At 33.8% G+C, this 70001-nt stretch overlaps 11 protein-coding genes, 2 long non-coding RNA genes and 2 pseudogenes across 20 annotated transcripts; 3 read left to right on the top strand and 12 right to left on the bottom strand.

The window, feature by feature from the left end:
• Positions 1-6535: 6535 nt before the first annotated feature.
• On the bottom strand, positions 6536-7428 carry LOC108851802 (uncharacterized). Its single transcript, XM_018625273.2, is given in 2 exon segments — positions 6536-6959; positions 6962-7428. Coding segments are annotated over 2 exon segments (618 nt in total). The 5' UTR covers positions 7332-7428; the 3' UTR covers positions 6536-6711.
• A 9960-nt stretch (positions 7429-17388) lies between these two features.
• On the bottom strand, positions 17389-22437 carry LOC108855571 (transcription factor bHLH68). Of its 2 annotated transcripts, XM_018629420.2 has the most exons (8): positions 22015-22435; positions 21433-21805; positions 21074-21154; positions 20414-20479; positions 20163-20228; positions 19663-19719; positions 19527-19571; positions 17389-17843 (listed from the first exon to the last, which is right to left on the bottom strand). In XM_018629420.2, exons 1-8 carry the CDS (start codon positions 22293-22295, stop codon positions 17655-17657), a joined length of 1158 nt encoding a protein of 385 aa, XP_018484922.1. In that variant the 5' UTR covers positions 22296-22435; the 3' UTR covers positions 17389-17654. The 2 variants fall into 2 exon arrangements, with proteins under 2 accessions (XP_018484922.1, XP_018484923.1); XM_018629421.2 differs by lacking the exon at positions 19663-19719 and having other exon boundaries at positions 22015-22437.
• A 3090-nt stretch (positions 22438-25527) lies between these two features.
• On the bottom strand, positions 25528-27734 carry LOC130510712 (uncharacterized). 4 transcript variants are annotated; one of them, XR_008944439.1, is made up of 8 exons: positions 27272-27734; positions 27088-27193; positions 26915-27010; positions 26732-26836; positions 26541-26566; positions 26194-26322; positions 25991-26100; positions 25528-25898 (listed from the first exon to the last, which is right to left on the bottom strand). It is a non-coding gene; the product is annotated as an uncharacterized LOC130510712 (long non-coding RNA). The 4 variants fall into 4 exon arrangements; XR_008944437.1 differs by having other exon boundaries at positions 26732-27010; XR_008944438.1 differs by having other exon boundaries at positions 26732-27010; positions 27088-27190.
• Positions 27735-29588: 1854 nt separating this feature from the next.
• LOC130510431 (uncharacterized) lies at positions 29589-30239 on the bottom strand. The gene has a single exon (XM_057006732.1). It carries the CDS (start codon positions 30237-30239, stop codon positions 29589-29591), a length of 651 nt encoding a protein of 216 aa, XP_056862712.1.
• A 1186-nt stretch (positions 30240-31425) lies between these two features.
• Positions 31426-33536, bottom strand: LOC108849974 (uncharacterized). Of its 2 annotated transcripts, XM_057009730.1 has the most exons (3): positions 32217-33536; positions 31731-32134; positions 31426-31636 (listed from the first exon to the last, which is right to left on the bottom strand). In XM_057009730.1, exons 1-2 carry the CDS (start codon positions 33345-33347, stop codon positions 32096-32098), a joined length of 1170 nt encoding a protein of 389 aa, XP_056865710.1. In that variant the 5' UTR covers positions 33348-33536; the 3' UTR covers positions 31426-31636; positions 31731-32095. The 2 variants fall into 2 exon arrangements, with proteins under 2 accessions (XP_056865710.1, XP_018479070.2); XM_018623568.2 differs by having other exon boundaries at positions 31731-33536.
• Positions 33537-34224: 688 nt separating this feature from the next.
• On the bottom strand, positions 34225-34689 carry LOC108853627 (S-protein homolog 74-like). Its single transcript, XM_018627039.2, has one exon. The coding sequence runs from the start codon at positions 34678-34680 to the stop codon at positions 34225-34227; it is 456 nt and encodes a 151-aa protein (XP_018482541.1). The 5' UTR covers positions 34681-34689.
• A 1180-nt stretch (positions 34690-35869) lies between these two features.
• On the bottom strand, positions 35870-36564 carry LOC108852675 (glycine-rich cell wall structural protein). Its single transcript, XM_018626172.2, has one exon. It carries the CDS (start codon positions 36472-36474, stop codon positions 36148-36150), a length of 327 nt encoding a protein of 108 aa, XP_018481674.1. The 5' UTR covers positions 36475-36564; the 3' UTR covers positions 35870-36147.
• A 1417-nt stretch (positions 36565-37981) lies between these two features.
• Positions 37982-38701, bottom strand: LOC108851951 (glycine-rich protein 5). The gene has a single exon (XM_018625430.2). The coding sequence runs from the start codon at positions 38619-38621 to the stop codon at positions 38193-38195; it is 429 nt and encodes a 142-aa protein (XP_018480932.1). The 5' UTR covers positions 38622-38701; the 3' UTR covers positions 37982-38192.
• A 2532-nt stretch (positions 38702-41233) lies between these two features.
• On the top strand, positions 41234-45422 carry LOC108848805 (peroxisomal fatty acid beta-oxidation multifunctional protein AIM1). Its single transcript, XM_018622248.2, has 17 exons — positions 41234-41454; positions 41539-41610; positions 41741-41803; positions 41879-41935; positions 42009-42076; positions 42159-42240; positions 42324-42379; positions 42456-42758; positions 42836-42922; positions 43036-43210; positions 43325-43446; positions 43538-43956; positions 44030-44151; positions 44223-44344; positions 44419-44567; positions 44639-44777; positions 45091-45422. The coding sequence occupies exons 1-17, from the start codon at positions 41358-41360 to the stop codon at positions 45121-45123; spliced, it is 2166 nt and encodes a 721-aa protein (XP_018477750.1). The 5' UTR covers positions 41234-41357; the 3' UTR covers positions 45124-45422.
• Positions 45423-45655: 233 nt separating this feature from the next.
• LOC108851806 (protein tesmin/TSO1-like CXC 5) lies at positions 45656-48275 on the bottom strand (annotated as a pseudogene).
• A 3430-nt stretch (positions 48276-51705) lies between these two features.
• Positions 51706-53629, bottom strand: LOC108853875 (pre-mRNA-splicing factor cwc22-like). Its single transcript, XM_018627332.2, has 3 exons — positions 53179-53629; positions 52548-52812; positions 51706-52453 (listed from the first exon to the last, which is right to left on the bottom strand). The coding sequence occupies exons 1-3, from the start codon at positions 53363-53365 to the stop codon at positions 51913-51915; spliced, it is 993 nt and encodes a 330-aa protein (XP_018482834.1). The 5' UTR covers positions 53366-53629; the 3' UTR covers positions 51706-51912.
• A 2733-nt stretch (positions 53630-56362) lies between these two features.
• LOC108853309 (uncharacterized) lies at positions 56363-58257 on the bottom strand. Of its 3 annotated transcripts, none has more exons than XR_008944337.1 (3): positions 57885-58257; positions 57224-57354; positions 56363-56797 (listed from the first exon to the last, which is right to left on the bottom strand). It is a non-coding gene; the product is annotated as an uncharacterized LOC108853309 (long non-coding RNA). The 3 variants fall into 3 exon arrangements; XR_008944338.1 differs by having other exon boundaries at positions 57224-57331; positions 57885-58244; XR_001949711.2 differs by lacking the exon at positions 57885-58257 and having other exon boundaries at positions 57224-57789.
• A 2488-nt stretch (positions 58258-60745) lies between these two features.
• Positions 60746-63335, bottom strand: LOC130510433 (bark storage protein A-like; annotated as a pseudogene).
• Positions 63336-63792: 457 nt separating this feature from the next.
• LOC130510434 (UPF0725 protein At4g29550-like) lies at positions 63793-68706 on the top strand. Its single transcript, XM_057006734.1, has 5 exons — positions 63793-64445; positions 64528-64861; positions 64952-65097; positions 68155-68238; positions 68331-68706. Exons 3-5 carry the CDS (start codon positions 65035-65037, stop codon positions 68568-68570), a joined length of 387 nt encoding a protein of 128 aa, XP_056862714.1. The 5' UTR covers positions 63793-64445; positions 64528-64861; positions 64952-65034; the 3' UTR covers positions 68571-68706.
• LOC130510429 (UPF0725 protein At4g28920-like) lies at positions 64355-64866 on the top strand. Its single transcript, XM_057006725.1, has 2 exons — positions 64355-64375; positions 64528-64866. Exons 1-2 carry the CDS (start codon positions 64355-64357, stop codon positions 64864-64866), a joined length of 360 nt encoding a protein of 119 aa, XP_056862705.1.
• Positions 68707-70001: the final 1295 nt, after the last annotated feature.

Here is a 70001-nt window from a genome sequence, read left to right as displayed (position 1 = left end):
TATGAAATATTTTATTTAAGTTAACAAAAAATCAGTTTAAAATAAGTCTAACTTCGGGTTAAATAAATAAAATCATATTACGGGTTATAATTATTTAGAGTCTTCTAAAATTTATTCATATTTAAAATAACAAAATAAGTCATATAATTAAATTTTAGATAAATTTCATAAAAATTTAAAATATATAATTTATCAAGAATCATAATTTTTACTACGTAAAATAAATTTTCCAACAGAAAAAATACCCGCCCTTTTTAAGGGCGGGTCAAAATCTAGTTATTCAATTATTGGACCAAAGAGACAAATCATATGAATCAATAGACATACGCAGTGGTTGATATTGAAAGAAAGAACATTCTAATAAAAATTTAGTTTGATTTGTTATATAACAAAACCATTGAGAATAAAAGTTGGTCTGATTAAAACTTTTTTATCAAAAGAAATAATGATATATAATAGCAAAATCCATAATGTAACGTCCGGTTTATATTTAAATTTCGTTTGGTCCGCTAACCATAGCCGATTTATATTTTTTTGTTTATGTGTAACAGTTTATGATATGATAAATATGTTTAATGGAATTTCATTGTAAATATTCTAGTAAGTTATACATATTTTATTAAGTGGACTGAAAAGCGATACAAAAGTGACACATAAATAATGTCATTTTGTTAATTACATATAAATACAAAATTATTTATTAAAAATGTTTATCAAATAATAAAAAGGGTATATAGGAAAGACCGCTCTTTTCTAAAAACACTTGTATCATATCATTGCTTCACATCAACGAATTCTTGTAAAACTTTAGAACAAAAATTATCTCTTTGATAGTTTTGTCAAATTATCTTTTCTTGTACATTTTTATGACTGTTGTTGTCATTTATTCGGTGTTTTCTTAGATAAACAATCCACATAATTTTTAAGAATTCTTATTCATACCACGCAATATATGATTTGTGACCCAAACATGGCATACATGTTATATAATTTTGATTTTTATATAAATATTTTATATTTAAATTATCAGAACTATATATATTCTTCCACATGCAAATAGTCTTAAAGATAAATTTAACATCGAGTTTAAATAAATTCTAAAACCAGCAATACTGAACTAAATTTAAAGATCGAGTTAAATAACAACGATTGCCATATGTGTAAGGAATCCTAACCATTAAACTTGAAACAAAGTATACACTCAATATATTTCAAACAGAAAATCAACAAAATGCGACAATAAGGCCTAAAAGTGCGCATTCTTTGGTATTTTCTTATTTTTCAAAGATAATCAGCAATGAGTTTAAAGCCATAAAGTTTGACTCGTTATTCAATTATATGAATATAATCACATTTATCAATGTGGAGCGATGATTTAGTTACAAAATGCCCGGTCCTACCTGCCTGGCAATGGACTTCGTTTCATTTTTTGCGATCAAAATTATAAAACAAGTTAAAGCTTAATTTTTTTCACTTTTTTTTTCTTGTTTTCCTTTTGACAGTGCTCTAGTGGGAATCATACGTGGTGTCTCTTCGGTATATAGACGAGCAAACATGTAAACCACCTTCATTTTTGCTTTTAGTTTATACTATTATTTCATAGTCAGGAAATATTTTATATATAAACACACTTTTGCGCAATATTGGTCACTTGTAAGGTGAATAATAGAGAGCATGTTGAAAAATGTATAATGTACACTCTATTTGAAATCATCATGCTTCTGTTTGACGCGAATTCGAATCTGCGTTGGAACGCTAGTCTGGTGGTATTCGTTATTGTGTTTCCACCGACGAGCAATATAAGATTAGACTTTATTAGGAAAAAGTATTCAGATAATTATAAGGTGCTGCATTAAACTTACGTTTTGGTGAATACATCATATAAAACATAATAGCAGATTCGTTGTCCTCGTATTTCATGTTTAAATCTAATGAAGCTTAATTTTGGTTCATAAATCTTATATGTACACTATTAGGTTTTTCGCTACCAATAATTTTTTTGTTTAAATCGATAATCCTTAAGCCTCTACGACCAAAAAGCCTCTACAATAGTCTGATCATTTCTTCAATTGCGATATCGTTGTAATGACGACCACGGTTTCATAATTTGATCAAAGTAAACATAATTTAAATATTTTACAATACCGTAAAATTGGTCCACAATAGCAATTAATACCATGTAGATTGGCGAACCAAATATATATACTACTAGTTTTGTTTTAATAGTATAAAAGATAGTAATATTCAAGGACAAAAATATAAAATAATGTAATTATCTAAATCAAACATCTTGATACAAAGATTCGATCATTGTTAATGATGGAGATAAGATTTTGATAAGATTTGGAGGGGTCGATATAGTTTGGTCTCCTCTAATCGTTTTGCTCGAAAACTAATGCTCGACGCTTTTACATATACATGAGAATAATGTATATGTATATATAACGAAGACAAAATCAACCTTAAGTCGGCGAGAGAAAAAAACAGTTTGAATCCCCCTTGAATCTTTGGACTGTATCAATGAAAAAAGCATGGTTTTATTATGTATCGTTTCATTTGTTACTCTCAGAAAATGTATTTCTGTGATGTCGTAAAATATCGAACATGTGGTAATAGTCAAGACATGCGCTCATATGATTTCGACCGTCCCCTAATAGTATTTTTTTCTCCCATGTAACTACACATGCTTTTAATTTTCTATGCGTTAAATTAATATTATATGATATCTAGAGTACCCAATTTATTGAACGATCTAATATTATATGATATCTAGAGTACCCAATTTATTGAACGATCTTAATTAGTGCAAAGGTAATCAAATCAAAACAACATGGGTCAACCGAATTGGGACCACTGATGAACTGAAAATTATTAAAAGCTATCTTCATTAATTAAGATCTGACGAATATTACTATTAATGATAATTACACAATCAATATCTTCATAATTATATTTGAGAGTTGACTTGTTAGGGATATTATAAACTTATAACTGCATAATTTAGAAATTGCTCTCTCTGTTTTAGTATAAATATCATTTTAGCTTTTCTTTTATTGTTTCAAAATAAGTGTTATTCTACATTTTCATTATTTTTTTCATATAATTTTTTTATTATCTTTTCAACTAACCAGTAGACATTTATTTAAATTATTTTATTTAAATAATCATACATTAAACGAGAGTACATTAATATATTATACTCCTTCTATTTCAAATTAATTTATGTTTAAAAAAAAAAATTCAAAATGATGTATTTTTTTTATTTTAATGCAATTTTAATAGATAATAATGATAAGTTGCAAATTTCAAAAAATGAATTGTATTTATTAAATTTTGATTGGTTGAAAGTTATAGAAAAAAGATAATCATAAAAACTATACATTTAGTACTAAAATTTAATATGTTTTACTAATAAGTATGAAAAACCCAAAACATGGATTAATTTGAAACGAATAGAATATCAACTTTCAATATGCATAAAATGTGTTAAAGCGGAACTTATTATGAAACGGAAGAAAAAATAGTTAGTTTTTAATGAGATAATTGAGAATCTAATGATGCTACGTACCTCCACGCCAGACAAAGTTACTGAGCCGTGTAATAGGCTACCATTTCGCACGGTTCGGGGGCACTTGAGTAAGCCGCTGGCGCCCGACTGAGTACTCGGTATAACTCATGCATGTTACAAACCAGTGCAAACTGTTAGCTCCCGGACGGGCATATTTCAATTCAAACAATACAGAATAATAGTTTTTTACTTTATTTTTGGTCAGCAAGAAAAAGAATAGTTTCTACTTCCGTTTAGAGCGTATTTTTTTAACACTTTATTTTATTCAATCTGATTTAACATATAACATCAAAGAAAAATGACTAAACGATAAAAAGAAACTAATCATTTTTCTACACCGAAACCGGCGAGCAAAAACATCACAGCCACATTAGCCATCACAAACTGGTCTTGTTTCAAGTTAAGGTAGATTAGGTGTTCCCGATCCCACAATAGCAGACGGACTTCCAATACCTTTAGCGAAAACATGATAATAATTCTCATCGTCTAAATAAGTCTTCTTTTTCATTGTCTTTATCAAGTTTGTCCAGATTAGCTTCAACTAAAATACAAAACAAACTTGAAATGCAAAATAAAAATCAGATGGATCATATGAATTGATCGTTCAGATCCACTCTCACTGCTGTAAAAGCACATATTCGAAAGAGACAAATGGAGACCAAAATAATCCCAAATTGAAACTAGATCCAATTTCTCACGAGAGAAAAAAGATGAAATCACTAGAATACTAATACGTAACTTATTATAAGGACAAAAACCAATACGTAAACTAAAGCCGGTGCACTAGTCAAAAGCGAACCTGTTGCCAAAAGACAAACGCTTCAATATCACTGCTATGAGGAGACCAACACCTCAAACTAGGCCATACGAATCAACCAAACCCTTAGATCCGCCTTGAATCCTTGTACAAAAGCCACATAAGAAAGTGAGCCACCCACACCACCGGAGGTGATATAGACAAGGACTATTATAAAACCACACCACAAAACACTGAAATCCGAGAAAGAAAAGTAAGTGAACAAGCTAGAGATGAAGAAAGAAGCAGAGCCTCTTCGGTGCCGGCGAAAACCGTCAGTCACCGGAAAAACTGCAAGAAAAAAGTTGGAAGACGGTTGGGAAAGTTTAGAGAGAATTCTAGAGCGTATTATTAAAATGTAGAATTTTATGATTTAAGACATCAAAGAAAATATTTTAATAGCATTTTCAAGATGTATATAGCATTGGGCTGTAAATTCACTGTGATGAATATGGACCTAGCATTAACATTGAAATCCTTGTATCCGGCCCAAGGGCTGCAATAGGTGATAAATAGTTTGTTCTTGATCTTAGGAACTCTATAACATGTTGGACTGCCACAAAATAAGATGTTGGACATAGCAATATTATTAACATACCAATTTGTCTATATAGTTTTCTATTCAGCTATAACATGCGACATTGGACCAATTCGTGGGTGTTTTAGTATAAATACTAGAATATGCTATATTAAAGATATCAATACACAAATGATTATTGAATTTGTTTGTCTTGCAGGTTGTATAATTTGAATAAATTAGGGGAAAACATTAGGCCATCATTAGTGGTTAAAAAAATTTCTTGAGTTTCTCTCAAAACATCAGTATTAAAAAATTGATAACCAATAAAAAATTGAAAAATTGAAAAAAGGTTCCTCTACAATTCGTTGAAATCTCTTCCGGAAGAAATATTTTTTTTTCTGATCTTTGTCCTTATATGCTAGTTTAATTTGGTACTATTTAGCTTTCGCCCAAAATATATTTGATATTTAAAGGGTTTTGAACTATTTTGGTTTGCAAAAATTTTGGTGAATATAAACAAATTAAAGATTATATATTAAGTTATTAACCGAGTCGAACTTTTGCGCGCTTATTAGTTATTATATTAGAAAAAAAAACTATTTTACTTCAGTTTTTAAATAAAGACGTCGGGTGTTTTTAATACCTGAGAAAGACGTTTTTCAGTAGGTAACATGTCGTATTGCCTCCACCTATGCAATGTTTATATGAACCAAATTGAAAGTTTCGAAACGATATGGTTGCTCGATGAACAACTCGAGAGCGACATCGTATCTTAATATTGTGCTCTTAGTTTATACAAATCTTCTCTGTTCTGTGCCTGCTTAACATATCAGATTATCATATAATATATACTCTTTTTTTGTTTGTGACAGAAGAAACATACTCTCCATGTTAAATTAGTTTACATTATGTATTCTGCATTAAAAAAAACTGAAAAGCTAACATCTTTTTATGTTTCAAATATCGTTCATGAAGTTGATAAGATTTACTTCTTGGTTAACATATGTGAGTTTGAACTCAAGTGATCATCACTAGCATCAATTGCTATGTCATTATTGGATAATATATAATTTTTACAATATTATTAATAAGTACATATAATAACAGTTAATTCTCCTAAATAGACTATTTTAAAGTTTTTATCACAAAAAAACACGTAAAAATTAAAAATGACCAAAATGTTTCATTTAATAAATAAAGACCTCTATATTCTAGATATATAAATGCAAATAAATAAATAAATAAAAAACTATAGTTTTGAATTATATGTTTTCAAATTCGAATTTTTTTATAATTTTTTTCATTTCGACATTTTTTATTTTCAAAAAATTTCTTTTTAAAATTAGAAATGATTTTTGAAACTATTTAAATTTTTATTTTTAATTTTTAATATTTTTTAGTATTATAAAATTTTAAATTCAATCAAAAAATCTCACGTTTTAACTCTAAAATCTAAATTAGTTAATCCTAGAAATATAAATGTATATTTATTTTTTAATAAAACATTTTGATCATTTTGATTATTTTTAAAATTAGTTAATCCTAGAAATATTTGTGACAAAAGAATTTAGAACTATCCTAGGGTATTTCCCTATAATAATTTATCAGATATATATATATATATATATATGACGTTATTATGGATTTGATAAACTCACCAATATAGTATTTTTCACTATGATAAGAAAATATTTACACAGCCATGTTTACATCTTTTTACCGAAGAGATAAACACAAGTCAAATTCAAGTATACAACAACACTCTTAAAGGGAAATATAGCTGACTCAAGTCAAGTCTCAAGTCGCGTTGGTCTCTAAACGCACGCATCACCTAACCCATCCGTCGTGGTACGGCGAATCTAATGCGTTCCCCATCTTCTTTTGCAGCTTAAGGTTCTTATAAAACTTCTTTATAAACTCCTCCGCGGCTTTATCCACCACGTGATCATGATCTCCACCGTCGTCTAATGGAAACGGCGAATCCGTCACTCTAAGCTGTCTCACCGCCGGAAACGCCACCAACGGAGACTCTCCAGCCGCTTCGCCCGTATCATTCTCGCCTAACAACTCAAAACCTTCTTAACCGCTTCGGTCACAGCGTCTTCCTTGTCAATACCGCCGTGGACGCGGCGCTTGCGTTTGCACATGTAGGAAAAAGGGTCATTCGCTGGGGTGTTGCTGCAGCTGAACTCGTAGTCACGGACGCGTGAGGAGGAGGTAACGTCAGCGCCGCCGGTGAAGCTAGAACGACGGCGGCGGAGGTTAGTGATGGCTTTGTTGCCTCTCTTGAGCATTAGGTTTAAGTCAAGCATGAGCTTGTTTTTGACCGTACCGGTTTTCAAAACGCAGAAGACGATCCGCACGACTTTCCAAAGTCTCTTGGCTGCGATTTGAGCGTTTTGTTCCATTTCTGTGAATAAGTCTCTCTTTGGGACAGAAGTTTCCATTTTATATATATTTTTCGTGGAGGAGATTATATTTTTGTTCTTCTTCTTTCGTTTGTCTCTCTCTCTCTTGTAAGATTGGTTTGTAATGGAAGAAAGAAGTTAAGCGTATTTAAAGGATAAGGAAAATTATATATTTAGTATAAACAAATGAGAAAGGATATTGTACATATTAAATAAATATAAAGAAAGAGAAACAACCTAAACCACAACTTTAGACAAAAGATTTTTCTTTCTCATTAAGAGGTTGGAGTAGTCGCCAATAAAGAAGTCTTCTTTGTATGATTTAATGGCTTTATTTCTTATAAATTTCATTTTATTAGAGCTTAGTTATCCACATATCATAACATATGCATATCTAACCGTTAATGATGGAAAGGAAGTTGAGGGTAAAATGAGGTTTAACTCTAGAGTAAGCAACCGAATTGTAGCTGTGGTGGTTACAAACGTTTCAAAAGTGAGTGATATAAAATAATGATGATACTAATCATAGAGTGTGAATTAAGTAATTAAACCCAGATATCATTCGTGAGCTTTTCATGAGTATATATAGCCGTTTTCTGGCAGGCTGATCTACGAGCATGGCAAGCCACTTAGAGAGTTTTGCTTATAGTAAATACACTATAACTTTTTACCAAAAAAAACAAAAGAATACACTACAACTCTACAACTTTTTTAACGACAACTAAATAACATCGCTTTTAAGACTAAATTGAAGTTTTATTACATCTACAATAGTTAACAAATAATATTTATAATCCTTAAGTTCTTAGAAATCAAACACATGTATATAGTTCAAGAACTATAAATATTACGCGCGCATGAGTTAGATTTTTTAATTCGCAAATCTAGACAAGTCGATCTGTCTCAGCAAGAGAGATCGACCTATGCTGATACCTTTTTTTTTTTTTTGTCACTGATCAAACTTTCATTAAGAAAATAAAGAAAGAGAATTGAGCCTAAAACCTATGCTGATACCAGTACCACTAATTAGTGAATCTTTTGTAATTTGTAACATATATATATATATATATATATATATATATATATATATATATATATATATATATATATATATATATATATATATATATATATAGTATACAGTTAATTGCTCCCTCTGTTTTTTAAAGATGTATGTTTTGATGTTTTCACACATATTAAGAAAACATTAACTATACATCATTTTTAGAATTATCAAATTCCAATGCATTTTAACCAATAGTCTTTCAATAATTCAATCAATTTTATTGAAATTTGCAGTTTTTGTATAGGAAACATAAAAATACATCTTTGTGAAACAATTATTTTTCTAAAACATCTATTTTAAAAAAACAGAGGGAGTAGTTGATAACCATCTCTATATTTGTACCATTTTCTGTTGTTGTATTTGCACTTGTTTTTTTTTTTTTTGAACACTTGTATTTGCACTTGTTTATATATAAGATTGTGATAGTATTAAACAGAAAGAAATCTTGTATGCAACTTTGGCCAAAACAATAATTTCTTGTATATATCTTTTTTGTTAAAAAGAGAGTGTATATATACACATTTTATGTGTATTATGTTTCACATGATTTATATTAAGAGACTCTTATATTAAAGCGGAAAAGGTCTGGAGTTGATATTTTTATTTGTATTACGCTTACCATTTTTTAAAACCAACTTAATATATCTTTCAATAGAATATCACACATTTTAACGATAATGCGTTTGAAACATCATATGCCCAATATCCAATCAGATGCAACATTAACTATGATTAGATTTTCCCTAAGTGTATATGTCCTCCAAAGCTTTTTATAAATTTAATATGATATATTAGTTGAGTCATGTCTTTAAAGCTGATAGCAAATTTAGACCATTGCCGTAGCCACTAAGGCGATCCGACAAATTAAAGGAAAAGACCTCTTCGTACGTGGCGAGCCACATTTACTTTGTTGTCGTTAGAAACTTCTTATACGTGTTACTCCACAAATAATAGACCAAAAGGTCTTTTAGTCCGAAGTATGGTCATTTACTAACGTTTGTTGATCGAACATCGAAAGATTTTGGAGTTTGTAATTGAAACTGATGCTTTTTTTTTGTAAATTAGGTAGCAGTATTAATCGTATTCATCGAGTGCGATGACCTTAAAATCTAGAAATGACTACTAGCTAGTCATTGTAAAACTGAAAGAATATCATAAGAAGCATACACATAGTGGAATATAGTAATAGTGGATAATCTGTATATCTCATTTATCAAAAAAAAATTGAATACGCTTCTTTTACTTCCTCCAAAATAAATTTTATGCGGTTATATTTTATAAAAGAATCTTATGAGTTTTAGTGTTTTACTTTGGATACCACTACGATTGTAGTAGCCGGTAGCCACACAACTAAATCGAAAACGACAGCGCGTGTACGTCGTCAAGAAGGAAGAATACATGGAAACGACACGAGGTTTCAACTTGAAACTAATAATTGGCGAAAACGACACACGACAAAGCCATTCCAGTAGTATAGGCTATATAGCTTATATAATATAAGCCTCGTTTCGAAAACTAGTGCTTTGTTTTTCTCAGTCTCATTGTTTTAATTTATATTTAAAACAAAATTATATTTCTTGTTGATATTATTATTTAAAATAATTTTTCATTTTTGGAGTTTTTTAAAGCAGCTTTGGGAATGGGCCATGAACCTTAGAGCTTAGACATGAAGGCATCTAAGCTAATCATAGCCACCTATCTCCACTTACTGAGATGTTAACATGGGAATTAAGTTATCTTTCAAAAAAAATAACATGGGAATTAAATTATACTAGGTGATAATCCGCGCAGACTATTTTAATAGACAATCACATTAAATTAATAGAAATTATAAAGGTAAAATTCATAAAAAATAAAAAAACTACACTAATCTTTGTATTTATTTTTAAACTTTTGTATTCGTTTAATTATTTACTTGGATTATATATTATGGAAGTGAATCAATAAGAATAAATAAATACTAATAAAAAATTATGATGCAAAGATAACACAAAACGTAGATATATAAGTCCAAATTTGTTTTCATTTAAAATCATAAATTTAAGATAAAACGAAACATATGAAATATACTAATAAAACCATGCATACAAAATAAGAGTTAATAGAGTGTGGTGAGGTGATAGGTGGTGAGAACTACTTGTTATATAGTAGAAGAAATCGATTAGGGTTTAGAAATAATGAATATATCGAACTAATGACTTTCAAATCGTCAAATTAAATGGAGGACATAACTTGCGCTCCAATTCTGGTAACCTTAATGCGATAATGTACTAATGTCATTCGATTACTTTGAAGTCAAATAAATCAGCCATAAATCGATTTATATACTTGCCATATTTAAGGTAATCACAAAGTGGTCAATGACCCTCTTCAATCGTACATTAATAATCTTACGAATGGTTTTCGAAAACAAATCTTTCTCATTCCTAAACTATACAATTAGATTTCCGTAAAAATAGACATTACCATTTATACTCGATTTAATCAATGCTAGAGGAAAAAAAATATATCAATCATTGTTGGATTTTAATTATAAGTTTGAATATCATGATATCATGTTTCCTTATATACGTTTGTTTACCATCAATCTCGATCTCAGAAATCTCAGAGATTGTCAATGTTGTGATTTGAAGAATGTGCCATAAGTAATTCTTCATAGACATAACACATCTTCATCGAAATTAATTTCTATGATTAATGTATCAAAATTTCATTATTGTTAACGTATCAACATTTCATTATTGTTATGACTATGACAAACAATACAACTAATAATAAAAATAATCATAATAAAAATTTCTTTAGTCTATATATAAGAAATAGTATGCAACAAATAATGAGGAAATTAACTTAACGACAAATATTATTTGTAGTTAAAATATCAAAATTTCATATTTATACAGTAATGCAAAGCTATACAAACCTCATAATTATAAATAAATTGCTATATATAATAATAACAAGACGTATGCGAATGAGTGAATCGAATGTCAAATGCGAGACATATAGTAATGCGTATGAGTGAACCTGATGTTATATATTAGTGTAATGATCAATGTCAATTTTTGTAATTCTTCTAGTTAAGAAAAGATTTTTAAAAATTTAAGGTGAGAAGGCTTGTGGAGCTGACACGTAAGAAATTGCATACATGTAAATAATACATCAAGTAAAGGTTATTCTCTATGATGCTCATAAAATAATATAAAGAGGATATGGTATTAGTATATTATATTGTATATTGCTGAAAATATTAGTGTTTTTATTATATATTGACACATTGTGCTATTAAACACCGAGTGTTAGTGGAAATCACTTGGTTTAATGACAAGGTCTTTAAAACTTGTATATTAAATTTGGAGTTTGATTATAGATTATATGATTTCTACAAATTAATACTCTTTCTGTATCAATATAAGTGGTATTTAAGAATTTTTATTTTGTTTCAATATAATTGATATTCGCTCTATTTTATATAAAATTTAATGTTATTTGAAGTTTATGTTAATTTACAAAATAATATATATTCTTACTGTTATAATTAATTTTATTTAATATTATTTTTATATAATCAAAATAAATTATATAAAATTTTCTATTTTCTTTAATCTAAGTGAAACTTTTAAAACCGCGTAAAATAATACAAATAGAGTACGTATTTTAATGAGATTTATAATTAGAATATTGTAGTCTACTCATTATAATAATCTAATTAAATATTTAAATTAACTAATTAAAAATTATAAAAGATGTTTATCACAGATATGGTAAATATAAATTAACTATTAAATATTTTATATTGAATTAACTGTGTTCTAGAAGTATTATAGTATACTACTCATTATAATAATCTAATTAAATATTTAAATTACCTAATTAATAATTACGTGTAACAAAATTAGAACATAAACTTTGATTATGACGTGAGAAGAGAAAGAAAACGCTCAGCTCTTATATTTTATCTTATTGTATTGTTTTTCCTTAGAGTCTTCTTTTATTATTTGTTGGTATTTCATCGAGTGGGAAGATTCTGTAGTTTCTGTGGATTGGAATAAAGAAAAGTAAGAGACGATTTTTTTGTCATCTTCTGCATAAATATGTTTCACAATATAATTTGTTGTTGGATCGGGTGTTATGGATAACCCCCTTAATCCACTATTTATTTATGTTTCTCAATAATATGATCCACCGAAAAAGAGAACATATATAAAATGAGAGATACATCCAATATGAATAATAAAAAATTATTAGAAATACAAGCTAAAAACATTTTCAAAAATATCGCCTATTAAAAAAATATATTAGCTTTTAGGTTTAAACTTTATTAGTTATTGTTTAGAATTTAGTATTAAAGGATTGGAGTTGGATTATAATTATTCTATAAACATTTAAAAATATTAATTTAACATTATTTTATCACAAATTTAGAATATTTATGAAAATACTTATTTATTAATAGAAATTTAAAAAGTAGTACAATTGAATTTTTTTCCCATGGATAATACTTATCTACTAACAAATTAGTACACGTGGAAGCAATGCCATTTATTCTTTATGTTCAGAAAATGCTAGGCTAGTTATTGTCTGTTATGAACTATTCCTATCTATTAATTAAATATTTTCTAGCTAACTAAAGAGTAGAAAGATCACAATAATATTATCTAACACTGTACGCTAATTTTTCATTTTTTCTTTATTCAAAACAAAAGAATTTTTAATCAGAATTTTATACCAAAAGTACGACTAACAAAATTGTGAATGCATATCCATCCAGTAGATATTATTGTTTATTTATCTTCACTAATAATACCAAATACTAATGTCTACAAGACTAAAACGAAATGGCCACTTTTTTTCTCGGAAATTGCATTGTACAGCAATCAAACAAAAGATTATTCATTGTATAACCAAAAAACCTAAATCATCCACATGTATTGTGGCTTTTATATAATATTGTCATTATACCCCTATCTACAACCGGTGAAACCTGCACAAAGAAAACAAAATTTAATTAATAATATGTAACTGTAAAAGATAAAACGTGGTCTGTGTTCATTCACACATATTTTTTCACACAATTTCTTCACACGAAATGAACAAAAATGAAGACGTATCACTCCGGTGAACAGACACAACACATCTTCCATTGCTTTTCCTTCTTCTCTTAAATCATTCATTCTCAATCATACTTTTATATTCTGTTTTGTTTTTGTTTTACAGTTCCAACGATGACGGCCGATCGGTAAAAGCGTCGCCATCTCAGAAAAAAAGAGGTGATGCCCATTTGCAACGGCTTGCTTGGCTACTGACGTAAAGCTTTGCGCATCTGATATCTACGGAGTCGCCAACGACGTAAACGCCACCACGAGGTGCATCAACTCTTCCTTCAATCGCCTTGATCTCTTCAGTTTACTAGGCGATTACATGTATTTATCACACGGATGTTGTCTGTTACACTTATTTTTGTCTCTGTAAATGACCCAAAATTGATTAAAGAAGATGAACAGATTTGTAACATTGTGTTCTATTCTATTATATTCGTATGGAATAGAAATGAAAACAATATGTATAATGGATGTTTTATTCATGTTATGTAATGTGAAATAGTTTGTTATTATACTTTTTATCATGTATCGTTTCGTTTGATGATTAATAAAGAATGTATTATTTGTTTTCCAATATGCACTATACTAGGTATTTTGTTTTATTCTATTTGGGTTTAGGATTTATACTTGAGTTTAGGGTTTTAATGATTAAGATTTAGGGTTTAGTATTTGGAAGGTTGATGTTTGGGTTTAGTGACCCTATCATGTATCGTTCCATTTGAAGGTTAATAAAGAGTGTTATGTTTTATTCACCAATATGTACTATACTATGTATTTTGTTCCATTCTATTTGGGTTTAGAGTATATAACTAGGGTTTTGGATTTAGTGATTAGGATTTAGGGTTTAGTATTTGGAAGGTAGAGGTTGAGGTTTGGGTTTACTCACCCTATCATGTATCGTTCCATATTGATGCTTAATAAAGAATGTTCTATTTTATTCACCAGTATGTACTATACTATGTATTTTATTCAATTTTATCTGGGTTTAGGGTATATAACTAGGGTTTAGGGTTAAGTGATTAAGATTTACGGTTTAGTATTTGGAAAGTAGGGGTTGAGGTTTAGTTATTAGTATTTAGGGTTTAGTATTTGGAAGGTGGGAGTTGAAATTTGAGTTTAGTGATCCAATCATGTGTCGTTCCATTTGAGATTAATAAAAAGTGTTCTATTTTATTCTCCAATATGTACTATACTATGTATTTCGTTATATTATATTTGAGTTTAAAGTTTATATTTGGGTTTAAGGTTTAGTAATTAAAATTTAGGGTATAATATTTTGAAGTTGGGATTTGAGGTTAGGGTTTAATGATAACAACTTAGGGTTTAGTATTCAAAATTTAGGTATGGGTTTAGCATTTAAGAGGTTTGTACTAGATTAAACTGATATACTATTCAAAAATTGTGTATAGATTTAGTTTAATATTACAAAATATTATATACTAATTTTAGATTTTGGTAATTGAATTTAAGATTTATATTTGGCTGATTTTTCACCAGCATTTTTTACTGTTTGTGGTAATTACTGTCTATATTTAACCAAAGTGATGTGGCCTTCTTTCTTCTCTTCTACGTGGCTTTCTTTCTTTCCTTTGACATGGCTTTTCTTTTTTCCCTTCTACCTGTACGGCATAAGGTTAGAACCGGATGAAATAGGTCACAATTATTAGTTACTTAATACTGTCAAAATCATGGTCATGCACTTAATTAACATTTCAATCTTAGCTATCTCGCAAATTATAGTACAACATGCATTTCATATTAAAAAAAAACATGCATTTCATATTTCAATTCAAAATTTCTATCCTTGAGGAAGACGGGAGCCCATGAATCTTTACCAATTCTTCTGGGTTTCATTTACCTTCTGCAGGTTTCTTTTTGGGCCTTCTTTTGCTATCTTCTCATGGATCTAGGCAATTGGACCGGTTATCATGGTTCTATTGGGTTCTTATAGATTAACGTGAGCTAAAGTTATTCTCCCCTTTTCAGTTTGTTTCTCTGGTATCTAGAGCATCTCTAGCCCAAAACCTTATTTTAAAGAGAGTAAAACCTCAAAATGAGGATTTGAGGGTTGGTTGCTCCAACCATGAAATCTCAAAAAAATCCTTAAAAGTTTATTCATTTGCATTATAGTCCTTGATATTAATAGAAATTACTAATAATGAATGATAAAAATTCACAAATACATATAAAACATACTTTTAATATGTTATATAACACGCAATATTACGGTATTATTATATAATAAAATAATATAAATTACATATATAATAAAACAATACACATATACATATATAAATTTTAGAAAATTACATATAAAATACCAAATTACTCAAGCACTATTTCCGTAATGCTCTTATATATGTTCATTTCCTTTAATTTATGTTAAAGTTTTTTAAATGTATGTTTATTTTGTGTGAGCTTTATTTAATATATTTTTATATTTGTGTGAATTTTAATTTAATATTATGTAATATTTTATTATATTTTATTTTATATTGGTATATTTAAGTTATTCTAAATAAAGTTAGCAAATGTATTTGTGAAAAAAAATAATTGTAAGGACTAGAAAAAAAATGAATAGTAGTTATGAAGATTTGAGGTTGGGTTGGAATGACAAAAACTCCAAAATTTGAAGATTTGAGGTTGGGTTGGAGATGCTCTAATACCATTCCAACCCATACCTATTTTTTCTTTTTATAACTAAAGTAGCTCTATTATAGAGTAAATTTTATTCGAACGGTTTACACTATAATTCCACTAGAGTAAAAATAAAATCTTTCTATTTTCTTCTATATAATAGAGTAACTATATTATAGAATAAACCATTAAAGAAAAACTTACAATATAATAAAATTATTCTATTTTAACTGGATTTATAGAGGAAAAAATAAGTTTGGATTGGAGATGTTCTAAAGTGATTTAGTGCAATGGGCCATCATTTGCTACTTTTACCCAAGCAAAAATTCAAAAAAGAAAGGTAGAAACCCCAAAACCGCACCTTTTTTTTTGTTCACCGCTCAAACTCGAACTGAGATATTATTAGGTATTTGATTTGGACAAATCTAATCTGATTCTTATAAAACTGAAATCGAACCAACTACCGGATTGAGTCGTAGAACAGTTGGCAGGGTTTAAAAGTTGAAACTGAACTGAACCGGTTTGAGAAACAAAATATTAAACTAAAACCATACTAAACCAATCAATATTAGGAATTGAACCATGCCTTAGGAATCGAAGATTAACCTAAAACCCTTCATCAACAAGTAACATGTAGGGTTTCTTTTTTTTTTTGTAAACTTAAAAAGGTTAAACTCGGGTCAATGATGACACAAGTCTAACCTCCGGGTGGAGGTACAGCCCATGGATAGACTCTCTCCTGGGCATTCAAATGAGTCGAAAGCAATAACTCATATCCGTGTGGTCGGTGGGATTTGAACCCGGGTTCGTCTTATTGGATTTCTCAATTCCTTCAAACGTCACTAAGCCACCACCACCGGTTCTCTTGTAGGGTTTATTTCCAAGGGAATACTAACTAGGGTTAGCGCTCTTACCATGTTTTTTGGTAAGTAATGGTGGATTGGGAGCCGCACAAAGCAATTGGTAACTCGTCGTAATTGCATAGAGGAAAATCGTCATTTTGGTAGCATGAAAATAAACAATGTGAAGAAATAGAACCAAAGGAAAGCTTAAAGTTGAAACTTTTTGCCAAAAAAGTTGGAAGCTTTTCTTGAAAATTGAAACTCTCACAAGGAAAAAAGAGAATTTTACTTTTGTACGGATTGAAGCGAAGGCAAGGAAGGAGATGAAGAATTATAGCCAAAGCATTTAAATAGACCACGTTAACGATATGGATTTTCATGGATCAAGCCTAGCTTTTTGATCTAACAAGCCTTTAAAGACAAATTTATGTTCGCTTTGCTTCAAGTACTTAATTAACCACAAATTACACTGAACCATTAAAAACATTAACAAACAGTTTTCTGAAGGACAGAATATGCTTTGATCAGCTGATGACACACAACAACAAATGATGAAACGCCAAACGCAAATTATTAAACCAAGTACTTAATTTGTATAGCATCATGAGCAATCAGTCTTGGAAACTCAATTGTTGGTTTCTCATTAGATTGACTGCTCGTGATGTTATATCATTTTCTCTAAGGTCGGAATTCCACGTGGTAGAGTTTCTTTGTCTCAGTGAAAACTGGCGGAGCCGAGTGTCGGAGCCCAATAGTCGGCGCCGTTGTCGCTGCCAACTTGGAGTGTGTAGGAGATTGGAACAAGACATAAACCTCGACTTCTTAAATCTTTCTTAGGTTCTTCATTTGCATTCTGATTCTCTGTAGAAGACGATCTTCTCTTCACGCATTGATCATTCACAAGCTAAAACCATATAATAAATAAAATAGTGTAAGTTTTGTATTGCATTGATTGCCAGCAAAATAACATATAGTATGCCTGCTTTTTCACATTTTACAAGATATAATATGATTAATATCTTTCATAAATAAATTATATATAGTTTTAATATATATTAAAATAGAAAATAAATGGCATAATTTTTCTTAAGATATAGATAGTATCTTTATAAATAAATAAAATTAAACAATTACGTACAATATTTAAAGTGTAAAACTGTGAACCAAACTGTTAAATGGGACATAAAATTTTCAAAAGGGACAGAATGACAAAAAAATAAAAATACTTCAAAATTAAAGATTCCTGATATTTTAGCTGAGAAATTTACAAGTAAATATATTTCACTGAACTTTAATTTGTCTATTTAACTAAATTTTAAAGATGAAATCATATAACAAAAGACGCGCCCGCTCAATTTGAAATGCACTTTGATGGAGAACATTTACAAGGGAGAATAGGTAATATTTAAATAAATTTAGTGGCTCTTTGACCAAAAAAAATATAAATAAATAAATAAATAAATTTGGTGGTTTTGTTGGTTTTAAGTTTTAACAAAGTTTCCTGGTTATCTAATCAATAATGTAAGAGAGGTGTGAATACAAAAAGCTGGTGATTGCATCGTTTAATATTAATTCAACTATACCTTAAAAGAAAACAGCAAAATGGAAGAAAATGGGATAATTTTGGAAACTAAAGCTGCCCACATCTTAAGATTCTTATTCATTTAATCCGTAAACGTTAAATTACGATTATTATAAATATAAAGCATACACTAGAGCTTGACCCGTGCGTCCGCACGGGTTGTTATTTTTATTTTTATATAAATTAATATTATTTAAATATTTATTGGTTTATATTTTAAATATTTATCATATTTAAAATATTTTATAACAACAAAGAAAATAGTGAGCCGTGCCCGCTACTAAACTTTTGACATATTGACCTATTGATATGTTTGAATAATATTTCTTTTAACATGAAATTATTTTTCAAATGTAATAAAAAATTTAAATATTTTGATCAGATATGTATAATACGGTGAGATTTAGATACGTTAGAAAAAAAATATTCGGTTATAATATACAGTTGTCTTGTTGAAAATAATTTATAGTAAAACGTATATGTTAGAAATTTTTGAAATATATATAATCTTAGGTGAGATTGTATTATATTAAAAATAATATTCACTTACAAATATTTCATATTGTTCTAAAAGTTGTTTAAAGATATTTAAATCTTAGCATATATAAATTTTATTGTTCAAAATAATTAATGGTAAGTTAAACATATATTTTAGGAATATTCATAATATTGTTTAATATCTAATTTAAACTTGATTTTTGTTCAAAATAATTAATGGTAACATTATCCAAGTTTTATATAGTTAAAATCGATATTAAATTTGAATATTCCTAAAAATTAGTTAATTTGTTTATGGAAATATATTAAATACAAAAATTAAGCTAAGTTTGATTTAGGAAATAGTTTAATAAATAGGAAAAGACAATGATTCCTTAAAGATAGATTCATTTAATTACTTTAGTGGCATGTCATTGTAAATAAGTTGGAAAACTTAGGGATATTTTATATTTGTACTTCTGTTTTAATAATATAGATATAAACAGACGTAAATAAACGGGTGTTTACCTGACCAGGGTCTTCAGGAAATAAGCAACTTCTGTCTACTCGCAACTATTGATAAAAACCAGAATTAAGAGAGATATTAGTATATATGGCAATTAAAAGTACGGTGTTAAACTATATCATGGTCGTGTGTGTTTACATGTTGGTTCCTCAGATTCCCCGAGGCAGTTGTACCAAAATATGGATGGCTCAGAGCCTACAGCAGTTTAAGAATATATACTTTTTTACATAAATGGAATCAATCAAAGTCAAAGATAACTTAACAAGTTAACATGAGATAATAGTTTAGACTATCTTTATCTCTCCCTCTCTCTCCATCATGTAAATTTTAATGTCTCTTTTCATCACCATTAAAAATGCATAATAATTTTCGTGAATTTCTATATTAAAGTTCATACACTATAAGTCTATAACTAACATATGTACTATATTAGTGATGTCATGCTGAGATGGATTTTCAGTAATCAGGAAATTGATACTCGGGGACCATTTTAAAAATATCAAAAACGTTTGAGATATTAGCTATGTTCTAGTAACCACTTGGACTAACTTGACAAATTTTATTTTCTCGAAGTTAGTTTAGCATTATTTTAAAAAGGAAAATGAGAATATTGAGAGTTTGGAAAAGACGAGTCACACCTCAATTTGACTGTGAAGGAATCTAATGTATCCAATAGCTTCCGACAGGACAGAAGCTGTGTCAGTCTGCAAAAAAAAAGGTAAAAAAGGAAGAAGAATGATTTAGATTAGCAAAAATAAAACTAAAAATGTCTCCTTGTTAAAAAGTTTTCTTGGGGGTGTAATTCTTCAGAATAAAGTTAGAAAGTTGATTTGATAAGATTAATGAATTGTGACAATTAATGGGATTTGTTAATTATATCGATCTTGACCTTGCCAAAAGGAGATACTAGCTGATGAAGCACTGCGATCCGGCCCCCTAATTTCTCCTTTCTCACCTTTAAGAATCAACAAAAATTAATTAATAGCATAAAGTAAAAACTTTATATATACACATGTACGGTTATATGGTCTTACTAATTACCATGCATAGAGACAACGTGTTTGCTTCCTATGTAGAAGTGATTAGTATATTGTGTATAAAGCTAACAGTTATATCATCGAATCTGAATTCTTCTACGAGTCTTTTTATTGCTAGGTTTCAAACACTTGCAGTAAAAACACACTTGGAAATCTAAAATTTAATACTCCATATAATATCTAAGGAATATTGTTGAGAAGTTGCAAGTGTGATATTTCTGAAAGAAAGAGAGAAAAGGAATACGAAGAAGGAAGAAGAAGACAAAGGAAAACAGAACAAAAGAGTTACGAAATACAAAACCGCACAGATTATTCTGTGCCCATTCTGTTTTGTTTGCTTCGTCTGTTCTCCTTGGTGTTTGTGTTTTTGTTTTGTTATTGTTGATGTCAGGGAGAGATTATATACATATATATATATATATATATATATATATAAGTATGTATATACATATATATATATATATAACTTATATAGGTTGATTAAAGTTTCGCTGATATAATCAATTAGTTACCTTGAGGGTGGACTGTGACGAAGGAGAAGGTTGAAGCCTTGGCTTCTTATTAGTAGAGCCGCCAATCTCTAAGCTGTTACACTTCATCATATATATGTATATATAGATAACAACCAAAATAAAGATCAGTTAATCCTTTAATTAAAAATCCATAACAAAACCTATTCTGGTTGAGCTAAACCTCAAAATAAGACATAAGTTTGTCCTGTTCTTTTTAAATGAACTTTAGATTTCTCTTTTTCGTAGCAGATGATGTGTTTACTAACTTATATGTATATTAATAAGATCTCGGATTTTTTTCTCTGTGATCTCTTTTAACTTTTTAAAAGAAAATATTAGAGAGGTGGAAAAAGAATTACCTCAGAGGATCGATCCGGAGGAGTGTGTCTGCCCTCAGACAAATTTAAACCAATGTGATTGCTCGAGAAATCCAACGTATTATTGTTATTGTTGGTATTGTCGTTGCTATTGAGGCTTGTTGTGGTCGTAGTTGTGACACAAGATTTGTTAGGAGGTGAGTTTGGAGAAGATATGAGATAGCCATTATTGTTGTTAATGTTACTCTCTTGTTTGATGTCAACAACTCCCATGGAAGCTTGGTAGCGTAAGACTTGTTCTTCCCAATTTTCTAATCTCATCTTCCCTTGAAAACTATGCTGGTGGTGTTCATCATGATGTTTATGATGGTTCATTATCTCCAACCTCTCTTCCTCTCCCATCATCAATCCACCCCTTAAGTTCACAAATAAAATACTCGTATCAGATTTGAGTATTTGATACTGAAAATACTAGAGACACACACAAAGCCATGAAGTTACAAAAACATGATAAAACAAAGCCATGAAGTTAACTAAGAGAACTCAGAATCATGTGCTTAGAGACTATTTTCGTTTCATGATATGTATATATACGAAGGGTGAGAGAGAGAGATAAAGAGTTACAAGAGAAGTTGACTAAGGCTCCAAGACTCTGGAGGGAGATCATTGCTTTCAAGCCAAGAAGATAGACTTGGATTATTAAGCAAAGGCGGTGAAGAAGAAGTCATCATCATTCGTGGTCGGTGATAACTGTCGTTAGGAGTCATTTGTGGCGGCAACGGCTCCTGTTGATGACTCATCAATGGTGGTGGTGGCCTCATGCCGCCGCTTACGTTCCACCAATTAGGGTTTCCAGCCAACATCAGCTGTTGAACCGGCGAACTCTCCAGCGCACCTCTTTTCATCACCCTCTCTCTTTCTAGATATTAATCAAGAGCTTTGGAGAACTCTGAGAAGCGTTATTCTTTAACTCAGGTAGTTTATATTTCTTGGAGAAGGGAAAGAGAAAGGGAAAGAAAACTCAAAAATAACTTGTATATTGATCTTATTTGTTAACATGTGATACTAATTTCGTTTGAAGTTTTTTAGTTTTGTCCTTTTCTCTCTTTTTCTTTCTTTCTTTCTTTCTTCCTTTAATTTTCTTTTTATTAGAATAATCTTATTTTATATCTTATATTTACTTTTTCCCCATGCTTTAGCTTTATCTTAAAGTGGGGCAAAAAGGTGGTAGAAACTTTTATTATTTTAAATCAATTCATGAGTTGAGCAAAACAAACAAACAATATTTTAAATCAAGGAATAAGAATATTTTATATACTGTATAAAATTCTCAAAAAATATTACCAAATAACATTTTTGGGTATATCACAGGTGTCTTGCATCTATGGTCTATGCATCCGCCTTTTTCATCGATGGAGGATTTAATTATCCTTTCCAATGTTAATCATTCTTGAAACTTATTGATTTTATTTTCAGTTAGTAAGATTGCTTCTTTGATCTAAAGGTTTAGATTAGTAATTACTTATAAACTCGCAATGATTATCTTCTGGACAGATATTAGGGATTTGTAGGTACTAGCCGAGCTAACTATTTTTGCCATTCTTCAGTATTTACTAGTCCTAGACTAAATTAAAAGGGATACAGTTTCAACTTTTTTTTTTGTTGACAAAGAGTTTCAAAAAAGAATTGACACGGTTAACTACAAAATTTGTTGATAAAAGAATTTCACAAAATATTCAATTAAGTATATATAGGAGCAGTTACTTATGTTTGCACTTGTATTAGCCAATAACTTTATATATATATATATATATATGATCACGCCTCAAATATAGTTGTTTCGGCGATTGCTGATGAGTATTAAAAGCGTGCATACTATAAACTACTGTAACGAACTAGTAATTGTCCAATTTGAAGAAGATATGAAAAATTTATGGACAAGAAAGATTCTTTTACTTTTTCAAAGATTCTTTTTCTGCTGCGGTATAGATTACTGAAATGTGTTGCGTAGGGTTTTCTGTATTCGTAATAACGGAAATACATTTAACAAACTCTGTATCTAACTAACAGAATACGAAAACCGAGTCACAATATCTGTACATTTGCGTCAGTATTACATCGGTTGATAAAAAATTTTTTTTGTAAAAAAAAACATCGGTTGATAAAATTGCCCAACATTTTTCTTTTAAAGTGTATGTTACTATTTTTGCTCCTTATTTTTTCGTTGTAAAGTAAGGTAAGATCGTAAGACATATATGTCTTGATATAATTTCATTGTGAAATAAACTCACCGTGGAAGTAAATATCAAATAAAAAGTACTTTTTATATTTGTTGATAAAAACTTATTAATATATTTTTTTTGTCACAGATTAATAGATTTTCTAAGAATTCAGTATAATACTATAAACGTAAACAATGAATACATAAACAACTAATTGTTTTTTCTTTTGTTGTGAGTGCTAAATTTTATACCATTTAGCTATGCTAGAGTGGGGCAATATAGAGCTGGCGCATATAAATGTGCCTATATACAACACTAGATTAAATCGACGAAAATGATTTAAAAGAAGTATCAGATGTAATAAAAAGTTGACAAAAAATGAGATGTAATAAGAAAAAGGTTTGCCACTTAACACCACGATGACGACATCATTATGTCATATGACGCACGCAAATAGATCCTGTATTTAAGCGTAAACGAGTTACAAAAAACAAGACCAACAAGGAACAAGACCAATTCTCGAAGGAGTCAATGTCCTAGGGTTTGAAGATCCCTAATATTCTCTTTCCGGCGATTTCGGTTTCCAGGAAATTATTACATGTCGTTGTAAAACATAATAGTACTCAATATGTTTGTTTTTATATGATGTTTAAGGATAAACATACAAATTAAGAAAAACATATTTTTTTCTTAAAATCATTTGATTACAACCAAAAATAATTAAAAAAGTTAATCATACTATTCTAAATAAATAAGGCAAAAAATTACATATTACTTTTTAGTGTTTTAATCAATATTTTAATAGTTTTACCTTAAAAATTTCAAACATCATATAAATTTAAAGAAAAATATCTGTTAAAACATCATATGAAAAGAAAAAAAAAAGAAACAGATGGAGTATATACTTAACTATACGTCTATCATATGTATATATAATATATTTAACATATGCCTATGCCCTTTTTCTTTTGAAAAAAATGCCTAGTTTACACCTAGTTAAATTGACGCGTTTAAAAAACTCAAGACGTTCATTTTCTTTTGTCCTAATGCAAGCATTAAATGTTTTAGAAATAAATAACAATTGAGTTGTTCTTATATTTTCTAGTTATATATTTTGGTTATAATCAAAGAAAAATTAAAATTCGATAATAACCTCTTTAAAACCCTTTTTTCTTTGAGCAACAACCTCTTTTGAAAAAAGAATGTTTTCAGGAAAAAAACCTCTTTAAAAACCTAAATCTAATTCGAACCATATTTTATTGGTCCACAGTCAAACTGGTTGTAGATATTGAGTTTTCACGCTTTCAAATCTTTGTCGGATTCTCGTTTGTCGTTTCTCCACATATTTATTCTCTTCCTTGTTAATGCTTTCAGACATGCACCAAGCACCAAATTCCCCTTTCTTGTCTTCCTCAACCATTCCCTATTTTTTTGCTTTGTTTTATTTTATTTTTCTCAAAATTATTTATAACTTCTGTTTATTGGTCTAAGAAGACTACTATTGGAGGTAAATAACAGAATATAACTCGGTTAAATTGATAGTAAGATGGACTGATTGAGTATCCAACCAATCATCACTACAAGAAATATGTACATTCTTAGCTCACGATAAACGCTATCGTAGACCTTTGATAGCGTTTTCTCATATGCTATGTCATCGGCAGCCATCATAGGTATCCCCTCTATGATAGCTTATTTTTTTGACGCTATGTAATGTGCAGATACAATAGCAATATATGAACGTTGTTATTAACATAACTACAACACGACTTTTTTATGCTATGATTTAAAATATATTATGATAGTCTAATTCGTAAGTAATTTTAAATGCTATGATATTGGAAAATAACTCTCTTTTTTTTGCTATCGTTGATTTGTTTCGGAAGCTATGATTTTTTTATTGTCGATTGTTGTTTTCAGAAGAGAAAACTCATTAAGAACAACTAAAACATTCATAAAAGATGTAGATAATACATAAGTCGTAAGGTTTACAGAGCATATTGAAAACAGAAAGCAAAGTCTTAAGAAACAAGCTAATTATAAGTTCAGATATCACCTACTATTCTTCCTACTTATCCATTGCTGCTATATTCTTGTTCCCAAAATCACAGCAGAAGAAGACTCATCACCCCCATTCTTATCCTTGTTCGGAATATGTGACCCACGAACTATGCACTTTGCTTTTGCCCCATACTCCAGAGTGCAAAGAGTCTTGTACATTTCCTTTGGATCCGAGCTTGCACATAGAATCATTAGAATATTTGATTTGTCATTGGCAAAAGAGTCCTGCATGAAGAAAACAGAAACAAGACTAAATATCTTAAAAGCAGCCACATTCCAGAGGTGATACAGCAATAGAACAAGAAATTCAAATTCACCTGAAGCAGAATAGTCAACTTGCTGTCTCTAAAGGGTACGTGAGAGTCTCCCTTTGCTATAGATTTCACAACTCGCTTTAGTGCAATATTTCCCTGGTTGATCTAGCAGTCTATATTTAATAAAAATAGAGATCAGTTAATTTCAAAACTTTTATGAGAATCAGAATATAAATTGGGAGAGGCCAGAGAAAGCAAACAATTACTTGCTTATTTGCTTCAATTCCAGTCATGTGGGTAAACTAGCTCCTCATGCTCTAAGGCTAGGATGAAGGTCAATCTCGCCTCTAGCTTTAGTGATCGCCTAAGCTAGCTTTAAGGACTTGAGGCGCCACCTGATAAAATACAAGTGAGATTAGTAGTTATCCATTCAAGTTTATACATTCATGTTTATCCTAAACCATTAAAATTAAAAATAATCAAATCTTCATAAACTAAACTTAAAACATAGATTTTACGCCACAAAATCTTCAAACAAAACTAAACGTCAATAAAGAAAAAAACGACGTCATCATAACTCAAAAACAAACAGAACTTCAAAGCAAGTCATTACTTCTTCCTCATTACTTCAAGCCTGACCTGCAAAAATCAATAAAGCCCACGACTTTAACATGAATCAACACAAAAACTATAACAAGTAACTGATCTCACATACTAAAGACAAATAATAATCTTTGATAAGGTCTTTCTGTGAAACCGTCAGACAAATAAAACTACATGTAAATAAATGAAGGATCCTTCCACCTGTAATTCCTGCTCTGAGAAGGTCTCCACAAGAAGTGAATCATCTTAATAATCATTCTCACCATAAACTGAGTTCATCTACTGTTACCCCTTGTTTAATCAGTACTTGCAAACACCAGATTCAGACACACAACTTTTAAAATCTTAATCATAAATCCAATTCTGAAAAGAAAACAATGATACCTGCAAAAGACCAGGAGCATCTTCATCTAGAGAAAACAGAAACACACACAAGCACAATGGGATGAAGTAACCTGCTTCTCCAGTCCTCCAATGTCACTGTCATCTTCAGTAGGTTTTCTCAGATTTCTCAGAAATATAATGTAAAATGAAAAAAGGAATGAAAGAACTCTCACCTGTCGTAAATTCTCTTCTTCTCCAAAGAAGTCGAAGTTAAGCTCTGTCTTCTCACCACTGCTACTCATCTCTGCCTCACCACTCTTCCCACTCCCGAGACTCCTGCTGCAAAGTAATCAAAGTGACAAAACTTCTACAAACTAAAACCTTGATTTGAAAACTAAGACCGACAAAGGTGAATACCTGTAGATCTGATGCCGAAATCAACTCCATAACAAACCCTCACTCCAGCCACTAGCGCTCTCGAGCCCCAACCCAGATTTACGGCGAGCCAAATCAAAGTCGTTGGCTTCTTCCTCGATCCAACACAACTGAGCTTGGATCCGTTCACAGCTTCTGGTCATCCTCCTCTCGTCAATCTCGTTGTTCTGTGACCGAGGAGAAGAAGAGAAAGAGATAAGAGTATCAGAGATGAAGAAAGACACACCCGAGCTCTGTCTCCGTTTCGTCTCGTCTCTCTTCTCTTCTATCTCTCGTGTCTCAAACCCTAGGTAAAGAAAGGGAATGACAAAGATAGGGTCTCGAGATGTAGAATCAAACTGACTCTTTTTTTAGGGTTCTGAAAGAAAGGGGAAAATGAGATAAGAGAGAGGGAAAACGAGAGAGATAAGAGAGATAAGAGAGATACGAGGGAATATTTGTGATTTTCACTAAGTGTGTGGCGGAAAACTTGATTTTAGGTTCCCGCTTACCTAAATTTTTTCATAACTTTTATGGAATGCTATTATAGAGTTACGAAATTTTAAATTTATCTATGATAACAGTTCAGCAAAACGAGCTATAGTATTGTGCTATGAATGTGGATTTTTTTTGTAGTGCATATTTTTAGTGATAAAGTCTTGGACTCAATTTTGGCTATGATTGGTTGTGTAACAGTAATACTTAACTACTGTGTACCACAAAAGTGAATACTGAAACGTAACTGAAAACAAAACGATATATATCATGAACAGGATCATTTACTTACGTAAGAGACTTCTGAGATGTTGTGTGGGATACGCATGCGTATGTCTTTGTAGTTATGTATAATTGAACAATCACAATCCACAAAAAAAAAACAATCACAATCCACAAAAATTTAAAATTACCTTACTTTCTATCTTATAAAATAAACAGCACTATAAGTTTATATGTTTGGAATGACTAGAAGATGAAATCTTCAAATAATACATATACTTAAGCAGTTATATAAATACTTCTAAATAGATTACATACTGTATATAGTTTCTTAAGAATTATTAAATATGTAATAATACATTCATCCATCTCTTAAGAGATTCCAGAGACGTTGTATATATGAGATATGCATCGATGTCTTTAGAGCTCTGTATATAGTTGAACAATCACAATATGTTGAAGATTTTCAAAATTACTTTCATTTCTCTATGACAAAGTAAGTATTACTAGAAGAATTTTAATAACCAAAATGGAAGATTTACACTTTTAATATCCTACTATTTTAAAATTTTAAGTATAATCAAATAGAAAGAAGATAAATCCGGGAGACTAGAAAATTACATAAATAAAATCCAAGTTCAAATCAATTATATATATAGCACTTTAATTTTTTTATTAATTCTATTAAGTCTCAACTCAACCATCTTTTTGGTGAACCTTTAGACTCATCTTTTGTCATTGAATTCACTTTTATTTACAACCACTTTATAAAACTTTAAAAAGTTCCAATTAATCTTTGAAATCATCGAATACATTTTTTATTTTTATTTTTTTATTTTTATTCACATATTACTATAAGTTTTTTGATAAATCCTTATGTTTAATTTAAACTGTACTAATCAATCAGGGTTTACTGTTGAACTTTTAGATGATTTCCAAAATTTAAATACACTTAGTAATAAATATAATCAAAGAATCAAAAAAATCTCCCATGAACCATCATATTTTTTTGAAGAACATATATGTTTTTTTCCATTAAAGTATGGTTTCTATTTTAATTTGGAAATAAATAAAGGAGAAAGAAAAATAAAAAGAAAAGATAACCATTTTAAAAAGGAAAGAAGCCGACACAACTATCGTATGACACGATTTGTTAAATTAATTATTCCATTTAAAGTATAAGCTGCCTAAATTGTTCATGAATTTGTTCTCGGATGTGTGCATTTGTACTTTGAAAATGTATCGTTTTTAATCTTCCAAATGTCGTTTCTGTTTCTTCCTCTAAATTCATAACACTGATGCTCCTTTGATTAGCTTATCTCTCTTCTTCACATGATTGGATAATTAAACGCAAACACGATTTCCTTATATTTTTACCTAAGCAATTCAACCATATTTACGCATTAAATGTGTCTTTTTCAAAAAAAGTTATTTATATAGTCCTATTATTAATTTATAAATACATTTCCATTAGAAGTTTTTTTTTTTGCTGAAATTTTAAATTGATTATCAACAAAAGAAAAAGTACATGCCACTAAAATTTATACTCTCTGATGAGATACAAGTTTAAAACAGGGAGAAAAAAAATGGAAAACAATTGCAGCTAAGAGGCCCGAGAGAGCCATCGCTGCATCATATCTCCATAAAAGCTCGGCTTCCGCTTCCGCAGAGAGGTGATCCTGTTCTTGATGGTTTTGTCGATGTATCTAACCAGTTGACTCGTGCTGAGGGGGGAGCCCTGGTGGCGCCTACTATTCTGCTCACGCCAAATGCTATGGATAGTAGCTTGTAATGCAAGCTTGAGGAGACAGGTATCCATCTCCTTTCGGCGAGATGATAGGAGTGACTCGATAGTGATGTTCCAGTCAGGATTCACACGAGAACCCAATAGGAACCCCACCAAGTCAATCCATACTGTAAAAGAGTAGGGACATGCGAAGAACAGATGATCACAGATTTCGTCCGGTTCACCACAGAGGAGACACGGTTGGACGCAACCCCAAGCTCTGCTTCTCGTTCCCGTCGACAGCCGATCATGAAAAGCTAACCACGTGATGAACGCGAATCGTGGTACACTCTGCAGAAACCAAACTGCTTTACACCAAGTAGGTTGTTGATGATGATCGCAAAGTTGCTCCCATGTTGCCTTGCTCGAGAAGTCTGGTTTGTAATCCTCCTCTCCGTGGCGCCATAGACGACGATCATTAGCTGCATCCTCCGTCGGAGCTGGAACAGAGTTAATGCAGGCTATCATCGCCCGTAGGTGATAGCCACGACATCAACGTATGTTCCATTGTCCACCAGAGGCTGCTTCTGAGACCGACACGTAGCTATGTAATCCTAGAAGTATTTTATTAGAGTTTTGTGAATTAGGAAAAAAAATCAAAAATAAGATAGATTAAAAAAATATGAGAATTTTTTTATGATGATCATTTTTAGTTTTTTTCACAAAATAGCCTCTAAAGAAAAAAATGATAAAAAAAAATTCCAATAAAAGATAAATATACGTTTATATATTTATGACATTAATCTAGACGTATGGTTTAGAGTTAAGGGGTGGAGTTTCAAATTTTTAGAAAATAAAAAAATTAAAATTAAAATTTCAAAATTAAAAAAAAAAACTATTTTGGTCATTTTCTTGAGGAACATTTTGAAAAACCATAGAAACTAGTAGTGATGTAGTTAATTTTAGTTTTTAAATAAAACTCAAATATATAGCTAAATTTTCTCAAAATGTTAATATTGTTTTTTTTGTTTGAGAATTTTCCATGTAATCGGATTGTTCTAATACAGCTTCTTCTGATTCCTTCACAGGCTCTACTGGTTGCTCTGCTTCCCACGAACGGGTTCATGACTGAATGCACAACCCCTTGACTAATAATTGTTTCATCAAACATTCAAACTTACCACCATCTCCCTCTTTGATCGTTAAAATAACACGTCCTCTGGCTATCCGAACCTTAACCTTCTGTCCAGCTTGCAACGAAGAGCCACCACCCATCATCATGCTCCCAATCCCATCATCTGCTTCCTCATTCTTAGGTAAAAACCCTTTTTCACCGTTCCATCCAACACCTGCCCTTTCACAAACTTTGAGCTGAAACCGTTCTATCTCCTCTGTTCAGCTGTTTTGATTTTTTTTACCGCTTTATATTGTTCCGTGGATAGAAGAAGATAAGAATCGGCTCCAACTCCAGCTGAGTCGATTCGAAATATGGGCTTATGGGTTTGATGATAAGGTCCATCATGTCACGATAATTTGGACCATAAAGATTCACAAGCTTGAGGGTTGGAGACAACGAGTGAAAAAGTAAGTATAAACTGCTAAGAAATCAGAATCTGATATTTTATCAAGGGGCAAGACTATGACTTATTCAACATTATAGTACCCAAGACTTTTAGCTTTTGACTCTCCAACTCACTTCTTTCTTCAGATCGTAAATGGAAATGAAGAACTGTTATTATGAAGGAAATCAGATGGTAATAGTTTACATAACCAGAAAGATCCTAAGCAGAAGCAAATGTATAAATAAAGCAAAGTGTGGAGGATGACGATGATGCTTTCTTTTACATGTAAATGCTTTCAGGGACGCCTTCTTTCTTCTTGAACATAACCTTCTCCTTTGCTTTCTTGAAATCCGGATGCGTCACCTGAACACACACCACAAAACCAAACAATTAGATTCCGTGGCTAGGAACTACCCCAAGTGTGTGTATAAACCAAATGGTTCACAGAGTCTTTTACCTTCATACGGCGCTCTTCCTGAGAGCAAGCAGACTAGCCTCAGTGCAATTTGTATTATTGCTTGTTTTGCTTCTTTCTCTTTTTTTTTTTTTTTTTGTCACTGAATATTTCATTAGAAAACTAAGAAGAAGAAATGAGCCCAAAACGATGGCCCAAATCATGATGTCCGTTACAAAGGGAAATGAGCTTGAAAAGCTTTTTGCGGAAAACATAAACATGATAAAAGGAAATTGTTGCAAAACCAGAGGAGATCGAACGGATGTCTTTCACAGTTCCGATGATTTCTTTTGACTGGAGATTGCCGGTGATAGCTCTCATGAGCGTTAATCTGTCGGAGAGAACCTTGAGTGTAGAAAACTCCAAGGTTAGCGCCTTGTAGAGTGCCGATCGAAACGTGATGGCCTCTGGAATAAGGATATAAAGCCCTATTTGACTTGATTTGGCACTGAAACATATATGAACCGCTTTGAAACCACTTAAGCTTACCGAATCTTCGGCGAGCATAATGTTTGCTGAGAAGGACAGTGAGACGGTCGAGGCTTGAAAGCATGGACTAGGTGAATCCAATAGTGATAAGGTGGCCACATTCACGACAATGACAATATAATGGAGCTTGACGAGGACTTCTAAGGCATTAACAAAAGCTGAATTACGACAAAGGCTTTTAGCTCCAGCATTACCGTGATGGCGCCATAAAGTTTTGACGGAACTAAAGCCCTGTTGCCAGTCGTCGGAAAAGCTCGGAGTGAAACAGCGTACGTCGGAATTTTCAGATGTGGAGCCTGGTTGTGGCAGTTTCTGTAGCAAAGCCTCAACAAGATACTGCTCGGATTTATCTTTGCGGTAGCAGAACTGGAGCGGAGTATTGTTGGCAGAAGATCTGTTATCATTGTAACTCGAGACCACCCGACGTGTGACTTTGACAAGCGTTGAAGAGTAAGCTATGGTTGAGCTCAGACATATACTTTGGAAACCAACATTACCGTGATGGATCTGTAGTTTGCCTGAGACCAACCAAGTCAGCTTGTCATCAAGCTCTATCAAACTTAACATGAAAGCGCAGGTACCGGGAGCTACGTCAAAGGGAGGCTTGGACTGAACAGAGCAACTTCTGGTGGTGGAGAGTAGGCCGTCGACTGAGCCGCAGTGAACACCACAAAGAAAACCAGACCAAACGGCACTCTCGACGAGATGGATATGAAGTGTTTCAGGTGCTTTGCCAGATTGGCAGATCTCGTCGGAGAGACCAATCTTCAGATCGTCGATGGCTGAATGAGTGGTGATAGATTGCAAAAGAAGAAGAAGCCTTGTACGTTGAAGACCTTGACAGCAAGAGACGAGGCTAGCAGATCTGGGACTTGAAGATGATGAGATGCTCCCATGGTAGTCACGGATAACAGAGGCGGCTCTAGCAGTGATGAATAGAGAACAGGCCAGATCTATATGCGGTAGAAGCTCCGAATGGGCGAGCAAGTGAAACGAAGGAGGGTTGGAGAGAGGGAGACGCGGCGGAGGATCTGGGGGGACTGGAGGGTCAGGAGGGTCCACCGGAAACACTACGTCAAGGTCTGGGTCTGGTGGTTCAGAAGGTGGAGGAGAAGCAACAATTGACGCCATGGAAGGAGGAGACAGAGAGAGCTTCACGTCGGTGTGTGACTTTAGGAGGAGAAGAAGCAGCAACCGGCGTAGATCTTCATTTTGGCGGAGAAAGCTTCGGAAGCGGCTGCCTCGGACTCCGTGTCTGAGAGAGAAACTAATTCCTTTCTCTTTGTACTGAGATCTCTGACTTTGTGGTGAAAATTTTTTTTCGGCCTAAACATATAAGCCCAATTAAAGGACAGAATTGGACCCTTTTAGATTGAAACTAACCCTTCCGAGGAAACCCGAAGCCAAACCAAAACCGGATTGTTCACTCATTTTATGATTCATATACCTGTAAATATTATTAGTGCTTAATCATTAGTGGCAAAACAAGCAATAATACAAAACAAAATCCTCACTTTGTAACTTTTAAGGATAATCAGACCATTATTTTTAACGTTTAGTTGAGTAGACATATTTGAAGGACTCCTCTCTATTTAAAAACCATACTAAATCCTAACCAAATAGAGAAAAGCAAACCAAAACTGAAGTCTTACAAATTGCATATTCTTGAATACCAAAACATAAACCGAAACTGTACCAAACCATTGCAAGCTATAAAGATGATGAATTATATACATGTTGGAATTCGACATGTTGAAGGGATGACGATTCATGAAATTATATATTTGGGATTGTTGAGCAATAGAGATAAGATCTAATATTTCACTAATATTTTAATTGTTTTTAAGTTGATCACATAAAATTAATCCATATATTATTCGGTTTGTATGTAATATATAACTATTTACTAAGAAACAAAATTTTATTACTGATGGAAAGAGCGTTTTCTGAGAGAAAAAGAATACATTTGAGTTAGTTTAGTTTCTCCATAATATATAACGAGGAAAAATCACCATCCAGCTTCCCAATTCTCCAACAACAAGTCTTCACCATTCGCAAAGTTCCAGAGATAAAGCCCATCAGTTTTAGCAGTCCAAACGCACTTCTTCCAACCGCATCTATGGAATAAGATTACGTCATCCCAAAACACTTTTACATTCATATGACTATCATCTTTACTCAAGTAGCACCAAAACAAAGTTGTGTGAAGCATATTTTCTCCAAAATTCCATGAAAACCTATCTCCGAGTCGCAGATTATGCTCGCCTAAATCGTCTTCTTTGGATTTACAGTGGATGAAAAGGGTTTCAGACGTAGTTAAACCGTTGACCACCATGACTTGCCATTCAGAAATCTTGGGGCCTATGATGTCGCTCATGGTGGCGCTCCTGGCTACGACACGATCTTGACATGTTAAGAGTAGAGAAATGTAAATGGCTAAGAGAAATTGTTTGATGTTGCTCATACTTTTGTTTCTAGTAATGGGAGTACACATTTGTGAAGATTTGTTTTTGTCGCTTTCTTTTTATAATGGAAGAGCGTAACGGTAAATGACATTTAATTAAACCATGAACTCTAAAGTTATTGCATTGCTTTAAAGATGCGTCATGCACTAAATCATTAACGTGATCACCGTTTAATTAGCATTGAAGTTGAAAGGTCGGTCTCCTACTCCTATTATGATATAGTTAAAAATTATTGGAACAGTATGTCCGTATACAAAAATTTTGATGTATCATCATTTGAAATCTATAAAATTACTTAGGTTTCAAATTAATAACTCCAATGTTTATATAAAAAAAAAACATTCAAGTGATTTTCGTAAGGATGGTGGGGTATTTATTTCTAATAAAAAATGTTTCAAAAGCCTATATAATTTTGGTTAATTGCATTTCGGCAAACTTTTCGTTATTTATCTTAGGTACTTTTCAAGTTTTTACGTTACACTGAAATGTCTGAAGAATAATTTATTTTACAGTAAAAAAACTTGCATTCACAGTCTCTCTTTAAAAACTAATCAGTTAACAAGAAAATGAATTGTGTTAAAAAAAAAAAACAAGAAAATGAATAGAAATATTAAAATAAACAAAAAATGACTTCATCAAGCAAATGCGTTTTCTTTGTGTTCTCGTTTTTGGCCGTTTATTGACCCCAAGACAAGAGTCCAAGCATGCAGCCGTTTATATGTGTAGGCCAGTGTTTTGCAATGACAGGTGGGGGGTATTCAAGTTACAAATTTTGCTCTTTTAATTTTGAGCTTTTAGATTAACAACTATATGATAGAAAACAAAAAAAAAACTATATGGTAGAAAATCGTACAATGGAGACTCATATATTTATTAACTTCTTTTCTTTGTATTTAGTCGAACTTAATTAACTTGATGTGCGTTAGGGCATCTTTAACCCCACTCTATTTTCCATACTAAAATAGAGTTTAGAGTAAAAAATGTTCTAATAGTACTCTATTTCTCACTCTATAATAGTGTAAAAAATAGAGTTACTCCAAATATAGAATAAGTTTTTTTTTTTGTTCATCACTCTATATTCTATTCTAAAATAAAGTACTATTGGAGCAAACTTCATCTTTATTATAGAGTCACTCTATTTTAAAGTAGAAAATAGAGTAAACCCTTGGAGATGCTCTTAGAATCGCATTTATATGTAGAAGCTTAAACTTCATAGATGTTGACATTACTCATCAAGTGAAACACTCAAAAATAATCAACAGAATGTCAAAATGAACCAACACATCACACGACAGACACGAATCTAATTCTAGGGACACCAGGTAACTTAAGTTGCACGCTAAACAGCTAATGAAATTTCCAAACTCCAAAACCTTAACAAGACATGATTATTATTATTGCTTTGAAACCATCTTAACTTTGTCTTGTCTCAAGGACCGAGCGAAACCTTGATCCAAAGTAACAACTCAAGGGAAATGAACTCCGGTACTTCCTCCACCAATATCACCGCCTATCCCGTTTCCTAAATCACCGCCTATTCCATTTCCCAAGCCACCACCTAATCCTCCACCAGCATCACCAAGTCCACCAAAACCAAGATTACCACCGGGACCAGAAACACCTCCACCGACGCCACCAAAAGGTAAACCATTGTCTCCGATGCCGGAATACCCACCAGCGTATCCGAGGTAGTTCTTCTGGTCAGAGAGTCCTCCTGGGATGTTTCTTGCTCCAGAAGCAAAAGCTGTGGCTAGGGCGAGAACCAAGAAGAGTGTGAAAAACCACTTAGCCATAATCTTACTCAAATGGTAAGAACGGTAATATTGATAAAATACTTGATTATGTTTGTTGCATTGCCGGGAAGTCTGGGAGATTTGCTGGGACCTTTTAAAGACAGAGACCACATACAAAAGAAGTTACCGGTGTAGATAGTTATTGCCAATGTAAATGCTATAACCAAACGCTCTGAATATCAAATTTAAGTTTATTTACATCCAGAAAGCGACTTCTGGCGACGCGGTATTGTGACTTGTTAATAAAAATGACTTTTTGGTCGGTTGAGACTTGAGACAATTACATTAACTTTGTTGCGGAATTTACATGAAGAAAATATGTTTTTCAATGTGTTTTTTTTTGTCAATGAGTAATAGGAAGCTGGTGCATTTTAACAAAATAACTACTCCTGTTTTACAGAGTATTTTTAAGTTTCTGAATAATGTATGCACACTTCGTTGACAGAATCATGAAAATTAACTACCGTTTTCTAATTAAGATTAATTATACCATGATATAATTAGCTTACATGGTAGTAGATCCATTTCGTTTGGTTATATAACTTCAGCTTCAAAAGAGACTCTTATATATGGAGTTGCATATTTATGGATCCACCTACTGGTTGTTGTAACTATTTTTTATCCCTTATCGGAGTTAAGTCGATATATATATATATATATATACATGTATGTGCGTCAGTGCGTGTAAACATTTGTAATAACTAAAACTCATGATTCATGGGCCACGAATAGTTTGAGCTCCCACAAAACAGCTCAAGCAATGCATTATTCTGTATTCATCACATAATAAGATATATACTCCGACGATATTTGAGAGTGTCGACTCGATAGCAACCTCTTGATTTTTAAGCAAAACTGTTTCAAATTTGTTCATACAACTTTCAAATCCCGTTAGATTTAATTCAGGAAAAAAGTAAACAAAATTTGCTGTCGACTGTTTGTTTTATCTGAGGTTAAAAGCTGTACATGGCAACAAGTAAAAAAAAAAAGTAAATAACTGTTTAAATATAACAGCTTTGGCGTATAAGCTTAGTTTTAAAACTGAATCTTGTCCAAAATGGTTGAGAACAAAAGTATCAGTGTATCACGGTCGTATTTTGTTTTTTCACTATGAAATTACACGGTTGAAAACTAACATTTTTATATATTATGTCAACTTTTACAAACGAGATTAAGTTTGATATTTTTTTTTCATTTTTAAAAATTCATTCATTTCAAAGACAAGATACGTGATGTGATTTGTTAGATCACATAACTTAAAAAAATTCGATACAAAAAAGTAAGCAACGAACGAGTTATGGAACCTAAGAGGAACTTAGTAACTCTTTAGTTTTACCAAAATAAGAAGGATACTTATGCTTTTGATTTAAATAGATTAAGTTTGACGTTTTTTTTGCAACTTAAGTTTGACGTTTTTTTTTTTTTGTAAAACAGGCCAAGTTTGACGTTTTCATGCATGCAAATTGCAACTATATGAATATCTTGGAGAACAAGCAAGTAAATACGGTTTTGCCACACGAAAAATACTCTATTTATTGATAGCACAAGGTTTCTCACAAGTACAATTAATAAAAAAACTGATAAAAACAAAGACTTAAACTTAACATCGGGGGAAAAACAACTTACGACATGATAAAACTGAACAAATATAAATAACAATGAACCTCTCGCGATCGATCTTTGGTTTATTGAGAGAAGGAAAATAAACGTTTATATCATCAAGGGTGAGGAAGAACGCCACCGCAATCGCTTCCGCCGCCAATTCCTCCCAAACCACCAACTCCGCCTATGCCACCTACACCACCGAGTCCACCCACACCGCCGATTCCACCTACACCACCACCAAGACCTGAACCACCACCAATTCCACCACCGAGACCACCTACACCACCGCCGAGACCACCTACACCACCGCCGAGACCACCAATCCCTCCGCCTACAGGTAGAACTCCGGCGACGCCACCTACTCCACCTGCTACACCACCAAGGCCTGCTCCAGCAGCTCCACCGACTCCAGCAAACGCAACAAAATTCTTTTGGTCGTCAAGACCAGCTCCGACATTCTTGGCCGGGGTTAGTCTTGCGGCGGTGACGGATTGAACCACCGTTAGAGCAACGAGGAACACTGCTACATACCTACTTGCCATCTCTTGTTGCTATTTTTGTAACCTAACTTTGTTGTGTGTGTTTTGTTAAGTAGAGAGAGTTCGTAGTGAAGAGTGCATAATACATTGGGAGGTTTATATAAGAGAATGATTCGTTAAAATTAGGGCAATGGAGTGACAGATGGATAAGCAGTAAATGAATGCTGGTACATCTCGTCTCTTATTTGTTCGATGCAGATTCCTCCACGTCTAAATTTACTTTCTATCACTCTATATGTATAAAATTAATTAAGGGTTATATGACTTATAAAGTGACAAATGGGGAAGATAAATTGTAACTTTCAAATTGGTTCAATCTCAGTTTCAAAAGCTATACGGTTAATGATAAGAGATATTAGACCAACTCTCTCTCTCTCTCTAACTTTCTTTCTTTGTGTGTAAATATACTATATGGCGTTCCCAGGATTTGCGCCATCACTCCTACGCAAATGACACTTGACATTAAGTGTTCATAATCATTTTCAGATAAACGAATGATTTGTAATACACAATAACTTGGACTCGACGATATGTAGACATACTGAGTGTATATTATAGGTACGTAGTTTATAGTATATTACATACATATACTAAATATAAAAATACAGTAAATGAGAGCATGCCGATCATGTGGCTGCACCCAAAGCCCAGAGTTAAAGAGCAAGTAAATGCATTGAATTGACAGGTTGGAAGACAAAAAGAGTAGAGATTAACAAAAAAACAAACCCGTATCTCTAAAAAGGATGTAAGAAATTAAACTTCGGATGGATTAAAATCATAGAAAAAGAAGCAATATCTGCAATAATGGTCAATTAACTAGTCAGATATTGCTTCTTTTCCTATGATTTTAATCCATCCGAAGTTTAATTTCTTAAAACGACACAGTACATCTGAAACGAGGAAAAGTAAAAAAAAAACATAGATCTAACTTTAGTCTTTTTACTTTTAATTTATCCACTCGGTTATTGCATAGTATCCAATATGCAGAGTTTTTTTCCTATGATTTTAATCCATCCGAAGGATGTAAGAACTCTACATATGTCGGTTTTTACATATGCAGAGTTTTTTTTTTCCTCATATGCAGAGTTTATATTTTATATGTATTTCCAAAATACTGAAACCCTCTTAAAAGTAGAAGGTAGTAAAAATTTCAAATATTATGTGCTTTTTATAAAACAAAATGAAAAACTACAATTAGTATACGGACTTGGAGCGACTATCCATATATATATATATATATATATTTTGCCAAACCGATCCATAGATATGGTAAAAAATCTTTGTTGAAAACTACACAACCAAACAAGTGGAATATAAATGGTCAGTGGAGACAATAAATGATCACGAGATTTCGATCAGTAGCATAATGCATCTGCGATATTAAGAATGACAGCCTGAAACCAGTAACATATATAGTTGTTCGTTGGGCGTTACTTATAGTTCACTTATTTAACCTCTTTTAATGCTTTCTTTTCCTCATATCAAACGAGTTTCATCTACAAAAGTCTAACAAAACCAATTGATTGTTGTCTCTTGCTAATTTAAGTGACAAACTAAAACCCGAAAGACTACTAGATAGCATCAAAAACATTATAAGTCTTACTTAAAACATCTGACTGTCCGAACGTGGATTCTTCTTACATTTCCAGTGATTTTCATACCATAACAGAATTTAAAGCATTTATAGATTCGTTAAATTAACAAAGATTAATTTATTGATTAGCCGGAAGAGCTCCATTTCGTTGGATAAGGCCTGTTTAGAGATTTTTGTCTGTTTGGGGATATCATCAGTGTCAACCACTCAACTGTCACGTGCCTCATCTCTGTCGCCAAGGAATGTTAGAGGCAAGCCAAACCGATGCAACACAACAGTCTCGATCTTCCTCGACTCTCTCACTTTTTCTTACACGCAACACACAAACACACCACTTTAATATATGTTTAGTGATTACTGTTTTTTTTTGTCACAATGTTTAGTTATTACCGAATACACAGTTTTTATGTGTTTATGTACATATTGCAACCCACGGCTACTCTTACCGAAAAAGGAAGTGTCAGTCTGAATCTATCCATCACTTACAAAGAAGAAAATGACATTTGTAGGAAGAGGAAGAACATGATCTGGCTAATAGTATCTCGCAAGAACATGATTGCATATATGTATTTAGCAAAAGAAAAAATTGCATATATATAGTATCTTTAAAATGTATTCATAAGCATATACTCCTACAATGTATATTTGTTTAATATATTGGTGGGAATATTTTAGAGAAATTTCTTTAGATATCTTTTATTAGTTTATTTTTACAAAATAGACTCATATGGAAGAAAATGACCAAAAAAGTTTTAGTGAATGTATAAATATGTATTTATAATTTTAGGGTTAATTAATCTAGACTTATGATTTAGAGTTAAGAGGTGAAGTTTTGGAGATGTGCTCAAATTTTTAAAAATAGAAAACTAAATCTTAAAATTTTCAAAATACAAAAACTATTTTGGTCATTTTATTTTTATAAGATTATTTTTGTGATATACTATTTAAGAAAATTGTCCAATATTTTACGAAAATTAAAGTCCACTACCCTTAATTATAAACACGCGCCCCAATAAAAAATCGATTACACTCTGTAGTAGATTGGGTTTACTCAAATCAATCATCAATCAATGTTGTTTTCAAACGTAAGCGCATGATTTGATCTTCCTCAAAGGTCCCAACTTTTTGAAGTGGGTTGACAAGTTATGACGAAGAAGAATGGAGTGAGGATGGAAGTTGGGAACGATGGTGTTGCTGTGATCACATTTTCGAACCCTCCTGTCAACTCTTTGGCCAAGCCAAGTACGACTAAAAGCTCAATACTTTTTTTGGATCGTTGACCATTTTATTGAGCTGGGGTTTTAAATATATCTTTGATTTGTTCAGTTATTTCAGAGCTGAAGGAGAAGCTTCAAGACGCGAACCAGAGGAGTGATGTTAAGGCCATCGTGTTAACCGGTAAAACAAAAAAAATTGAAACTTTGAGCTTCTCTTTTTTAGCGTTTGATCATGTGTAGTAAGTAGTCTTCTGTGTTCTTTCTTTCAGCTAAAGATTGTGACTTTCAATCTGACAATTGATCATTTTCAGGGAAAGGTGGGAGATTTTCTGGTGGTTTCGACATCAATGTCTTCCACCAAGTTCATAAGACTGGTAGGTACCAAAAGTTTCTTCTTTTGTATGTTTTTTTTACAAAAGTGTTGTTCTGACAATATTGTTTCTTGGCAGGGGATATATCGCTTATGCCTGATATATCTTTTGATCTTGCGGGCACTTTAATGGAAGGTAACTTTAGTTTGATTGGCTGCAAACTATTACAACTGATGCTGATGATACTGTTTTGCTGCTTGTGTCAAAGATTCTAGGAAGCCCATTGTTGCTGCAGTTGAAGGAGTAGCTCTTGGTGGTGGTTTTGAACTGGCACTGGTGAGAGACTTTTTCTAGTTTATTTATCTCCTCTTCTTTTTTTTTTAAGTTGATTATTTTTTTCATTCAAAATTCTTTTAAGGCGTGTCATGCTCGAGTGGCTGCTCCTAAGGCTCAACTAAGCTTACCAGAGCTGACACTTGGACTTATTCCTGGCTTTGGAGGTAATGACATTTGTCTGTTCAGCTTGATCTTATTGTTTATCAATGTATACCATTCAATAAACATGTTAGTTTTGTCTACGAAGGAACACAACGCCTTCCAAGATTAGTAGGCCTTGCAAAAGCAATTGATATGATACTGGTAATGAATGGCTTTTTTATTCTCGGTTACCACCACTTTACCAAGTTTGCTTGGCTGAGTTTTTTTTTATTTGTAGCTTTCAAAGTCAATATCATCAGAGGAAGGGCATCAACTGGGTCTCATTGATGCTTTGGTGCCGCCTGGAGAGTTGTTGAGCGCCTCTAGAAAGTGGGCTCTGGACATTGCACTTGGACGCAAACCCTTTTTGCGCTCACTATACAGGACGGACAAAATAGGTTCTTTGTCAGAAGCTCGTACTATATTGAAGAATGCAAGACAGCTAGCCAAGAAAATAGCACCAAATATGCCTCAACACCATGCTTGCATTGATGTGATTGAAGAAGGCATCAACCATGGAGGATACAGTGGGATTCTTAAGGTAGAAATTTTCCTTTACTACTATTACTACTAATTTGTGGTACATTGGAGAGCTTTGCTCATTGATTCACTATGCAGGAAGGAGAAGTTTTCAAGAAGTTGATTCTGTCAGACACTGCAAAGGCTCTTGTTCATGTTTACTTTGCACAGCGTGCAACATCAAAGGTGGAGATTAGCAAAAAAACCTTTTTAACTGTAGTTTCCTAAGGATTAAGTTGTACTCTCTAGTTTTCCACATTCAACCTTCTATCATTGTCATCTTTTAAAACATTTTTCAGGTGCCTAATGTAACTAACGTTGGATTGAAACCAAGACCGATGAGAAAAGTTGCAGTTATTGGTGGAGGTCTGATGGGTTCTGGCATCGCTACTTCTCTACTTCTAAGCAATATTAGAGTTGTGCTCAAAGAAATAAACTCAGAGTACCTTTTGAAGGGAATAAAATCAGTTGAAGGTTCTCATCTTATCCAGTTGCTATTTAGTACCTACCAATGGAATAGCAGATTATATGGTTTATTCTTGTTTACAGTAAATGCAATGAAGTGAGTGTTTTTTTTTCTCGGAACAGAAAATCTCGAAAGCTTGGTGTCTAGGGGAAAACTAACACAAGATAAAGCAGGAAAGGCCTTCTCTTTGCTCAAGGGAGTACTAGACTACACAGAGTTCAAAGATGTGGACATGGTCATAGAGGTCTCTCTCTGCCTTCTCTCTGGTTAACTAGGTGTCTAAATGTTTCCTCTGAGACTATAAGGTGTTGCTCCTGGTATCATTTTTTTTTCAGGCAGTGATTGAAAACATTCAGTTGAAACAAAAGATATTCAAAGAAATCGAAGAGGTCTGTCCACCACACTGCATATTGGCGACCAATACATCTACCATCGACCTCAACGTAATTGGTGAAAAGACTAACTCAAAACATCGCATTGTTGGCGCACATTTCTTCAGCCCGGCACATATTATGACCCTTCTTGAGATAGTTCGCACAGAGAACACTTCCGCACAAGTGGTTCTTGATCTCATGGCGCTTGGAAAGGCCATAAAGAAAGTTCCAGTGGTGGTTGGAAACTGCATAGGCTTTGCAGTGAACAGAACATTCTTCCCCTATGGACAAGCTGCACATATGTTGGTCAATCTCGGTGTTGACTTGTTCAGAGTCGACAGTGTTATTACCTCTTTCGGCTTGCCTTTGGGTCCTTTCCAGTAAGCTCTCTCCTTCGTACACTTTGTGTGTTAAGTGTTGATGTATGGTTATCTCAGCGAACTTACTTCTCAGGCTAGGTGATTTGGCTGGACATGGTATTGCAATAGCAACTAAGGATATATATGATAAGGCCTTTGGTGACCGGATGTTCACCTCTCCATTGACTGAGCTTCTGCTTAAAAGCGGTAGAAATGGTATGTGGTTTGCTATTGCGTTTGCAAACTTCTCCATCTGCGCATTTTTAACATATATATGCTTGCTTCAGGAAAAATCAACGGGAGAGGATACTATATATACCAAAAGGGAAGCAAACCAAAACCTGATTTATCAGTGCTTACAGTTGTTGAGGAATCAAGGAAGCTTACCAATGTCATGCCTGGTGGGAAGGTAAGAAATAAAGAGGTCTTACAAAAGATAAGTATTATTATTGAAGTTAATGCAGCCTTGTCTTTGTTCTGCAGCCTATATCAGTAACTGATGAAGAGATTGTAGAGATGATCTTGTTCCCTGTGGTTAACGAGGCGTGTCGTGTACTAGAAGAAGGAGTTGTGATCAGAGCCTCAGACTTGGACGTTGCGTCAGTTCTAGGAATGAGTTTCCCTTCTTACCGGTGAGGACTTTATCCTTTGATTTGGTGATGATCATTACTTATTGAGAGCACTTTTTGTTTCCTTGTTGCAGAGGGGGAGTTATTTTATGGGCAGACACGGTTGGACCCAAGTACATATATGAAAGGCTCAAGAGATTATCAGAGACTTATGGAGGCTTTTTCAAACCGTCCAAGTATCTGGAGGAAAGGGCAATGAGAGGAATGCTTTTGGTAAAGTCCCTTATTGACAAATAGATTTTAACAAAATGAGGATAAAACTTAGGGTGGATGATCACATGGATTTATCTACTACAAACACTGAGATCTTGGATTCAGTCCCCAAAAGAGTTAGGGATATAAACAATATCTTGAGACTAAGTTTAGCATGACCCATGTAGTATAGCTATAGCCTACTTGGAGCTATGAAATAAATGTTTATAACCTTATGAATGCAATACTAGTCAGTGATCATCAATTTATTCATTTTTAAATGGTCTTCTGCATTGTGTATTCAGTATGAAACTCTGGTTTTTTTTGGCTGCAGAGTGATCCGGAATCATCAAGGTCTCGGCTGTAAATGCACAAAAAGGGAGCTTAAAAGCAGTAAGCAAAAGATGCCTCACCCAGTTTAGCATCGGATTGAATCCAGCTTGTTAAAGCTATCAACGGTGGGGAGAAGAATTTGGAAATTTATGGGATTGTGGAGGATATTCTCCTGCTGTCTTTGGACTTTGATTCTGTTGTTTTTACTTGGATCCCTCGTTTGAGGAACTCAGAAGCAGATATGTATGCAAAACAGACTTTGTCTGTGGTTGTACAAGAGGTGGGTGAGGCAGATTTAATGCCACCACCAAACTAAACCAAATGAATGAATGAAGTAGTTGTGTGACAAAAAAAAAAAAAAAAAAAGAACAAAGTTTATACAGAAAGAGAGGCTGAAGGTGTTACTCATTAAATGAGAATAAATAAGTCTTTATTCTTAATAAAGTGTTTGTATTGACTTACTTGTAATATTCTCATAATTGTTTCAAATATAAATTTTGGGTTATTAAACACTTGAAAACAGAATTTTATGTTAAAGTGTTTGTAATTACTTAAAATTATGTCATAATCAGAAAAATTGGATATTTTGCAAAAAAAGTGCATTAAAACATCACAAATTAATAACAGTTTAAACTAAAATATTATAAAATATAAAACTAGACCAAATAAAAAAAAATATTAATTAACTATTGTAATTAAGTTTCTATCAGCTAGTACTTCAGATGTCCTTCTTCTCCGGTAAAGCTGGAGGTTTGTGAGGATGATAAGTGCTTGAGGTATTTGTTGCGGTCATCGCCTGCAACAGCTGCGGTTGTAGGTTGAGTAGTGGCTCCATTCACAATTGGTGGCACTTGCTGTACCCCATTCTCAGTTTTCACAGTCGTGGTTGCGGTTGGGGGCGACTGTATATGCCTTCTTGCTAAATATAAACATTTTGATTCTGCAAAAACCAACTGATTTTAGAACCTTAGAAAAGAAAATTGCTTCAATGAGTAGTGTGTGAAATGAAACAACAGTACCTTTTAGTTCTGCATAAGATATAAGACGACTGAGGCAATCTCTTAATTTGGTTAATACCGCTCTCTCCTGCTCTGCGTAGTTCTGCGACTGCCACTGTGAGTTTGTTCTGCAGCGACCGGGATCTACCGAACCGTTAGGTTCAGATGCAGCTACCATGAATATAGTGTCTTGTTCATCATCACACATCAAAGCCAAAGTTGCTGGAGATAGAGGCTTTCCTTTGGAGGCATCTGAGTTGGAACCCTCTTGTCCAGACTTATCAGCTTCAGCCATCTCGACATCACCTTGTGAGTTTTCTTGTGCAGCAGAAGCTAAAGAAGTTTCTGTTTGATCTTCAACCCGGTTTGCATTTCTTTTATCTAAAAGTAAAATTCAAAGGAAGATCAATACAGAGCTAAAACCACATCAATACAGAGTTTTTTTTACTCAAAAGTTTCACCTGTTAATGTCTTTGCTGCTTCTCCGGCCACAGCAACCAACACAGAGCAAAGGGCTTTCACATCCTGCGGTTGGATTACATCTGCTAAGAGAGACCTTCAAAAGCAATACAACATATAAGTCAGTGTGATGCAGCTCTTTGGATCAAACAATATACACTTGTGAAACACCAGAAACTCCACCTATATACAAACTTCGATGGAGCTGCCGGTGAAGATGTATCTTTGGTGGCTTGGTTGAAGGAAATATCTTGACCTCCTTTCCTTCTCTTAGAAGCTGGGGAAGGAGCAAAGCCAGAGGAACCAACAGCGCCAGTAATAGCTGCATTAGCCGCTTGCTGGAGGTAAGCCATGTTGTTGGCATGTTCACCGTGAAACAGAGCTAGTCTCTCCTCGCTTCCCTCAAAGTTTTTGCAGTCTAAGCATTTGCAGTTCTCGGAACAGAGAATGTTCGCTTGGAAGCACTCGCAATACTTCTTAAGGCATCCTGACTTCTTGCAGTTGCATCCTTTGTTGTGTTTCCCTAACATCTCCTCCTGCAAAAATACAAAATCAACAACAGTCTAAGCATTCTCACAATACCATTGATGATATTCCTTAAACCACTTTTACCCTTTTATCCCTCGCACCACGTGGACTGCTAGCGATTTTGGGCCTGAAGGCATTGGGATTCCGCTCCAGAATAGTTTCCACAGCATCTCGTCTCGCGGTTTCTTTGTCAACGTTGTTGAAACAATTGACACAGTTACAACCGTCACAGTATGTTCCGGTTGCAAAGCATTCACAGTACCTGACAAGATAATAATAGCAGAGTATGTAAGTCTATGGAGGTTCAAAAGTAACGCCTTTTGATCAATGCTAACCCCTAAAAGATGAATGGGGCGGGCTTACAGTTTCAAGCAGCGGGAGTGTTTACAGTTGCAATGCTTCTTCTTTTGAGGAGTCCCGTCTCTACCTTCCACAATAGGTCTTGGTCTAGATATTGGAGATTCCTGCTTTCTGCCCAAAAAAATTAAAAATTCAAAAACACTTGGACAAAACCAATCAAACTAGTTTCACTACTAATCAGTCTAAAAGACTGAAGATTTAAACCCCAAATCAAACTTCTGCATATATATATATATACACACCAAAAAGTTCAAATTTTTCTTCACAAAATTCAAAACTTTTCTCAATTAGATACAACTTACGGCGGATTAGACGTCTGTCGTACCACCGGATGAAGCCGCGACGTCATCGTAGGTGTTACAGTTACCGGTGAAGGAACGGAGGGAGCGACGAGGGGTTTAGCCGCAGTGGGAGCAGGTTTAGACAGCGAATGTTGTTGATCTGAACCACCAGTGAAGTGGAGTTGCCTCGCTGGCATCCTCGCAGACTCACCAGACCGACCGTCGTTTTTTGGCGGGAATTCGCCTATTCCGGCGGCGTTACCCATTTTCCAAAACTTTGGAATCTCGCTCTCGACAAAGGACTACACAGAAGATTTTGCTTTCCTAAAATAGAAATGCGACAGATCAGCTCAGAGAATCAATCACACTCAGGAAACCCAGATCCGTAGGGCGCGAAAACGAGAAAGAAATCAGAAACCGAATCGGTTTAAAGGTTGGGACTTTGAATTTGATCCGAGAGAGAGAGAGAGAAAGAAAGTTAGGGTTTTGAGCAGAAGAAGAACAAAACCCGAAGTATCATCGTCTTCGTCCTCCACAGCATATCTCCTCCTCCTCCCTCTTCTCTTTAACATATACTTTTGAAATTTCAATTTTTATTGGACGGTTAGATTCTCATGGGAGTCTGATCGTACGGTTTATGTTAGATACGATGATCCGACGATTTGAATTCATAAAACCTGTCTTCCCACCGTCCGATCCTCTCTTCTTTCTCTAATAAGCGAGAAGAAAGAGGTCCTTTAAGAATAAGCGTATATTTGATTTCGTCCCGGAACTTTTTTTTTCTTGCACAAAGAGCTCTAAATGTTTTTCTAACATTCAAAATTGGAACAAAAGAGAATCTATGGTGTAATACAAGGCCACACAGTTTTTTTTTCTCTTTTTTAAAAATAGTTATCTTATTCAAGAGAGGGCATCAAAGTCCAAGGTTCTCTTACGAGCCTTCTTGGCATACTCCATCTGCTGATTCTTCAACTGGCATGTATTCTTGATACTCATCAACTTCCTTTTTCTTCTGCACATATTTCCTCTTAGGCGTTTTGCTTTCTTCACCCTCAACTGCAAGCTTCTTGGGAGTTTTCAGTTTGGCTTCTCTAACAACTTTTGGTCTATGTTTCTTCCTCTTTGGCTTTTTAGGAGTTTTGATGATAGGCTCTGCAAATGACAATCACCAGATGACAACATCGTTTCAGCAAATTCGTTTCATCTCTTGTCAAAACCTTTTTTCAAAGGATTCTCATAAATAATTTTTTTGGGTCTTTTCAACGACAGTAAGAGCAAAAAACGAAAGAATATAAAGCAGTTTTATCTCTATTTAAAACCCTCATTTACCTTTATCAACTTCAGTCAGGCAGGAGAAAATACTGATGATTCAGTGTTGGCTAGAGCCGGCAAATCTCCAGACAAGTGGCCAAGTTCAACGAATATCCTGCATGCATCACTTAAGCAATTACAGAACACTAATCTTTGAAAAGTTCTGAAATAATTTAGGACAAAATACTTTACCTTTGGCCTGTCTGATTATGATCTGGGTAGATCGGAGCAATTGGCTGCTTGATGATGGGTAAAGATGAGAGAGAAGAAAGCAGCAGCGTTATAACTACATGGGTTCAACACCCATGCAGATTTAACGCTGCTGCTTTCTTCCCTCCCGTCTTTATCCATTATCTACTTCCGTTCTGTCTCTATACACAACAGAAGATGAAAACATAAATAATCAAAGCAAGAAGATTTGCATGTGGAGATCAAAGCTATAAGAGTTGGTTCGGTGGTGGCTCTGAGAGTAGGAAAATAACGCACCGTTTCTCTTCTTAATGACGAAGTTGAGTGAGTTAGAGACGAGGTTACTTTTGAAAATGTAACGCTAGTTATTATAAGTTATGATATTATTAGTTCTTTTGTGTTGTCAACATGATAATGATATATCAATATGGGGAAAACTTAATTCGTGAGACTAAGACCATAGTGATTTTCTTACTTCTCTCATGCAAACTGAGGCAATGCCAAGTGGAAGCGGGAAGCCAAATGTCATATTCCTTTGTTTAGATACCAAGAATGCAAGTTCACCGTGGAGAAACATTACACAAAGTATATACAGTGCTTAGTTTACCAAAAACCTTTTGCAAACGTAATTGTAACGACCCGGCTCTCACTGCACCGGTATAGTAATTGGTTTGATTTTTTTAATTGGACTAAATCAAAATTGATTTACCTTTTCTGTCACACATCGGTTCTCACTATACCAATATAGTAATTGGTTTCATTTTTTCTATTAAAAAAATGATCCTTTTCTGCAAAATGATGGGCAAAATATATGTTAAATAAGCCATCCAAAAACCGCAAAAGGACACCAGATTTTAATTAGTAATTACATATATATCAAAGCCAATTTTCAAAAATGTAATTACAAGTTGGTGGTTTAAGGTAGACAAATTCTGGAAAGCTAAGCAACCCAAGTTTAAAAGTACCCTACTAAACTTCACTTCACTGTCACACCGAAAATAGGATTCGGTTCATTTGATATTCCAGAAAAAAAAATCCATCCGCTGGACAACATTTGTTTGGAGATCAATCTGGGTTTAAAGCCTAAGACATCTCTAAATTATCCAAAAATATACTTGTACTAATTAATCTCAAGACGCAGCTACACCTATAATGCAAGGAATAATACGTGGATGCATGTTAAATTTTATAGCATTTACGTGTAGATAAACTCTAAGCAATTATAAAGATATACTAACATTCGCATACTTTAAACAATTTAGTCATATGAAACAAGTTTCCTTTTTTAAACCGAGAAATTCCATAAATCAGCTTGCACTCGGAAAAATCAGATCTGAAAATTTGATCCGAGAGAGAAAGGGATGAGCTCTCAGAGGGAGAGAGAACGATAGAATTTTGAGCTTTCGATGACGAAGAAGAGAACTAAAAGCTAAATACTGTACTTTGGGTTTTGTTCTTCCACGGTATCTCTCCTCCTATTTCTATACCATATTTTTGAAATTTCAATTTTTCTAGAAATTATATTGGACGGTTAGATTTGCGGCTTTAGGTTTTTCTGTCTCTCCACCGTCCGGTTGTCCCTTCTAAGTGTGTACACGAATAATCAACTGACACATAGACAGACCATTCGTGTCTTCTATACACACGTCTTATCTTGTAAGAGAGAAAAAAGCTCATCGAAAATGTCTTAAGGAAAATTTTATCGATATCTGAAAAGTTTATCAGAATCTAAAAAATATATACATATATGAGAAGTTTTAACAAAAAAAAAAAACTCATCGAAGAATTCTAAGAAAAGTTAATTGGGATTTGAAGCTCATCAACGAATTTTTGGAGCATATGTTTTCTCGCGACGACCAGGCGAGCAAACGACAAACAGTCATCTTCCGGTTGGAAGAGGCGGGACATCAGATCTGGATATGAGTGGTATTGTAGCAAATTTATAAATCTGATTTTTTTGTTGAAAATTTATTGTTTTTTTAACTTTCTGATCATAACTAGTACAATTTGCCATGATTAACAATCAATAGTTCTCAAATCTTTCCTTTTATAATGAAAATATCAAATCAACTATCTAGTTTTATCATACAAAATTTATGGAACTTATTGAATATCAAATTCAAGAACACAAACTCTTAATAAGAACAACCCTCTTATTAATCTATTAAGGATATTAACTCAAAATCTTAAGTTCACAATTTCTCAATCGCTAAAATCCCATAAGTTATGCTACACTCAGCATCTCCTTGTCTCCTTATATCGAGATATCAACTTTCTAATCTTATTAGTTTATATAGATAACTCCTAAACAAACATATTCCCTATTTCTTTCACATTCCAAATATTTTTAGGATATCTTGTTCTACAAGTTTTTTCTTCAAATTTACTTTCAATGTTCTCCCCCATAAATTTGAACATATCTTAGACTTAATTTTATGCTCCTTAATCTTCCAACCATGTAAAGAGTCATCTTAAAACTAGCTAAATCCAAAGAATAAGAAAGACCTTCATGCTTGGCAAATCCAATAGGCATTCATTCTGAGTTGAGAACTGCATATCTTAAGACATGCACAAACAGCACAAATGTTTTGCTGACATTCAAAATTGGAACAAAAGAATCTATGGTGTCAGAGCAAATTTCTAACTGTCTAAACCGAACTCCCAAGACATGCAGAATTCAGCATCATTAAAAGTATTTCACACCCTGTCTCTGCTGCTACGCCTATCAAAGTAACTGTCACGGCGGTAATCTCTGAGCGGTGGTGGACCGTCTCTGAATGGCGGCGATCTGCTCCTCATTGGATGCAATGGTTGACTTCCTCTCATTGGATGTGGTAGTGGACCGTCTCTCAATGGAGGTGATCTGCTCCTCTCTCTTGAATGTCCTCTCCATCTTCCACCACGAGGTGGACTGAGAGGTGGTCGCCTCTCAAAGTGATGAGGGTTTGGAAGTGGCTGATGATGGACCCAGTCAGATGCTATTCTTCTGCTAGGAGGGTACTCAAGGTCTGAGTAACGCACACGGTCTCGGTCTCGTTCTCTGTCTCTCCATGTGGGATGATGGTCAAGTCTTGGTGGCGGGTAGCCACGTGGAGGAGAAGACCTGTAGCCGTTAAAGTCTCTTCTTGGAGAAAGAGGAAGAAGATGGCGAGACGGTGGGGGACTATTGGGACGTGCATAGCGATGCCTCTTGCACTTGAAACACACTTGTCGTCTCGCAAAGTTCAAGTTTCTGCATCTGTATCCATAAACAAACAATAAATGCCAAATGAAATCTAGCAATTTATGCAGAGGAGATCATATAGAGCAAACTGAGCCAAGGATAAACTTACAATGGATCTAGACAATACCAATCTCCATCTCTTGGCTGCACCTTTGGGTTACTGTTTCTGTTCATGCCGTGAGCAGGTTCAGGCCCATCAAAACGACGACCTCTAGCATGGGGTGGTGGTGAATACTCTCTGTATCTCCCAGAAGATTCCCTTCTGCCGCTGAACTCACGGCCACGCGCACCTGAATGATTAAGATGAGAGCCGTGCCTCTGATCTTCATATGGACGACGGGGCGGTGAGGTGGAACTTTCACGAGTTCTATGTCCTAGACAACAACAAAAAAAGTAGTCAGCAGAAGGAAACAGGATCAACTACAGTACGAGAGAATCGAGTCAACAAGTAGTAGAATACTCTCTTCACTAAATCATTAGGGCATATACTAAAATAAGCTATACAATCAATACAGCATCTGTAAACAAGCAACATTCTTATTACACCAACAGCAACCCATGACTTTGCCCAAACCACGTTCTATTCATCAATTTTCAACATATAATCCACAAAACAAAAATCCGACACAATCACCAATCAAGACTTAACATTGTTTTTTCTACAAGACCTAAAGTAGCAAACTAGCAATTCTCGCATCGCAACTACCAATCGTTCTGGAGAATGTAATAAAGACACGAACCGTTGTCGGCATTATGACGATCCGAGCGAGGGAACGAAGGCCGGTCTCGGGAGACCTCGCCGGTGGCGGCGTGGCGGTCAACTTCTCCGTCGTCGCCTCCGGATGGACGCACGACGAGGCTGCTAATATGAGGCGGGTGGTGATGCTGCTGCGTCGTCGTCTGATCATCTCTTTCATTAGACCCCATTTTTCTCTCCGATTGTCAAGGCCCTGTTCCTGAAATCTAGATGTCCGTTTCCGAGAAGAAAAATCAAAAACCCTAGGGGGGAGGGGAGTGAACGATAGAGAAGCTTGGTTGCTGGAAACTGTTAGTTTTGTTTTGCTTGTTTGATCCCTCAACTTTAGTCCCGTTTATAAATCAACCTCTTAAGTTAATTATTTGACTTATTTGTACTACTTCATGGAGTCAACTCAAAGCTATGGTCATTCCTTTTTCTTTGACTCAGAGTCACAATTATGATTTAATTTTATGGTCAATGGCAGAAATTTGCAATTCATGTCAAAAGACATTTAGGATTGCAGTGGATTTCATGACTCAAAGTGTTAGTTCAATGACTACTCCATGATCTTGGCATTTGGTTAATTGAATTACCAAAAAATAAAAAAAATCTCCATGACTACCACGATTGACTTTACTCATGGCCTCGTTAGTAGTCATTTATGTCTCATCCAACAACAATCAACTTTGACCTCACTACTTCATTATGTCTCATTCAAGGATCAACTTTAACTCATGATGAGAGGAAGTTATTACACATGTTATGAATTATTACAAAATTGATAAACGGATAATACAACATCTAATGTAAAAAGTTGAGTAAAAATATAGTAAGACCTTTCTTAGGTTTAATCTTATCTTGTAAACTAAACATAACGCTGTAGTTAGTGAGTTTCTTTAATTGACAGAAAAATAAGTGGTAGACTTACAGGGAATAGTGGGCAAAAATCTTGCAACAAGTTCAAAATAACATTGTTTCAATCACTAATCGAATATTAAGCTCCGGCTTGGTCAAACACAAAGTCCAACACAGAATATTAAGAGTACAGAGCATAAGGAGAGACAAAGGAACTTTAATGTTTGAGATAGCACGAACCGAGTTGGTTCTGTCTCTCTCTACTCATCAGCTTCATCAAACTCAGAATCATTCGTATAGTCACTCTCTGAATCGCTCAGCACATACCTCATTTGCTTCATGTTTGCTCTCTTAGGCCTCGCTGAAGAAGTTTCAGCCGCCACAGTCTCAGCACTCTCCTCATTCTCTTCTTCCTCATTGTTAGTATTAGCCAACCTCCCCAGCACTGAACTACTCTTCTTGTTAAATGATGAAGATCTCATCTTCCTCACTTTCTTCTCCGGAGACACCTCAACAACCTCGGTTGCTAGCTGCTGCTTCTTGCTCGCTGCTGGTGCTCTCTTTCTCGGAGCTGTCGGTGGTTTAGCTACTTTACTCGCCGCCAGCTGGTTTTCTTACTCCTTTGGCTGGTGCAACTTCAACTACCACCACGTCATCATCATCGTCATCCAAAGATATTGATGTTTCTGTTTCTGGGTGTGCTTCTCGACAGATCCGATGTAGGTGTCGGGGCGGAGGAGGATGTGCTCGAGCTGGGACTTCTTCTGGTACATCTCCTCGATCGTATTCCCCTTCCCCGCCGAGGCGGTGGCGGCTCGCGAGACGTTGGCGTTGTTGCTGGTTTGCAGGGGTTTGGTGGCCATGGCGGGAGAGAGAGTTTCTGAGAGGAAAACTGTTGGAGATCGAATTGGGAATCGACGGAAACACAGAGATGGTAAGAGTGAGAGAGAGATGGAAATATAAGAGTGAGAGAGAGATGCAATGGTTGGGGTCAAAATTTCAAATTTGAAAATTGTGGGAGGCGCGGGATGGTTAGGGTTTTTGAGATCTAACGGCTGCGAATGATTATCGAGAAAAAAATATATTATAATTATTAAGCCCAATATAAGCCCAGTTCTTAATACAAGTAGCCCATATTCAAGAAGAATCTAGTTAGCTAATACCACACTCTTAGAGCACGTTTATCGCAGAACCGGAAAGGGAGGTTCTTTCTTTTTTTTCTTTTTCATTTTTCCTTTTCTTTTATCCAATTTAAAATTAAAAAAAAAAAAAAATAGGATAAACCAATCGTGGGCCGCCACGTGCAAGTGGGGCCCACGATCAGGAAAAAACTCAACCAATTTCGTTTCTTCTTCGGGAGACTTTTTTTTTTGGTTTTGACAATATTGTGGGGTCCACTCCTTCTCTCCTCCCTCAAGATACCTCCAATATCCTGCAATAAACATGCTCTTATAGTCTTATATATGTTAAACTAGGACAGGCGGGCGGGTAACAAATAATAGAATTTAATTAAAATGTTAACTTATTTTAACTAACATTAAAAATTTTTATATTTTTATTAAAACAACTTATCCATTATTTAACTATTTATTTTAAAGTTGCAAATTTATTATTTATAAAAAATATTTAAGACTATTATATTGCTTTTGTTTAGTATTTAGTTTAGTTTAACTAAAGTAACAGTTAGATTTAGTATTTAACTTGTTTTTTAAAAAGTGATCATTACTATTTAAGACTATACATGTTTGTTTGAGTTTTTAAAATATATTTGAAAATAAAATTAGTCACTTAATCTAAGCTGCATTTGAATAAACTTACTTTTAAAAAACGTGGTCAGTTTAATTCTCAAACTATGTTAATTTTAATCAAATATTAATAAGCTTAAACAAAATTTTAAAATCTCTAAAATTCAAAACAAAATCTTAAATTTCAAATTTTATTTCATGTTTAAGAATAAAATAACTAAATATCTGATAATATTTTAACATTTAGAAAAACTTAACTCTGAATAGAATAATTAAATTATTTTTAAAATACAGAAAACAAACAAAATCTAAAACTAAAATTGCAACTAATATTATAAAAATTAAAATTATCCAAAATTTAGTTACTTTTATTCTTAAAAGTTAAGATAATTTTTTTTAAAGATATTTTATTTATGTTTTAAAGATTTATTAAGTTCATTTAAAACTTATTATTAAAATGAGGATAGTTCAGGTATTAAAATGAACATAGTTTTTTTTAAAGTAAGTGTTTTAATTAAAATAATAAGTTTAGGTGTTACTGATACCAAAAAAAAGTTGAGATATTAAGAAGGCTAACAATGATCATAATCGTAATATTTTCGCAAAGTTGGCTTTGTTCAAAATAGTTATTTCAAAAGTATAAAAGAATTGTGTTGTGTAAGAAATCAGATAAATGCCACAACTCACATCATAACCTAAAGCTCTAAATGCATAGGAACGAACGATATGTACAAACTATGTTAACATCTTGTTTTAACACAATAAGTCAAACTGTAAATGCTAAAACTTGTACACGTTCCAAATGCGTAAGATCAACATGTACAAAATAAATTAACAACTTCTTTTGCAGATCAAGTTTTTAGTTATGGGGATAATTACTTCTCTCCATCACCCATCGGGCTCCTTCCTCTTCTCCATCTCTGCTTTTCAGCTCAACTTTTCCTTCTCCTCCTGTCTTTTGTAATGCTGTTTTCTTTGCTTTTCTTTCTCGTAATAAGAGGTCACCACAAATCTAGACAACTTTAAAAAGCTTGGTAAAAATCTTAACATTTAACGAAAAGAATGATGAGATTAACTAATGGCCACAAATCCTTTTTAGACCTTGGAAGTTCATATCAGAGACCAGAAGAGAATTCCCAACTCATGTTCCTATTAGTTTATTAGACACCGATAAGTAGCAGACAACATTCAGAGGAAATATGGATACAGCAACAAATTGATCACTAAGAGATATATTAACAACACAACCAGTCTAAAAAACAGAAAGCAAGTCCCAACCATGTTAGTGTTTTCCGGGTGGATGAAGACTAACTTCTTACGTTAAGTCAGGTATACACATAACCAGAAGCTAAGTTCAACTGATCAGTTATGGTAACAAAATAAGAAACACAAACTACAGAAGTTGGAGACATGCCAAGAAAGAACAAAACTGTGAAGTGATCTTACTTGAAGCAACGGCAGGATTGAGTAAAGTCACATCCTCCCTTTTCAACTGAACTACAACTCTCCCAGCTTCCTTAAAATCAAGCGCTTTGTCTATCCGAGAACAATACCCTAAAAAGTCAAAATAATTAGCCCTGCAAATTAAAAAAGATTGATAATTAACAGATCAACAAATTGACACAAAAATCGATTCATCGCCCATAAACGAAAGATTCTGAAATAAACTTTATCAGATAAACAAAAGCTTTAGAATGTCGGGGTTGTTCGTAGCCAAGTGGCAACTGAGCTCTGCCTTCGGACCCTGACGTTAAGGATTCGATCTTTCCTTACCTCAGTTTGAGTTCGGTTCAAAAGTGACCAAAGTTGACAAAAAAAAACAAAAGCTTTAGAATTAAAACTTTGGTAATAAAAAAAACAAATTGAAACAAAGTCGACAAACAAAATTGAAATCTAAAGCAAGCTTGTCTATACACATTAGCTCGCCACTGCGTTTCAAAATTTTAGCTTGTCTTTACATATATTTATATCGAAACCACACAGCCTCTCAATTCAAAGAATGCTTTAAAGACAGATCGTGGGGGGATATAATCAATGGGATTAAAAATGATGTCATAAATCAGATCGTTTCAGGTTGTGAGAAGAAGCACAAAGGTCACCGTCTTACCGCCGCACGAAGACTTCGATCTTCTCGTATTCGATTCAGAGGCGTCTTCATCTTAGCAGGCCGAACGGATATCACGACATCGGAGCCCAATCAGACAAATTACGCCATGAAAGCCCAAACCAACGATTAATGAATGATGTGTTTCATTTAATGTGTCACGTGTTGAATGCTCAGCGATCGAATTTGTGATATGGCGTTCGACGTGTCAACAGGAGGGAAACAACCTTCTTTTATAGTAATAGATATGTTTTCTTCTTCTTTGGTTGTTGATGTTAATCATATTGTGATATTATATTATTTTCGGTTTTTTTGCCAACTTTTCAGTTTTTCTTTGCTTGTATGCTTATAGTATTTTTTGGCAAATGCCTACGCTTAAGGCCTATTAACAGGATCAAAAATGATTCTAACAAAAACAAATTTTGGTTTCAGAAAGTAACAAGATTTGCCCATCAAATTAATAATAGCATTTTGATCCGCTACTATAGCTAACACACATGTGTCTTAGTTTTGAAATTTATGTGTTTAATAAAATATAAAAGAATTAGTTTATTCTTTTTTTTTGCTTTAAGAATTAGTTTATTCTTGCATAAACAAAACTAATAAAAAGGAGAGGCTATGTATATGGTTAGGTATGGTTGAAAGTTGTTTTGCTTGCAGAGTAGTGGCCGATGCAGAGGAAAATATACCACATACCCTAATTAATGTAGTACCATGCATTAATTAATTATTCATGTTCTGTTTCGATTTTATTTTAGACGCTTTTAAAATTTAGGAAACAGTCTTGGCATATTACATTTGTTTCGTAAGCTTTTTTGAAGGTTTTCCAACTTGTAATACTTACTCAAAGACAATAATTGTATTGAAAACAAAAATGAAAGCGCGGTACGTGTCTAGTATGCCCCAACTGCTAAAGATCCCGTGACACTAGCATCCAATAATGATGGCACTAGTTAATCCTAAAAATGCTTTTTCCCGAGCTACATAACAAAGGTTAGAGAGTGATTGATGATTGACTACATTAAATGCGAGATTCACGTGTTCCACCCACCTACCTCTATTAGTTATTACTCCATCTGTTTCATAATAAATGTCATTCTGAACTCATTTTCTTATTACACAAAAAGTGTCACTTTACAATTCCAATGTAAATTATACTAACTTTTAGTTAAAAATTAATTGCAAACTACATTAATTTTATAAATAATTTTATTTATCTAAAATACTATTGGTCAAAGAGGTATAATTAATTACAATTTATATATATTTCAACAACTTTCTTAATTTGTGTGAAAAATGTCACAACGATAATCTTTAAGAAATGGAGGGAGTATTTTTTAGTCATTGGATCAAATCCCAATCTCGACAAGAGAGCAATGTGGTTCTCATCACCAACTACAACACATAAAACCTAATGATTGTACATAACCTTTTCTACATATAAATAAGGCAAAAGTTTATAGCTGTCAAAAAAAAGAAGTTTATAGCTGTTTTTAGCCAATGAACAGAAGACAAGACAGCTCTTATTCATGAAATAGAAAAGGCAGATACATCATCTTATTTTACGTTACATGCTCAGTCTTAGTTAAAATACACATCAACACAACACTTATTATTCTGACTGGACCTTGCTTCCGCGGCGTGGAGGCAACAAACCAATGAACATCACGAGAACATCCACCGCGTTTTCCGCAGGGAGGCTGCCGAAAACGCAGCCGCCTCCGGGGAGATCGGACAAGGCACGGATGACAATGAAAGGGATGTTTTGCTGGGGTACAAACTAGAGAAACGGCGGCTCTTTCCATGTCCACCGCGGTGGCGTTGAAATGGGAGCGGAGAAAGGCAGTTCTGTTGGCACTCTTCTTTCAATTGTTTTGTTTCTAGTCGAAACTAAAGTCGACAGGGGAGTAATAATGTGGTTCTTGTTGGTCAAATATGGTGGTATGGACAATCACGTTTGGACGGCTTAGACGGTGGCCGTATTAGGTAATGAGTTTTGCTCCTATAAATACACACGTCCAAGGTGAACATAAATCGCATTCCAAAATCAAGAAACCATAAGAAGAAAAAGTGTGCAACTGGATTACCAATTTCTAGACTAGCACTGTATGGAATGACTTACACTTATTGATTCCAATTTTTCTAATCATTTAAATGGAATGAAAGTTCAAATATCATTCCAATGATTCCTTTTGGAATAGATAAAAAGTGATAATGTCGTAAATGACTAAAAATGTTTGTAGATAAAGTGGAATGAAATTCCATAATTTTATTCCGTAATTTTCATTATTCTATTCACGCGCATTTCAGTTTTTAAAATTCCTTTCGTTAATACATTTATAGACTTGGCTACCACCTACCAGTTGTGTTACCAAAAAAAAGACTAATTGGCTACCACTTAAATTACATTCCGAAGATATGGAAAATGAGAGAGAGAGAGAGAGAGAGAGAGAGAGAGAGAGAGAGAGAGAGAGAGAGAGAGAGGAGAGAGAGAGAGAGAGAGAGGAGAGAGAGAGAGAGAGAGAGAGGAGAGAGAGAGAGAGAGAGAGAGAGAGAGAGAGAGAGAGAGAGAGAGAGAGAGAGAGAGAGAGAGAGAGAGAGAGAGAGAGAGGAGAGAGAGAGAGAGAGAGAGAGGTTCTTTGTTCAAAAATATTTTTTACGTGTATTTGGGATCGGGTGGAGATTTTTTTTTTGAATTTGGTTATTTTCTTTTATTATAACAAAATAATTATGTATCGTTCTCTCCGTTGTAATTGAAAGATTGCAATTCCTATTATTTTCTTCTAATAAATTCTTCTATTTTGTTTGTAGTTTTTTCTAGAAACCCCGATATAGATAAAACAAAGCTTCTAATTTTGAACCAATAAACAAAGCAGAGCTCTTATTACTGAAATAAAAAAGACAGACACTGATACATCTTATGTTTTACGTTACATGCATGCTCTTTATCAAAATACACATTTTTCTTATTATTCTGACGGAATCTCGCTTCCGTATGGAGGTAACAAACTAACGAACTTCACGAGAACATCCACGGAGTTTTGCGCGGCGAGACTGCCGAAAATGTCAGCCTCATTGGAGACGTCGGAACCGCCGCCGGCCAGATCGGATAGGGCACGGATGACGACGAAAGGGATGCTTTGCTGGTGGCAGATTAGAGCAACGGCGGCGCTTTCCATTTCTACCGCGGTGGCATTGAATTTAGAGCGGAGGAAAGTCCGGTAAGCGGCGTTGTCGACGAAGACACTTGCACTCACTCCACGGTCAACAATGGTTACCTTCGGTGGTCGAGGGAGGCACGTGGTGTTTACGCACTGTGCTAGTTTCGTATCCTGTTTTTGTTTTGTTTGAATATTCATATCAATCCACGTACAGAAGACAATAATTTTTATATAACAAAACAATGTAATAATTGTACTTACGGATTTTTATATATTGATATAAATCTAACAAATCTTTGACCAGGAAAAGAAATGAATATAAACAAATCCAATGAATACTATATTTAGCACTAAACGTACATTTTCGATTTTACTTATTCTATACTCGTGGAATACTTACGTTTGATGGACGACACCTATGACCTATATATGATATCTTTATTTTCTGAATTATATAGTTCGATTTGTGAATGATTGTATAGTTTCCATTAAATTTTGAAATTACTTTTTAGTCAATTATGTCTTAATATATGGAGAACTGGTCACAGACACAAGTAAATGAAACATTGGTCTACAAACCTCAAAATTTAACAAAAAAGTTGTTTAAGTTTCAAATCTAGTAAGGTTAGGTGTAACCTCAAATTTAACAAAAATTTAACAAAACTTTCTTCTTTCTTTTCAAAAAAAGTTTCAAATTTGTAAAAAAAAATCTTTTTATTAAAAATTCTTACTAGATTGTCTACACTTTTAAAAATCACAAAGCCGACTCTTATCTAGGTTACACCTAACCTTAACAAAACGTGTTCTATATATTTTCTGAACAGTATAATAAATGTTTTACCAAAAGAAAATACTAATGCAACTTGGATTCAAAATAAATTACAAGTATTATCAGCAAAACAAACCTCGAGTTGGCGTGCAAGATTCAAGTAAGACTTATCAACAGGAACCCAGAAGACGTGTTCCCGGACTTCCGGGGTTCCGGTGACCGGAAAGATTTCTTCCGGTTGGTACCAAACTCGGTTGAGAACGTTGTCGCTTCCGTTACTGTACTTCGAAAACTGGAGATAACCAATATCACGAGTATAGTCTCCAGGGGATTCCAAAGCTAGTTCATCGTCAATCCCAGCTCCATACCTCTGTAATCAAATTTTCAAATGCATTAAGTATATTAGATACCAAGAAAATATATGCAAGGGAATTTTCCACATGGGAATGTCAACATATATACCTACACTTGGCACAAAAATACATATATACCTACTTTCTATAAAAAAACATTAAACATATATACAAGGTCTATAAAGTTCGAAAAGGTTAACATCAAAATATGATATATGAGGTCCAATATGGATTCTAGAAAGCATGTGCATATGATATATGAGGTCCAATATATCAAAATAACTGTTTTTTTCATACAACCCTACCTGCCAATTCCAAAGACCAGATCGTGTGCCCAATATTTAGGAATAGTGACGTCACCAATCTCAAGGTTAACATCTGCGTTTCCAGCGATTCCATAATGCAACACTCCTTTCAGCCTAAACAGGCTCACTAGTAATTGTGTTGTTACTCCTGCATTAACCTGTTCATATATGTATATATATAATTTAGTGGAATCATATATTAAAAGATTAAAATTCTTTGATATGATATAAAAAAAATTCTTTGATATATATAGGGGGAAAAGAGTTGTATTTGATCAGCGACCGAACCATTCCTAATCCCGTCATCACGATCACCACCCGTTGGTTTGATATGTTTCCAAATCGAAATCTTCTACCTATATAAACCCGATCAGTATCTACATGTGTATGTATATTATAGACATACACATGAAAAATCCTCTTAGTAGTTAATAGACCCCTAATGATATCGTATTTTGAAGTTTTCTTTTTTTTGTTGAGAGATATCCATTTTGAAGTTTTGACGCAAGGAAACAAAAACACTTATTAGCTACGTACATACAAGACTGCGTACAAGCAAGCATAATAATAAATAGTTCAAAAATAATGAAGCTATATATAGTTAGATTTGAGAAACATTGTTCCTATAAAAAAAGATTACCTGCAAAATCTATGAAAGGCAAAGAGGGATATGGAACATAAGCTTGAGAAGCGAGAAGAGGATTAAGCTCAAAGTTATTTGGAGCTACAATCCCCAAATAAGGACCTCTCTTGTTCATCCACTCTATCTTGCTCAAAACTGTTGGAGGGATTTCACCATTTGCTTCTTCAATAACATTTACAATCAACAAAACAACGACAAGAAGACCAATCAAAAAGTATCCCATAGCTTATCTCTCTCACCCTTTCTTTTACGCTTAATTATCGTGATGAGTCTCATATCTCTCCTTAGGTTCCTTTTATTGATGTAATACATGAATATTCTAATGCACACGTAACGATCGTGGACATTTATATATGTTCAGCTTTTTTTTTTTGAAAAAAGATATATGTTCAACTATTGTGTGCCTAGAACCGGAGAAAGATTTTTGGACGTAATGTGATTAGTATGTGTATTAGAGTAAAAATAGGTGAGGGAAAAGGAAAGGATGGAAAGACAGAATTGTGGGGGTAATTACGTTTTTAATCTCTTTTTCCTCTATTTCAGTAACGCCGTATATTCTTTTTGCTTGAGTAATTTTCATCTGAAACATAATCACAAAATATAACTTGACGATGATGACCAAAAAAATAGTTTGTTGAAAGGAAAAAACATAAAATAGTCACATAATCACAAATGGTTACATAGTTATTAATTTATTACGATCTTAACAGAAAAAAAGAAGAGAAAATCAAAATCACAATTGTGATTCTATTTAAAACCGTGGGGAAACATCATTAGGCCAAGCAGCCCAAAACCTCACGTTACGATAATGATCTACTACAGTAATATTTTCATCCTAATTGATTTGATTTTGGTTTGGACGTTACGGCTATTGAGCTAAATATGGGCTTAATGATTTGATAGTTTAATTACTAAAATAGATGTTCAATTTTTTTCTGACAATATGAGCTAAATACTTGCTTACATATTTTGATAGTAGGATATGCTTTCAAGGTGTACAGTTACTTACAAAAGCACATGAAGTAAGTTGTCTGATATAGTATTGAGTTAGAGTTGAAAGAAGAATTTAATTGATAAAAATGTTTATTTCCAAAACTAAATAAAAGAAGCTGGGGGGTCTTCTGCGAAAGTTGGAAAACATAGGGGTGTAAACACACAATATAAGTAAGTCAATTAATCGCGTATAAAAGCCTTCCTGTTTTAAAGCTCGAATCGATCAGAGTTTAGACGAAATCGGAGACGATGAGTGAGATTGCGAACTTGGTTCCAAAGCCGCAGCAGCGTAAACGGAAATTGGAATCTTCACGAAGCTCAGGAGCTGCTCAAATACAGCGTAAACACAGCTCTCTCTAGCATTCTTTTTTTTTTAATGTTAAATTTGATTGGCATTGATCGAATGGCTTTGTTATCTTCAGGGGTTCGATGTTGATTACTTCTATATTCCTTATGGAGGTGAACTAATCCCTCACATAGTGGAAGACAAGTATGATTATCCATACGACGTTGGCTTGTTTAGTAGACTTGGACTTCACTGTTACAATCTTGAGAAGGGAACCAGCCTCAGATTGGCTGCTATAAACAAATACAACGATGAGCTGAGGTTTACTCGGTGCCTCTATTACTACATAACGTCGGAGGCCATTGACACATCCACCAACTCTCTTTGCGATTTTCAGACGTGTGTTTTCAAAGATTTCCTTCCGGAACATGCGTCCTTTGTCGCACAGACCGAAATCTCCAGACTAAAAGGTTAATAACTAGACTGGTCATATGCTTTATGTTGTCTAGTATTATACTTCCCCAGTTTTCAATAAGTTGTTGGAATATCTGGTTAATTAGTTCCTAGTGGCCCTTGAACTACGTTTTCTGGGCCGGGGAGAAGATGGAAGGAGGAAGGAGTAGACGATTTTTACAAAGGTAAAATGCCCAAGTGGTTGACCAATGATGAGATGGCTGCAATCAGCGATAAGGGGCAGTTTTATGAGGTATGTTTATGTAATACCCCGATTTTCCAAAATATATAATAATAATAAATAATAATAAATAAAGAAATAATCCTGAAATCTCCATTTATTACTCCACATAAATAATGTCAAATCTCCATAAATCCAATAAATAATATTAAATCCAAATAGTATAATAAATCTCAAAATCTCGGTAAAGCACAAAACCGGAAATCTGGAATAGAAATAAAGAAAACGCCCAAAAGCACCAATCCGATATCAATCACTCCTGTATGCCAGGCTCACCTGAAAGAGAAAAGAAAGAGGGATGAGCAACAGGGGAGTCACTCAGTGAGGTATGGGATGCTAACCCGCAAACCACAGACTCAGTACATATCACTACGACTATTTAGGAATAGCTCTAGCATGAACAGACAAGATGCCTAGCACATCACACAAAACAAACAATACGCTGATGGTACATAGCTAGTCCACACACCCTGCTTTCTCCTCATACGGATATACGATATCATAATATGCGTCGATAGTCCAGACATCTCTGGACCCCCGCACTCCACCAATATGCGTCGATATGCAAACGTCTCTGCACCCTGCACCACACAATATACGTCGCTAGCTCAGACGTCTCTGGGCCCCGTACTCATCCACTATGCGTCGCTAGCTCAGATGTCTCTGTGCCCCCGCACTCTATACGTCGCTAGCTCAGATTTCTCTGGGCCCCCGTACTCATATGCGTCGCTAGCCCAAATCACTCTGGGCCCCCGCACTCACCACATAGTCCTTACTATATAACTACACATATACATATATATAATAATCTTTAACATCAATCATTTCACACAATCGTTGAATCCTCTATTATCCTATTTCCAGTTTAACAATCAAAATAATAATAAGCAACCAAGACTTTCAAACATACTCGATTCACAAAGACGGATCATGTTTCGAAACTAGACTTTCAATAATAATAGTACTAAACTAGCTCAGGATTTAACGGAATAGCCCTCACCTTAGCAATAGGCTGGAACGAACAACGGAAATGATCAACTGAGGTCAATAGAAAAACCCACCGAAAGCTCGCCCAGAAATCCGCCGGAAGCTCGCCGGAAACCTCACCGGAAGCTCGCCGGAAACCTCACCGGAAAAATTGACTAGTGACTGGTCGTTGAGTAATTTAACAACCACTTGTCACGCGCAAATAAATACTTTGACTTGATGGGAAAAAGGAGAAGAGAAGGAGTCTCTTATATAGGAGAAAGAAAGAGAGGTAGGATGCTCAAACTTCCAATGTGGGACAAAAAGAATAGAAAGGATTTTGGGTTTTAATTAAAAAAAAACAAAAGGGCCACTGCCATGGATCAGGGTCGTTACAATTCTCCCCCGCTTAATCGGAATTCGTCCCGAATTCCAAAGAGATGAAGAAAGAACGTCCACAGCTTCAAAGAAAAGAAAGATACAAAGTAATAGACAATGAAAACAAAAGAAACTTGGTCTTCACCTGCAGAAGAAAAGAAAACCAGAATCTCTAACGACTAACCAAATGATGCTCGAGAGAAGGGTGCATTTTTTTTTTCCAAAAACCCCCACTCCCAAAACATTGAAAAATCACTGAAATCCGAGTCCCATAAATCGCCGTCCCGGGTCAGAGCCGGGACGGAACCCCGCTCTGATACCAAATTGTAATACCCCGATTTTCCAAAATATATAATAATAAATAATAATAAATAAAGAAATATCCTGAAATCTCTATTTATTACTCCACATAAATAATGTCAAATCTCCGTAAATCCAATAAATAATATTAAATCCAAATAGTATAATAAATCTCAAAATCTCGGTAAAGCACAAAACCGGAAATCTGGAATAGAAATAAAGAAAACGCCCAAAAGCACCAATCCGATATCAATCACTCCTGTATGCCAGGCTCACCTGAAAGAGAAAAGAAAGAGGGATGAGCAACAGGGGAGTCACTCAGTGAGGTATGGGATGCTAACCCGCAAACCACAGACTCAGTACATAGCACTACGACTATTTAGGAATAGCTCTAGCATGAACAGACAAGATGCCTAGCACATCACACAAAACAAACAATACGCTGATGGTACATAGCTAGTCCACACACCCTGCGTTCTCCTCATACGGATATACGATATCATAATATGCGTCGATAGTCCAGACATCTCTGGACCCCCGCACTCCACCAATATGCGTCGATATGCAAACGTCTCTGCACCCTGCACCACACAATATACGTCGCTAGCTCAGACGTCTCTGGGCCCCCGTACTCATCCACTATGCGTCGCTAGCTCAGATGTCTCTGTGCCCCCGCACTCTATACGTCGCTAGCTCAGATTTCTCTGGGCCCCCGTACTCATATGCGTCGCTAGCCCAAATCACTCTGGGCCCCGCACTCACCACATAGTCCTTACTATATAACTACACATATACATATATATAATAATCTTTAACATCAATCATTTCACACAATCGTTGAATCCTCTATTATCCTATTTCCAGTTTAACAATCAAAATAATAATAAGCAACCAAGACTTTCAAACATACTCGATTCACAAAGACGGATCATGTTTCGAAACTAGACTTTCAATAATAATAGTACTAAACTAGCTCAGGATTTAACGGAATAGCCCTCACCTTAGCAATAGGCTGGAACGAACAACGAAAATGATCAACTGAGGTCAATAGAAAAACCCACCGAAAGCTCGCCCAGAAATCCGCCGGAAGCTCGCCGGAAACCTCACCGGAAGCTCGCCGGAAACCTCACCGGAAAAATTGACTAGTGACTGGTCGTTAGGTAATTTAACAACCACTTGTCACGCGCAAATAAATACTTTGACTTGATGGGAAAAAGGAGAAGAGAAAGAGTCTCTTATATAGGAGAAGGAAAGAGAGGTAGGATGCTCAAACTTCCAATGTGGGACAAAAAGAATAGAAAAGATTTTGGGTTTTAATTAAAAAAACAAAAGGGCCACTGCCATGGATCAGGGTCGTTACAGTTTACTTCATCTGGTTGATTGTGTTTGATTTATGAGATATCTGATTTACTCATGGCTTCACAGTTGCAAGAATCAGACTTGCAAGGAAATGAGTGGCTTCATATGTATGCTGAGTTTGCTTTCTACTCTACGTGGATGGCACATGAGGTAGGTTCTTCTTTAATCGAGTGGCTTCTCATGCAAATCACTGATGGGGTGGGAGTTTTCTTGCCATAACTTTTAGTTTTTGTGTATTGTAGAGTAACCTGAGGCCATTTCTACCATTGGAAATCAAGAAGGTAATAATACAAACTAAGGAAGAGTCGCAGCCATGCATGAAGCTCAAGGCCAACAATGCGATATTCTACATTGTCTTCAAAGGCAATGGTGATCCCAGTGGTGCTCCCGTGGAGTACCAAGCGGTTGTAAGAAAGACCATGGATGGGAGTCCTGGACATATTTGCTTAGAAGTCGACTGCTTGGCCTACAAGTCCAGTTGAAAGAAAATTTTCTTCTGAGGCTAATAAAATTTGATGTGTTATCTTTTAGTTTTATCAAAACTGAATAATTAGTAGTAGTGATACTATTGTGTGTCAAATTCAGAGAGACCAATCAAATGGCAATTTTTTTCTAAAATGCATAATTTTAAATATGTTTAGTAAATTCAAAAATTGTTAGTCAAATAATAAGTTCAACAACACTGAATTTTTAAAAGTTCTAAAATTCATTTTTGAATAATATTGAATTTATAATTTTGATGTAAAACATTTCAAATTTCTGATTAAATTCACTCTTGTTAATAAATTATGTATCCGCTCTGTATTTCCAGCAAACTTAGTTTTAGTTTTATAATATTTGTAAACTTTGTTTTTAAACTACTAAAATTTAATTTATAATAAATCAAGTATAATAATTTGAGTTGTACTTATAATTAGGGATTGGTCGGCATTTCATTTCGTGCACAAAGTTAATCTTAATTAAATATGTTGTTTTTTTAACGTCTGATTAATTATGGTACTATTACGCTATTACAATTCTACCATCATATGAGAATACATGTTTTACTGCGTTATTTCAAACCGTTCTATGAGATTCATGTTCGATGATACATCCTACATCATTGAAAACTTTTTGTAACTATTTTTTCCATAATCTGTATAATATGCGTTTTCTGAGATTTAGAACCACATAACTTTTGGCATAGAAACATTAATGAATTTTTAGTCAAATCGTTGGACTAATGAGATTTTCACCATTAAAGTTTGGTAAGATATTATGTGTTTTTTTTGTAACACAGATATGATATTATGTGTAAATGGTTTATTTTAATGATTGTTCTTCTTTATTCAATTTGATTGTTGTAGTTAACTGATTTTTTGTAATACGATTCTTCTTTTTCTTTTTATCGGATTAGATTTTTTATTTGTTTATTTTATTGTATGTTATCTTGCTTTATTTCTACTTTTATGTGTTACTTATCAAATTATTTATATTGTGTTTTCTTTTCGGTTGTGCAACTTTATATCTTTATTTTCCTATCAATTTTTAACTATGTTCAATGATTTTTTGGAATTACTGACATAACATTTAATATACCTAAATTTACTTAGATAAAATAATCTAAGATATATGGTTTATATTATTAAAAATACATTTATATTTATATTTTTATATTTTATTGTTTTATTTTTATATACTGTTGTATTTTGGTTTTTAATGATTTCTGAAGAAAATGTTTTGTTTATCTATTTATTCTTGATTTTAGTTTTACATCAGTATCTTGTTAATTTAAGCTAACTTGAATTTAGTGATTAAAAGAGGAGAAATCTGTTAGATTTATGTCTTTTTGTTTTGTTGATTTTGCTTTAATAGACATGAATAATAAATACTGTAAATACATAGCCTATTTTATTCTTATAATTTTTTGTATA

Source organism: Raphanus sativus, chromosome 4, assembly GCF_000801105.2.
Source record: "Raphanus sativus cultivar WK10039 chromosome 4, ASM80110v3, whole genome shotgun sequence".
NCBI lineage: Eukaryota > Viridiplantae > Streptophyta > Magnoliopsida > Brassicales > Brassicaceae > Raphanus > Raphanus sativus.
Note: the sequence above shows the minus strand (reverse complement) of the source record. Positions and strands in the feature narration are given on the sequence as shown.

Bases quoted from the DNA above. Each gene is read 5' to 3' on its own strand.
- LOC108855571 (XM_018629420.2), bottom strand. From the start codon at position 22,295: ATGAAAAGAGGTGCGCTGGAGAGTTCGCCGGTTCAACAGCTGATGTTG. The intron at 19,720-20,162 runs GTGTGACTCGTC...AAACTGCTGTAG, and splicing joins TCCTTCACAGTCAAATTGAG to GCTCTGAGCCATCCATATTT. The intron at 19,572-19,662 runs GTAAACACACAC...TTTTATCAATAG, and splicing joins GGAATCTGAGGAACCAACAT to TTGCGAGTAGACAGAAGTTG.
- LOC130510431 (XM_057006732.1), bottom strand. From the start codon at position 30,239: ATGATAGCCTGCATTAACTCTGTTCCAGCTCCGACGGAGGATGCAGCT.
- LOC108849974 (XM_018623568.2), bottom strand. From the start codon at position 33,347: ATGGCGTCAATTGTTGCTTCTCCTCCACCTTCTGAACCACCAGACCCA.
- LOC108853627 (XM_018627039.2), bottom strand. From the start codon at position 34,680: ATGAGCAACATCAAACAATTTCTCTTAGCCATTTACATTTCTCTACTC.
- LOC108852675 (XM_018626172.2), bottom strand. From the start codon at position 36,474: ATGGCTAAGTGGTTTTTCACACTCTTCTTGGTTCTCGCCCTAGCCACA.
- LOC108851951 (XM_018625430.2), bottom strand. From the start codon at position 38,621: ATGGCAAGTAGGTATGTAGCAGTGTTCCTCGTTGCTCTAACGGTGGTT.
- LOC108848805 (XM_018622248.2), top strand. From the start codon at position 41,358: ATGACGAAGAAGAATGGAGTGAGGATGGAAGTTGGGAACGATGGTGTT. The intron at 42,759-42,835 runs GTAGAAATTTTC...TTCACTATGCAG, and splicing joins GATACAGTGGGATTCTTAAG to GAAGGAGAAGTTTTCAAGAA. The intron at 44,345-44,418 runs GTAAGAAATAAA...TTTGTTCTGCAG, and splicing joins ATGTCATGCCTGGTGGGAAG to CCTATATCAGTAACTGATGA.
- LOC108853875 (XM_018627332.2), bottom strand. From the start codon at position 53,365: ATGGGGTCTAATGAAAGAGATGATCAGACGACGACGCAGCAGCATCAC. The intron at 52,813-53,178 runs GTTCGTGTCTTT...GTTGTTGTCTAG, and splicing joins TCGTCATAATGCCGACAACG to GACATAGAACTCGTGAAAGT. The intron at 52,454-52,547 runs GTAAGTTTATCC...TTATGGATACAG, and splicing joins TGGTATTGTCTAGATCCATT to ATGCAGAAACTTGAACTTTG.
- LOC130510429 (XM_057006725.1), top strand. From the start codon at position 64,355: ATGAGTGAGATTGCGAACTTG. The intron at 64,376-64,527 runs GTTCCAAAGCCG...TGTTATCTTCAG, and splicing joins TGAGTGAGATTGCGAACTTG to GGGTTCGATGTTGATTACTT.
- LOC130510434 (XM_057006734.1), top strand. From the start codon at position 65,035: ATGCCCAAGTGGTTGACCAATGATGAGATGGCTGCAATCAGCGATAAG. The intron at 65,098-68,154 runs GTATGTTTATGT...ATGGCTTCACAG, and splicing joins ATAAGGGGCAGTTTTATGAG to TTGCAAGAATCAGACTTGCA. The intron at 68,239-68,330 runs GTAGGTTCTTCT...TGTGTATTGTAG, and splicing joins CTACGTGGATGGCACATGAG to AGTAACCTGAGGCCATTTCT.